Source organism: Ambystoma mexicanum, chromosome 7q, assembly GCF_040938575.1.
Source record: "Ambystoma mexicanum isolate Mex_15411 chromosome 7q, UKY_AmexF1_1, whole genome shotgun sequence".
NCBI classification, from domain to species: Eukaryota; Metazoa; Chordata; class Amphibia; order Caudata; family Ambystomatidae; genus Ambystoma; species Ambystoma mexicanum.
Genome location: NC_090941.1, coordinates 244434329 through 244506417, shown reverse-complemented (window position 1 = coordinate 244506417; position 72089 = coordinate 244434329).

The window sequence follows — 72089 nt, the reverse complement described above, 5'->3', positions numbered from 1 at the left end:
TACATAATCAGTGCCTGTTCTTCCCGTTGTGAGTTTGGCATTTTGTTCTATGACCACAACTAGGTCATTCAATGGCCCGTGAGTTAGCGATCGATTGATAACTATTTCGCCCAGGTCAAAAACCAATCTGTTGATGTTTTCAGGTATAAATTTAGAGGACAACACAGTATCTGTTATTTTTTTCTGTGCCAGATTAACAGATCGAATAAAGGGTTTAAAACTTTTAATACCTGTAGGTGGAATTGCTCTCAAATGTTTGGATTTTGTTTTTTTCTGAGGTACTGTGATTTTCGATTTGGATTTCATAGCATGAGATACTGTTGTTTGTAGTTTGGAAATGGGAGCCTGAATGTAATCCTTCAGCATTTGGAATATCAATGGATGTTGTTCTGTTAGTGGTTGAATGTACAAGTGTGTTTGGATCCACACTGATCATGAGTCATTGATGTCTACTACCAGTGCTTCACCTGGCTTTTCTCAAACAGGGTTGATGACTCATTCAAAGAAAGGTAATACAGAGGGCATGGACAAGGTACCAGGTTAGTATGGGGAGGGTACGTGATATGCATCCAGTGTGCTCGACTCAATGATTGCTGGATAAATTGTATGTTTGGTCTTGAGCACCCTTTCTTGTTCAATCCATTCCACTATCTGTTGTATCTGATCTGATTGTAATATTATTTTTCTTTCTAATGACTCAAACAGTTTAAATAAACTGGTGATAGTCACATTAACTGCAACAAGAGTTATTTCAATCATGGAGTTCTGCTTGGGACTCTTATGCTGTGTAGGTGCTATTGTGGGCCTACGCAGATTTGGTTGTGTTTATGCTACAAAGGGAACAGAAGAATCCATTGAGCATCAGGTATGGTAATCAGGGGAAGGAGATTTGTGTATGATATAGGACGATTCATGTATGCTCGCATGAATGTAAATGTCTGAGATCACCTGGCTTATGTTACGTTGATCTCTGTCCGTGACAATTTAACAATTTGTGGCGCTGAGATTTTGTGAAGGGGACTTGGCTTTTCTGAGAAATGTTTTATCGGATAATGTTTCTGACAAAAAGGCCTCTGTTGGCACAAATGCCAGTGGTTGTGAGGGGCTGGAAGGGCCGTGCATCCCCGGCGTGTGACACAGTGCACCAGTAGGTGCTGATGTACTAATGTCCGTTTCAGGGCACGTTGAGCAGAAGGTCCGAATGTCCTTACTCATGGCTCTTTATGCAAAGAGCGGCAGAGTCGATTATGCTCAACAGCTGACGCACTATTCATCGGCATGGTTAAGACGTCAGCCATGCTTGATTTTAAAGAGTACAATTTAGTTAGCATGCAACTGCTCTACCAATGAGTGCCACAAATAAAATATCTGTTGTGAGACTTCTAAGTGCTGACAAGCACGGCCCACTGCTCCCCACCACGATGACGCTGAGAAGCGGCAAAGCAGTACTTGACGGTACTTGCTCGGTGCGCACGCGCTGTTGCCTGCGTGTTCTCAATTTGTAGTGCTTGATGGGAAAGGGGTGTGTCCACAACAATACAGCTGGGAAAAAGATTTTCTGTAGCTAAACAAACAGTATATATAAGTATACAAGTTGATAGTATGAATACAGTTCAACTAGTGACAGTATCCATATAAATTCACCTCAGCAATGTCCAATTAGATTGTAAAAATAATCCAGCAACGGGAACTCGGGGCAAGTCTGGAGCAGCAAAGAGGTACTTGATGGTACTTGCTCGGTGTGTGTGTGTTCCCAATTTGTAGTGCTTGATGGGAAATGGGCGTGTCCACAACAATGCAGCTGGGAAAGTGAGTTTCTCTATTTGAGGAAATATAAAAATCGAATTCTAAACTTCACAGTCGTCTACTAAAGGTTTTTCAAAGGAGCAGACCTCTCCTCGCTATTCAATGTGGAACTTTCCCTTTTTCTTAGTTTCGACAGAAAAAACCTCTAGAACTGAAATAGTGCTGATGTCTGTCTTCTTCAGGACCAGATTGTTGAATGAGAAGATGCCTCATCGCTTTCTGCTTTTCATAGACCTTCTCAGAACATCTCTAGCAATTCTCATTCAAAATACAGCTCCTGGTGGATCCAAAAACCCAGCACCAGCATTAAGAATGCTGTTTTTAAAAGTAATACATAGTCAGCAGTGAAGAGAACAATACTACAAATGGGAATTCATTTTCATTATCCCATAGTTATGCTAATTATTGTCTAAATTAAGGACACTTTCTTAGAGGCTACAAGTGCAAATGTGTTTATTGGGGAAGCATTATCTATGTTTCCATTACTTTTGCTCTCAATTGAAAGTGTAAGACTTTATGTCTCCCATTAGCACATCAAACTTTCCATTAAGTTACATATCTACCTACCCAGTTACCAGACTTTCCCTACCCATTTTTTCTAACGTGTCTCCCTGTTGCCTCCCCATGTTAGAAAACTCAATATCTCTGATCACCCACCCCCCCACTTGCGGGACTGCGACCTTGTGTGCTGGTACCCGATGCTCCTCCCGTCTGGCCGCCACCATCGAAATAGAAATGACACGAGGTCCCTTTTTGGGTGATGGCGGCCATTTTTGAACATGTTTTCAATGGCCGCTGTCACCTGAAAAGGGACCTAGTCCCTTTTCTATTCAGATGGTGGAGGCCATTTTCTTAACTTTTTTTTTCTCTCACGGTAAATGGGCTTGCACAGAGCTGATCTCCGGTCAGACTAAAAAAACTACAACAAATATCTGCACCCTGGTAAATTCCAGGGTATGAATAGCTTTCATGTCCCGGCTGGGGGGCGTACATGGGCTTTAACAGACTGCAGCCCGAGCTAGGCTCTCCCGTTTGCTCAGACCTAACAAAGCTTGGACTGGAAGACCGTTAAAGCCCATTCCCCCCCTAGCCGGGGCGTGAAATCTACATGATTGTATGATTGCAATTTCATTTTCTTTTGGCTGTTGAGAATTTGAAATGCCACCAACAAAATGTAAAGAAAACATTGTTTGTGGCATGCCATGACTGGTGTACATTCTATTTCCCTTTGCTTGCAATTGAATATTGTGAGCTGGCTATGACCACGGGGAAAGCTAAGGCCAAGTGAAAGAACCTGGAGCTTTCCTCGACTTCCACTTCTGCATCTTCCTTGTCCACCTGGCGCGCAGCAGACAAAGAGATGAGAAAACAAAAAACAGAGGGTATAAAGTCCCTTTTCAAGGAGGGGCTAAGGGAGGAGAGATCCGCTTGAAGAAGGTTGAAAATTCGTAAAAGAGACACCGCTTCAACTTCATCCTCCTCCTCCTCCTCAACGGATTCAGGGGAAGCCTCTAAACTTGTTTGCAACTTCTTGATCATAAAACAGTGGTTAAAATACTGGACAATGTGGCCCTATGATGTGGCAGCTCTGGACCCTTTGCCTCTGGATGTGGCAAAGTGCTCTCCTTGGAAACAAGACAACACGGAGCAACACAGGTTTGATCCCTGGGTCCACGCTTAGAAACTTCTGGTTATTAAGTGCGTTATAAATAACATATTACATCATATCTTCTTCACTTCCTGCAGTCCCACACTCTAGTGAGGGGGTCTGGCTGAGTTGCATCAGATCTCTGGAGTGTGCTTACGGTATCAGCAAACATTTCGATGGATTTGGTATTTCCAGGATGATGCACTTGAAATTGGAAGCAGGTCTCCTAGTATTCGGGTTCCAAAGCTCTGGGAGTGCCTAGGACCTCAGCAGATGGCTTGTTTCAAAGTTTGTCTTGGGACTGGCTGTTCCCACCAACCAAAGGAAAGGGGTCATCCTCTTCGGAAAACAGGGTCAGGGCAGCAGTGGTCGCTTCACGGTCTTGCACAGGGTCTGCCGGCATCTCTGGGCATTTTCTTCTTTGGTTACTTCTGTTTCCTGTGGTCAACTTGCTATACACTCCAGAAGCCTTGCCTTTTATACAGTTCCAGCACACACTCCTCTACAATCTCTCTCAGCATTTTACAGAAATGGGCTCAGGACAGCCAGACCCCGTGTGGGAGCTGGACCTATTCAGGCACTCGGGCAGACAAAGGACATGGGGTAGAAGACTCTTCCCCTACTTCCTGCCTGTTCAGGCACTCTGGAGCCTAGGCAGGGATACCTACTGGTTCCTGCCAAAGGCTAAACACACGCAAAGACCTCCCCCTCCCAGAATGATAGAAGAAGAGCTAACAAAGAATAACCAAGCCAGTAATGGTGAACTAAGAAGGGAGGCCCTAGGTTGGTAATTGGGTGCCCCTATCATGCAGCACCGAGACTATGGACATAGCCTGCAACATAAAAAATACACAATAGTTGGTAGAACACGTCCACTGCCACCAGCCATAACTAGGTGATTGTCTTTGTGAATAAAAAGTCACAAGAGTAGAGAGAACGGCGTTACTAAGTATCCCTTTGGCACTCCACTGAAGGTGGGGTGTGCCAATCTCTCAGTCTATAGAGTTTAGGGAGAGACACTATCCTTAAGAACTGTAGTTACTTAAGGATATAGAAAAAAGAGTCTTAAAGGAGGACCCTAAGGGTCACCAGCAACACTGCCCATGAGGAGCTCTCTGCTGCAGTAGTAATGCCTTTAAGAGCTATGGAACAGACAGACACCATATCACAGGTAGAGTACAAAGAATAGAGTTCCAAAAGAAAGAGCCCACAAGAATGAATGAGTGGAAAAAGGCCCCCCTCATTCAGGATTAAAAGAAAAAGGTCCAAAAGTCTAGCAAAAAGTCCTGGGAGTCTCCCTAGGATAGGGGATGAAGCACAATAATGATAAATCTCCTTAGCACTCATCCCCCAGACTAGAGACAGGAGGATCTAATCCACTCCTGGATGGCTCTCTTGATCGAGTCAGTCATACTTTCTGGAGACACCATCAGCATCCTCATGTTGGGTACCTGACCTGTGCTCAATAGTAAAGTTGACGCTTTGTAGTCTTATGACCACCTGAGCAGTTTTGGGTTTTATCCTTTCACCTGCATCAGCCACCTTAAGGGTTGGTGTTCAGTTTGAATATTGAAAGGAGTTCCATAGATGTATGGTCTTAATTTCTTAAGGGCTTTTCCCCTTTCATCTGCATCATCCATCTTGAGGGTTGCTGGTCAGTTTGAATCTTGAAAGTAGTTCCATAGAGGTATGGTTTTAATTTCTTCAGGGCCTACAAAATGGAAAAACATTCACGTTCAATGGTTGTCCAACTTGTCTCCCTATCCTTTAATTTTCTACTAATAAAGCAGACGTGGTGCTCAATACCTTTGCTATCAAATTGGCTCAAGACTGCGTCTATCTCTGTGTTGGAAGTGTCAGTTTGGACTAGGAAGGCCTGAGCGTAATCTGGAGCTCTCAGCATTGGAGCTTTAGAGAGGGCATTTTTCAGCCCCTAGAAGGCTTTTTCACAGTCCTCATTCCACTTGACCTTTTTAGGGTACTTGGGAGAGGATTTGGTATTGAGAGGGGAAGCTATGGTCCCATAGTTCTCAATGAAGTTCCTGTAATAACCAGGAAGTCCTAAAATGGCTCTTACTTGAGTTGGAGTGGTTTGCTCCTTGTCAAGACTTCGAGCCCTCTCCGAACTACCTTAGCTAGGATTGCCTTTTAGGATTAAAAGACTTGCCAGGCGAAGAATCTGGCTCTAGAACCTTGAACTAAACTCATGTTGCACCAACCACTTATTTTCCTCCCTTTAAGTGACTTTTCTATATGTGTTTGCAGAGTACATGTTTTACTGTATAACCTGTTGAAATCCGGTTATATGAGCGTACAATTACCTATAATATGATAACCTTGCCTTTTCCCTTTCTAACGTTGCTACAAATGTAACCGCGAACAAACACAAAAGTGAAAGTGCACATTGAAGTGCATTAGCTAGTATTTCTAAGTGTCCTAATGTAAACGTCTGAAGTATTTAACGTGATTCTGGTGTAATTATAATAAAAAAATATATCTTTTATATAATTATATGTGTAAGTGCTTCTTTTTTGTGCCTGTCTAACTAAGAATCAGAGTACTTTCCTACAGCTCACATGTTCTTCTTACGATAAGCCTGACTGCTCTGCCACACTACGAAGGTCCTGAGCTAGTACAGACAGATACTAAGAGTTGGGTATCTACAAACCACGGGGATAGATTACTAAAGTCTTACTGCCAGTAGGAATTTAGGAAAACTCCCCTAACACTGATGGTAGCAATGGGAAATGACCTCCCGATTCCTTGGTCTTGTGACAAAATCCAGGACAATGGATGGTGTCTCTCAACAGCAGTCTTGAGGGAGGACCTGTAGCACGTCTTTCAGCAACATCTTGGTTCACTTACAGTTTTGGCGCCTTTTCAGCAGCACCAACAAAGGACACAGATTGCCCAGTCAATCTTCTTCACTTACTTCAGTCCCACACTATGGTGAGAGTGCCTGGGTGAGTTGGATCAGATTTCTGGAGTGTCATCATGGGTTCAGAAGAGATTTGAATGGATTTGGCCCATCTACGATGAGGTACTCAAAATGGGCAGCAGGTCTCCTGGTATTTGCGATTCTGCAGCTCTGGAAGCTCCTAGCACCTCGGGAGATGGCTTGTTTCAAAGTTCATCTTGAGACTGGTTATTCCCACCAGCCAAAGGGAAGGACTTTTGTCACATACAAAATGGGGTCAGGACAGCAGTGGTTGCTTCACTGTCTTGCAAAGGGTCTGCAGGCATCCCTCTTCATCTTCTTCTTCAGTTACTTCTGTTTCCTGTGGTTGAATTGCTTTACACTCAAGAAACCTCACCTTATGTACAGTTCCAGCACACACTCCTCTGCAATCGTTCTCAGCATTTTACAGAAAAGGGCGCTCAACTGTCTAATCAGGACAACCAGACCCCCTGTGGGAACGGGACTGATTTGGGCACTCTGGCAGACAAAGGACAGGGGGGTGGAAGATTTCTCCCACACTTCCTGCCTGCCCAGACACGCTGGAGGCTAGGATGGGATACCTATTGATTCCCACCAAAGGCAAAACACACACACAGACCTCTCCCTACCAGAATGGTAGAAGAAGGGCTAACAAAGAACAACCATGCTAGTAATGGTGCAAAAAAAAGGGAGGCCCCAAATTGGTACTTGGGTGCCCCTATTGTGCACTACCGAGGCTATGTACATAGCCTGCAATATAAAACAACACACAATAGTTGGTAGAACACATACACTGCCACCAACCATAACCAGGTGATTGTCTATGTGACTAAGAAGTCACAGAAGCATGGAGAAGGGGGAAACTAAGTATTCCTTTGGCTCTCCACTGTGCCAATCTCTCAGTCTTTAGGGTTTTGGTAGAGACACTAAGTATCTCTCTATCATTAAAAACTGTAATTACTTAAGGATATAGAAAATGAGTCTTAAAGGAGGACTCTAAGGGTCCCCGGCAACACTGCCTATACGGAGCTATGTGCTGCAGTAGTAAAACATTACAAAGAATAGAGTTCCAAAAGACAGAGCCTACAAGAATGAATGAGTGGAAAAAGGCCTCACTCATTCAGGATTAAAAGAAAAAGATCCAGAAGTCCGCAAAGCATGCTGGATGTCTCACTGGGGGAGGGGTTGAAGCACAATAATGATAAATCTCACTAATACGTTGCATGAAATCTGCCTTTGCCCGACACCAAATTGTTTTGGAAAACAATCAGGAGGAAAAGGTGGACAAGGTCCACACACAGAACAAGCATGTGGACATTCTTTATCAAATTGATACTTGTCATGCACAAAGTCTCAGTCGAAACACAGCAAGAAACATTGCTTCTGCTCCTCAGCAGGCCAGGGCAGCCCTTTTTAAGGGTAGATGAAAACCTCCTGCCTCACAATCCTAGACAGTATTTCTCATGTAAATAATCAGCAGTCATGAACATTTCCGGTATTTACCCTCAACCAAAGTGTTTACTGCATAGAATTATCTGAAATTCCTGCACACTCAGGCCCTCGGGTCACCTCCATTTCCCTGGATGAACTGAAGCAGCTAGCTCTTAAGCAGGAACTGGAGGCTCTACTACAGGAGAGTGCAATTCAGGATGTTCAATGCTGAAAAGGGGTATTATGTGCTATTCAATGGTGTTTCCCATTCCCAAGAAGACCATGGGTATCATCTTGCTGATCAATCTGAAGGAAGTGAAGGACTTTGTGGAGATTGTTCCCTTAACATTGAGACATTAAGGAAGATGATCACTCTCTTTGTAAAATGAGGTTTGCTGGCTTCTTTGGGCATGATGGATGCCTCTCTCCACATCCAGATCCACCTCCCTCACCATTATCATTTCTGGTACTTTGCAATTGGCCCAGAGCAACATTGTCTGGCAATTTGGCGTAAGGTCAGCTCTGCAGGTCTTCACCACGTGCATGGTTCCTGTATTTGGACTGTTACATTAATATGGGAAAGATCTTACACCTACCTGTATGATTGGTTGACTGGAAGCAAGCAGAGGACTGTGTTTCCTGCACTTGCAGCCTTCTCCAGGCCTATTTAATCTGATGACGTTCCATCTGAAACAGACTCAGAGGTTGCAGTTTATAACTGCTGTATTTCATAAGGTATAGTTACAGTTAATTGCCAGACTGCAGATCAAAGTATCTAAGGAGGGCCCTACTCAACCTCTGTCAGTTATATGACATCCAACCAGATCATGCCAGAGACTGCTGGGACTGATAAAAGCTACTGTCTTTATAACCCTTTGGACCTGCCTCCAAATTATCTCATTGCTTTCCTACCTGCATCAGTTGTGGCTACCCTGCTCGTAAGACCTCAAGAAAAAGAGTGAATTCTTTGATGATCTCAGTGACCTTCTTCAATGGTGGCTGGTCCCAAGGAATATATATGGTGGTGTGGTTCCTTTGGATCCCAACTAATGCTTGCTGATTGTGATCATGGTTATCGATGCAACCGGATGGGAGGCCAGGACAGGATGTCTTCCAATTCAGGGAACTGGAGTACATTTTTCAGCCTTTTTGTGCATTCCAACACGAATTATGGTTCGAGGCAGACCTAACGAGCTCTGAGAACTCGACAGCAGTGACCTATGTGAAAAGACAGGGGGCCACAAGATCCGGACACTAGAGACTGATTGCACGGACAATAGTTGTGTTGGCGTGTGATGAAATGATTGCTGCTCTGTAGGAGTACAGGGATGAGTTGTGGCTAAATTGCATACTCAGAACCACACTAATACTAAACCAGCAGTGATCCTAACCAGAATAGCACAACTGGTATACCTCCTTCATTAACACTAACAAAATCCAACCTTGTGGAGAAAACACAGAAAATGCTGAATTGGTCAGTGTGGCACTCTGGACACTTGTAAGTACAAGAAAAATGGAATCACTTAAACAAATTGGTAGTACATTATATGTACACAAACTGTTGTTCCTGTTGGGCACACATCAATTGAACAGATATATAATTTCAAAAACACGTATTATAATACAATGGTTAAAAGCAAATGTAATTTTGCAATCTTAATATCCCTGAGCCAGTAGATACCTTTCAATGATATATGATTGACTTGTGCTGCAAATCTGTAAGATATTACAAGCAATTAATCATATGCAGTAAGATGCAGTTATTATATACATTGTGAAACAATAAAAACCATAGTGACATGTTACATAAATTACAAAGCAAAATATATGCAATAAGATTCAAGTCAGCATATGTGAAATGACACCTTATATCTAAGCCAAACTAAAACCGTAGTCCAAAAATGTATCAAACACAGGAGGGCTGAGATAAGCAAACATTTTGGTGTATCTCAAATTTCACATCTTCCTCTGGACCCATATCTGAAAGAAGGAGGACTCTGTAAACAATGAAAACAGACAAAATACTAAATATATATAACATATCAATCATTAAAATAGATACAAAGAGATTTGCTTAAAACAAGTAGAACCCCCTTTCGAAGGCTCATCAAGCAAGCCCTAACATTCTGCAAGTATACACTAATGGGAATCCCACTGTTGCTTTATTTTGACATTTCAAGTCCCATTTTCAACTTTTCAAATTGAAAGAAATACTGTAAGCCAATACAAACAGAATTTAGCAGGTGCTCTGGGCATTTAAACAGGGGTGATGATTAAAACAATTTGTATTTATTTCAATTTATTTTAATTGTTTTGTTCAGTGCTGGTCCTATCCAGAGTGTCTCAGGTGACCTTGCAAGGTTCCAAATTTCAAAGGTGGGAGGTGAAACAGAAGTTACAGAATGTATTCAGGATAGTATAGGAATATTAGGATAGACAGGCATTTTCAGTAGAGGAGAGGTAGAGGTGAAGGTGCTCGAGTATTTGTTGGAAAACAAGTCTTTTTAGAGGCTCTTTTAGTGTCAATGGATGGTTCAATGAATTTTTGAAGAGGTAGTGTCTTCCATGCTCTGGGTGCCCTCTTTGCAAATGATTGTTTTTGTTTGCATCTTAGTAGAGTTGAATGTGTAGAAGATGCACGCTAGCATGTCTGCTGGTTGTGTGGGTGATGGGTTTCAGTTTGTCATGGAAGTAAGAATTGGTTTGGAGGTGGATGGCTTCAAATACAATGCAGCTCATTTAAAGTGTAGTGTAAAAAAATGCCAAAAGTTCAGCTAAATTGCCTTCTGCCATCCACCAAAATGGATTGACAGACTATCACTGTACCATGACCTTTGCATCGGTGTAGCAGTAGGACTGATTAAACATTGAAGGTGGATCTGTGTCCAATGGTGGCCACACTGACATGAACAGTGTAAGTCTGCCATCCCAGATGCAAGGTGCACTGGTCAGACAGCCAACGGAAGTGACATCAAACCCTTTCCGGCGGTAGTAAGAGGACTGGTGGAAGTGACATCAAGCCCTTTCCAGTGGTGGTTAGACTGCTGGCAGAAGTGGCATCAAATCCTTTCGGGCAGCGGTCAGACCATTGTCGGAAACAATGCTGCCGCAACCACAGCTGCAAGTGTCCAGAAACGTTCCTGCTGCAGAAGAGAAGAGGTTGAAATTGACCATCCAGACACACTAATACATATCAGTAATGGCAGGTACAATGAACCCACGTTTCACTGACACAGAATTGCAGGTGCTAATGGACAACATGATGCCAGTAGAGGTGCCTTGGTGCAGAGATGCACAACTCAATTTGCATGAGAAGAGTGACATGTGGATGTGGCTAGTCAAAACAGCTACTACTGTGTACATAGTGCCACGAGAGAAGGAAGACATAAGAGGTGGAATGAACTCAAGTGTGCCATGCCCAATAAGGCAAAGGAAGCCAAGGGCAGCAATGGTTGTGGGGGACCTGAGACAATATCATTGACTGCTTGGGATCAGAAGATGTTCCTACTGATTGAAATGGAAAGTGGGACAGGCCTAGAGCAGGGACATGACGCTGGTAAGTGGACACCAATAAATCATGGCATACAAAAAGAAACTGCACACCCACACATTTGCACATCAATAAACATGTAAACATACACGTGCTATAAGTACACATACGAATGAACATTTCCCCATGCCACGTACACAACCACTTACCTTCCTGCAACACCCATGAGACACCCACAACACAACAGACACAGATACAAACATACCGTATGAGCACAAACTGATACCATGTATGTATGTATGCTTTGCCCAAATGCAAGCAAAACATAACAGCGGTCCAGTGGCCATGAAGCTACACATGTCAAGTGGCAGAGAAGGAGTGATATGATAGTTTATTTATATAGCGCCTATACACAATGTGTTTCAAAGCGCTTCAAGGCAAGGGAGGGAACAAGGGAAAATACAATGACATTCTTACAGGCCATGAACAGTAAGGATGTGAAATTAACTATCGTACTCGGCCTGAAAACATTTCAGATAGTGCAAGAGCTAAGACATAGATAAGGAAGGGAGGGAGAGAGTGGGCAGGAAATGGAAACAGACAGGTGACTACCGTACTAGGCCTGATGACATTTCTGGTACAGCCGGAGAAAAACAAAAGGTGAGGGAGAGGAGTGTAGAAAGGAAGGGGAGGAACAAAACAAGCGACTAGGATACTAGGCCTGACGACATTTCAGCTAGTGCTGGAGGGGGCGTGGGGAGGAAAAAACAGTAATGGGAGGGTGGAGGAAACAGACGAGGTTGCTATCATATTAGGTCCATGGACAATTCTGATAAGTGCATAGAAGAAAGTAAGGGGAGGAGATAGGAAAAGGGAGAAGGGAAAGGAGGAGAGAACAGAGAGTAAGCAGTCAAAAAGAGTGGAGAAGCAAGAGTGGAGAGCGAATACAATTGCAGAAGTCAGTAGTAACACATAATGTTGCAAGCCAGGATACAGGATGAAGACGTGTGCTGCTACATCAAGCCAAATTGCCAGCACCACTGGCGACACCACACATGCCAGTTACAACAGTGCAAACCAAATAACCATAGCCATAGTCACAGTAGATCGTGGTAGCAGTACTGCCTCAGACATCTACCTCACAGCACACACCCAATGCACACAACAATGTTGAGATTCATGATCAGTCAGCTCTTCTGGTTGCAGGCCAACATGCCCTAATCCATGAGGCCAGAAGACAGTAGATGCAGCAGAAAAAAAAGCTGCACATCCAGCAAAGCATCCTGCAATACCTGGAGCAGCGCAACCAGCTCCTCACATGCAGGAATGAGATATTAGCATCACTTAAGGAATACCTCAACATGCACACACCGCCTATCCTGGGCTTACATGAAAAGGCAAGAGTGGAGCAAGTACAGACCACAAAAATCAGGAGGAGACTGCCGCAAAGTAATGCTGGACTAGCAGCATCATATAGGAATTCATATGTGCTGTGTCAGCTGTTGGTATCCTGCAGCATGGCATGCATCTTGATATGGTTTGCTGTATGGAAGCCACCAACAAGGTTTAGGAATTTCTGACAATTGTGCTTGACCAACAGCAATGGGCCCTTCTCCAGTTACAGCGGTCAGAGTCGCCCATGTCTCATGTGTCCAGCATGACATCCCAGGAAGCAAGCCCTCCTTGCGCACACACAGCCCTCTGCCCCCACACCACCATCAGAGGGTATTCTAGAAGGCGAAGAACCACCTGCAAAGAATAGACGTAGGAAGAGAACTGACCACTGCATTATTTATAAAGGTGCATTGTACAGTTCACAGGACATTGTCATTGCACACATATGTGAGGGAATATGTGTGCTGCGTGGACCTCTAGCCCCAGGTGAGCCAGATTTACACAAGTCAGGATGTGGCATGTGATGCAACGTTGGGTGCCACATACCTTGCTATACTAAATGCTGTGCACATAGATGACACTCCTGGAGGGGAACATGCAAGTACAAGAGGTAAATTGTGTTACCTTGTGCACAAGTCAACTGTAATTCCGATTGCCCTGCTATATGGCAACCAATGGGCACATGGCATGTATTTCTGTACACATCACTACCTTCTGGTTGGAGGACAATGTTGAGTGGTACACGTCATTGGTGTAAATGGGACCCTGCATGCATGTGTCTTATGCAATTTTTGCAATGCAGTTATTGATGAGTGTGGATCATTGTGGGATGGGAAAGTTTCAGGTATGTGCTGCTTTCGATGCCACTATACACATATATCTAGAAGGAATCCAGTATCAGTTCGTTTTACATGGCTGTGTATTCGTCCCAGTGTGTCAGTGAATCCTCCTCTGCTGGGCCTCCTCTGTCATCTGCTTCATCCTCACTATTTGTATCCGCTGGCAATGGCACATCCGTATGCATTGCAATGTTGTGTAAGGTGCAGCACAACAGGATGATGGGGTAGACCTTCCCAGCGGCATAATTGAGCATGCCTCAGGAACTCTAAGGGCAGTTCAATCGACTCTTCAGCACTGAAAAGGCACATTCTATGTAATTGCATGACCTTGTGTGTGCCAGATTGCATTGTTGGTCTGCTAGCTGTATTGATTGAACACAGATGTCAGTAACCATGGTCTGCATGGATAGGCAACATGCCTGTGGGTTAATTGGGAGACACATTTGCATGTCCATGTTAGATGTGTGGCATGCTCTTTGACAGTACTTTCCAGTTAGCTGTCAGTCATTGCCTCCTGTCTTTCATGGCACACTACTGTTCTGCATTGCCTTGGCAACATGTGCCGATCCTAGGAATTTTTTAACATATGTGATTGAGTATCACATTTGCATCACACAACCTGGACTTGATTTGCCCTTCATGATTTAAAGGCTGTGTCCCATCCATTACACCTATCACCTTGGGTAGGCTAGCCACACTGTAATATGGTGGGGGCATTTGTTGGGAATTTCATGTGTCCCCCATGTGTGATGGTGTTATCTAGAATCTGGCGAGGGTGCCACTGAATGCTTGACGTGAGATGCCAGCTACACGTCCCACAGATGTCTGCAAAGATCCACTGGCACACAAATGCAATCATTATTATGGTATTTATTGAGCACAGACCTGGCTTTGCGAAGTAACTGAGCACTTTACAGAGGTTTACACCAATACAGATACATAACAGAGCACTTTACAGAGGTGTACATCATTAGAGATGCATAACAGAGCACTTTTCAGTGGTAACAATGGAACAGATATACAACGGATGATAGGATACAGAGGGGGACTGAGGAGGGGTACAGCTGTACCAGGTGGCAGTGAGGAAAAGGGCGGACGGCATCTTTGGAGTCAGGTGGCGTGAGGGGCGACATGATGGCCTAGGTGTTGAGGAGGAGCGACTCCTTGAAGTGGTAGATCTTGAGTTCTTTGCTGAATTGTAAGAGCATGGGGGCTAGTCTGATGCCGATGGGGAGGAGGTTCCATAGCATTGGGGCATAGGCAGAAAAGGCTTGTTTTCTGGTACTTTCATTTTTGCAGTGGTGGATTTCAAGTCTGCCCTCTCCTGGCTTCTGGCGGTGCACTATTGGCCGGAGAAGCAGAGTTTCTCTGCTAGGTAGCTGGATGATTTGAGGATAACTGCCTTATAGATGATGCAGCATGATTTGAAGGTGATCTATGTATGCAGTGGGAGCCAGTGAAGGTCGATGCGGGCTGGGTTAATTTGGTCATTTTTGTGCAGACCATAAGGCATGCGGCCGTGTGTATGACACTTCTAAGGGGCACAAGGGAAGATGATGGGAGGCCTTTGAGGAGTGCATTGCCCCTACCCAGGTGGAATAGGACCAGTGATTGAACGGTGGATCTAAAGCTGTCCGGAGGGAGGACTGGCTTGAATTTTCACAGGAGGGAGGGCAGAGACCAAGCTGTCTGAGTTTTCTTAGCTATGTGTGGTTTGAAGGCAAGGTGTTTGTTGACGTGGAGCCCGAAGGATTTGGCATAGGAGGTAAGCTCGGGCGTGAAGCCATCAGAGTTCATGATTGATAGCCAGGTCTGTATGTCTTGGTGTTCAGTGTTGTTGATGAGGAGTAGGAATTCAGTCTTGGAGGGGTTGAGCTTCAAGTATGCACTAGACATCCAAGACTGGATTAGTGAGAGGCACATTTTGAGCATTTAGATATCCTTGATGGAGTCAATCTTGAGCTATAGCTGTGTGTCATCACTGTATTGGTGGATGTGGATATTGTGTACAGTTAGGAGGGCTGCCAGTGGCTCCATGCATAGATTGAAGACAACTGGGGTGAGGAGGAAACCATGCAGGAATCCACAGGTGGTGGGTAACATTGTCGATCTAGAGTAGTCCATCTGAATTAACTGTTTTCCTTTGATGAGGTAGGACTTGAAACAGCATAGGACAAGGTTGCTGATCCCAATGCACTGATGTAGGGTTTCCATAAGCGCTTGGTTGCAGGTTCGAATACCAGCAAGGCCAAGTCAGCCTTTCATCCTTCTGAGGTTGATAAATGAGTACCAATTTCGGTTGGGTGAAACTGTATGTAAATATGTGCTCTGTAAAGCGCTTTGGATTAAAGCACTATATAAATTACACATCATTATCATTACCGTTATCATCAAGAATTTTGTCGGCGTGGTCAACCACCTGTGTGGTTGCTGTCACCATGCTGTATTTTGGTCAGAATCTGGATTAGTAGCTTTGGAGGAGATGTTGGTGTTGATGTGTTGCTGTAGTTGTGCGGCTATCACTTTCTGGATGATCTTACATTGGAAGGAAAGATTTGTGATGAGGCCATAGTTACCTAGGTTGTTGGGATCCAGAGTGGGTTTCTTTAGTAGAGGGAGGATTTGTCCTGTTGTTGGGGTCGATGGGAAGGTGCCGTGAGTTAGGGAGCTGTTGATGATCTCCAGGTAGGGAAGTAGAGCTTCTGTAAGCAGGGTCTTGAGGATGGATGCTGGGAGGATGTCATCTGTATACGATCTGGCTTTGAGGGCAGCCAGGGTTTCTACCAGGTCCCCTGTCGAGAGTGTCTTAAATGTTGTGCAGGGTGTGGAGATATGGCAAGGAACGGTCGTGAGGTGGGTCTGTGGATGCAGAGCTGGCATCTATGTGCTGGCGACTATTGCTGATTTTGTCGATGAAGGTGTCAATGGAAGTGGACTTTTCGTTGGCGTGTTGGATGGCAGGTTTTGGTAGCTGGTTGATGCACTGCTTGCCTAATTTGAAGAGAACTCTGCTTTTGTTGTTGGCTTCTGCTGTGGTATTCTGATAGTATGAGTCCTTGGCTGTGTTGATTAGTTGTCGGCGGGTTGCTCGGAGGAGTGCCAGGTCAGATGCAGTCCTGGAGCGATGCCAGGTTTTCTCTTGTTTCTTGATGACTCTTTTGCTGAGTTTGAATTCTTGCATGTACCATGATGCTGACGGTTTTGGTTTGCAGGTGCGTTGTTTCAGAGGTGCGTGTTAGTCGATGGAGGCTGAGAGGGTGGCAATCAGTGCTTCCAGTAGAGGGACACAGTTCGGTTGGGGCTGTTCAGTCCATGTAAAGTGTAGGTTGGCAAGATCTTCTGTGAGAGCTACCACTGGAAAGATCCTGAGGGACCAAAAGGTTTGTTTGCTGGTTTTAAGCTGGGAGTGCTTGACTGGAGTGGTGTGCAGGATCTTGAAAGGCATGGGTAGGTGGTCAGACCAGTCAAGCAGGAGAAGAGAGCTGTAGTGGAGGGAAGACAGTGCTGTGATAATTAGGTCAAGGATGTTACCTTTCTCATCTGTTGTGTTTTTTTGTGTGCTGTGTGAGACTGAGAGTGTTGAGATTGCTGAAGAGAGATTCCTTCATCAGTTTGGTAACCTTGTTGCATGGGAGGTTAAAATCATCGAAAGGCTTCTGCCTGTCTTGGCTAATTCTGTCGGCCCCTGCTCTGAAGAGCAGCACCCTGGGCATTCTCAGGAAGAAACAACCCCTGGCCTGCATTCATGCAGTAACACGACCCAGCGCACTAAGATGGCCAACATGGATTCATTGAACTGTGGGCAATCTGCCATGCAATCACACTGGAGCACCAGGCCTACCAATTGTCCGTTGCCAGCTTCTATACTATTGGAGCCTTGGAGCCGGAAAGCGGAGCCGGTATCCCCTGAAGGCAGCACCCAAAGGCTTCTGCCTGTCTTGGCCTGTCCTGGCCGAATCTGGTTGCCAGAAGCTGACCCTCACCCTCCAACACAAACCCACCCTCGTGCAGATCTACGCAGAGCAGGGTCGTTGATAAGCAGACCCAACCTCTGATTCATGGTAAAGTGCTGCCTCATACTATGTTCATTGCAGAAGCATGCTTGAGATACTGTATGATGCCCGCCTTCCTGCAATCCTCACTGCTGCCGACTCACTATCTTAACCCCCCTCTGCAGTGCCCCCTTTATTGTCCCGCATTCTAAACCTAGCCCTAGACCTGCAGTACATCCGTGATTCACAGAGCAGCCTGCTTTATTGACACTGGAGCGCATGCTGCACCCCGCTCCTGCTCTCCACTGCAATTCACCTAGATCCATTGCTGCAATAGGGAGTATGTCCTGGAGGCTCTGGCCCAAAACACCCCCATGCAACTTCATTCCACTAGCCTTTGGTGCTTATCCCCACGAGAAGCATCTACAATGGACAACACATACTATGCAGAAATCTGAGTCACCAGTGCGATGTACCCCAATATTCCCGCACACTTATGTGATGCTCCCAAACCTGACCAGCTTCTTACCTCCATTGAAGATTCCTAGTAACACACACTGTCTAGCTTCTAGGATCATACATTCTCCCTCCAACATTGTCAAAAATACCAACAACACAAACAATGCCGGGACACTGCCAAGTTCTTGACTCAACCTGCATGCACAAGCACCCCCAGACCAGGCCCTCCCCAGCCACAGCGCCAAAAAGGGATCTACCCCCCATCGCCCCAAATCATGCCCTCAAAACATTTCTACAAGGAACATCTGCATGGGTGATTACTGCACTTCCAGTCAGAAAGCTACCCCCCCGTTGTCCCAACTCATGCCTGTAAAATACTTATACAAGGGACATCTGTGTGGGTGATTGCTGCACTTCTAGTCAAAAAGCTACCCTCCATTGCCCAACTCATGCCTGAAAAACACTTCCACAAAGAACTCTTATTTAGGGATCCAGACTGCCACCCCCACTAAAACCAGAACCAAGCATACAGCAGGTTCTACCTCACACAAGCCTATAAAACCATCAACACTGCAGAAATCTATAACTAAGACTCCAACCAGGCAACAGAAGGGCCATAACTCTACCACATCACCACAATGTGCACTAATCAATGCTAAATCTATCCCTGCACATGCCCTCAATATCCACAACCTCATCACCACCCTTAATCTTGACATCTTAGCAACCATGGAAACTTGGCTACTTGCAGCTTCTGGACCTGCCATATCTATTGCCATTCCATCTGGATACACTATCTTCCACACTGACAGAGCAAAGGCGATAGGTGGGGGAGTAGTAGACATTGCAAGGGACACACCCCATTAGAGAACTGGTTACCTAACTGTCCCACAACTGCAACATTCTGTCAGCTAAACTGGTGCTCTCAGACTCTGCCACGATTACCCTTCACATCATCTACCCCCCAGGTCCTGCCCTATCCCTTGAAGAGAACCTCCTACACATCCTGACACCCACATAAAGCTGACCTCTAAAACAATTCTACTGTGAGACATCAACCTAGGTCTTAATGACACTGATGACCCAGCCACCTCATCACTCTCCAAATCATGCAGTGCTCTAGGTTTTCATCATTGCATCACTATCCACACACACAATAAAGGTTGGATCCTTGACTGGATTGCTGACCTTAATTCTCAAGTATCTGTCCTTACCAACAGCGCTTTCCGTGGTCCGACCACAACACTGTGCAGTTCTCCGCCTCGTCTGCCAACCACTCTGCTCCCATCCCCATCTCATTGCCCCCTACCTTGGCCCGAAGCTCCAAAAACCTCACAATGGAACACTTAGCACCTATGCTCAGCTCACTCCTACCCAAGCCCCCACATTTGCCAAAGACCCTAACATTCTCATAAACTAGTACACCAAAACCTTAACTGCTGCTATTGACTCCATAGCCACGCTAAATCCAAATCCATGCAAACTTAAACCATTGGCTAATAGAAACTCACGGTTCACCCCAGAACTTCAAACTATCTGTACCAACAAAAGGGTAGCTGGAGCGAATTGGAAACAAATCTCCATCTGAGGTCAAAAAGTTACTGTACACAATAGCTGCCAATTGGTACAAAAAGGCCATTATCTCTAGCAAATCCTCTGCCTACAATGCTCGCATTGCAAATTCCAAATCTAACACCCGTGAGATCTACACCATTCTCAGGGAATTAGAGACCCCTACTGTCCCTCCTACCTCCGTAACTGAAGATGTCACATAGTGCTCCTATGTCCAAAATGCCATGGTTGCTGAAATTGACACCTTGCAAAAGAAAATTGATACAATACAACCCCAAATCAAACATTCTCAAATACCTCGGACAGCCCCCTCCCCCTCCACGACCAGTCTTCAGGACCCCCCATGTTTCACTTCCCTAATGTCTCGCAAGGAGAAGTCATCCTAAAAAGCCTTAAACCATCTCAGTGAAATGGAGACATCTGCCATGTGAACCTCATAAAATACAGTTCAGACATTCTAGCCCCCATCATTACCTCCTTCATCAATGCATCCTTCTCCACTAGCAGAGTCCCTATTAGACTCAGAGAAGCTTAGGTTCTCCCGTATATTAAAACAACATTATTAGACCCCTCAATAACAACCAACTACCGCCCAATTACTACTGTCCCCTTTTTACTCACAATTCTGGACAGAGCAGCCAATCTGAAAATCCAGCGATATCTCAAAGCCAACCACATCTTGGGCATGCGCCAATCAGGGTTCCGCCCAGGCTATCGGACAGAATCTGCTATACTCGACCTAAAAATCCAAATTGACGAAATTAGGGATGAACGCACGCCTGCCCTGCTTTCTCCTTGATATTTCAGCGGCACTCAACCTGGTTGAGCACAAAACCATAGCTAAGCACATCTACCTGTGCCAATTTCACCCTGGAGGCTATAGCATGGATTGCATCCTACCTAGAGGATAGATCAATTAGAGTATTTGCGGAGAATGCCAACGTCCCACCTTCACCCATCTACTGTGGTGGTCTGCAAGGGACTTACATGTGTCCAACTTTGTATAACATATTCACAAAACCACTTTTCTCCCTGCTGGACTATGCGGATGACATGAAAATCTTACTCCCCCTCTCCGGATACTACAAAGAGGATTCCTCCTCTCTTAACTCTGCCTACATGACCATCCAGGCACTTATGCTTAAATGATGAGACGACAGAGCTTCTCATGCTGGGCCCTCCCGTTGTAATCTTAAAACTGGACCCCAATACTCATCCTCCCCCAATACTCATCCTTTAACATTGATAAGACCCCAATACCAGTGTCACCCTTTGTAAAAACACTTGGCGTGTACCTGAATTCAACACTTTTGCTCTCAACACAATTTAGCAACATTGCCTCCTCTGCCCCTTATACTACCAAACTAATCAATGCCTCCAGACCATTCCTCCCCCCTGACAGCTGCCTGACTATAGCCCGAGCAACTATAGGATCCAGGCTTGACTATTCCAATGCCCTCCTCGCAGGTACCACTGATTTTAATATTCAGAAGATGCAGATCATTCAGAATAATGCACTCAGAGCTGCACTGAATATCCTCAAAGCTGACCGTATCACTGCAGCACGAAAATATGCCCACTAGTTCCCGATTCGTGAGTGGATTCTTTTAAAAATATTTTCCATCACGCATAGATGCCGATCCACAGATACCCCACCGTACTTATCTCAGAAAATCACCAATACCTTCTCTTCCGGACCAACCAGATCAGCCTATGCCTTTCCCGTCACCCAGCCGAAATGTAAATAGCCTAAAGCTGAAGGATCTAGATTCTGAGCAATTGCTGTCAAACAGTGGAACCTACTACCACCTAACCTGCAGGCCAAGCAGTCTTATTGGACCTTCAGGAAAGCATTAAAAACTCTGCTGTTCACCTAACTAGGGCTAATACGGCTTTCTCCCCCATGTGGGTTTGTCCATTGATGAACACTATATGTAAATAATGATTTGTTCTTTATACTGGTCACATGAGTAAGTGGATTATGTAACAGTGCCTTGATGCCTCTGGCCTTAACACACTTTATAAATGCACAAATAAATAAATAAATAAGTTGTTGGTGTGCGTGAGGGGCGTGCTGTTAATAGGCCTAAAGCACTTTTTGAGTTAGTCCAATCTCTTTCTATACCTACGAAAGCTGGTGCCTCTATCGAACCTTCACAAGCTCTCTGTGACTCCCTCTCCTATTTTTTTCCATTCTAAAATGTAATCTATTCTTAAGGATATCAGAGAAAACTCTATCGGGAGTGCCACTGTTCAGTCACCCTCCGAACTGCCAGCCCCCAACTCCTATTGGCTATCCTTCCCTGTCTTCTCTGATCAGTATAGTTCTACAGCCATTTGGAGGTATATGTGTGTGTCATCTACGTATTGATGAAATTGTATATTGTGTTTGCTAAGGGTCTGTCAGTAGAATTCTACATATAGGTGAAGAGGAGTGTAGACAAGTAGAATCCTTGCGGGACCCTGTATTTGATTAGTGTAAGGTTGTTCTGTCAGTGAGAAAGAAGGTACACCATTTGTGGACGGTGCCTGTGAGTCTCATACTGTGGGATAGGATGTTAAGGAGAATGGTGCGGTTGATGCTATAAAAGGCTGTAGAGAGTTTGAAGAGTACTAGTAAAACTATGTGTCCTCTGTTAGTGGTGCTGTGGAAGTCATTGAGGATATGAATCATAGAGGCCTCAGTCCAATGTGTGTGGTAATCTGTGGTTGGAATTAGTTTGAGACAAAGCATTTCATAATTTTGACAAGGTGTGGCAGGATAGTGATGGGGCAGTCGTTTACAGGGATACATGGATGTATGTTTGAATAGAGGTGAGATTAGTCCAGGTTTGACTGTGGAAGGGATAGTACCATGTGAATAGTACCAACATGAATTGTTGTTCCTTATACAATTCCACACTGCTTCAACAATGTACACCAAATTTTGCATAGTTGCTTGTTAAGACTCTCCCAACATTACAGGCTATAAGACATTTGGACACCCCACCCCTTCCCCGGAATTTCACAAAAGTGAAAATGTGTTTGTGGGTTTGTGGCAACGTGTTGCACCATATACAAATCCACACTGTTCCACCAATCTGCACCACATTTTGCATAATTACCTGTTAGGACCCTCCAGAAATTAATGGCCTCATGACTTTTGGACACCACACCCTGTTCCCTGGATTTCAGCACAAGTATACATTAGTTTGTGGGTTTGTGACTTGGTAGAGCGTTGCTCCTTATACAATTACAAACTGTTTCACAAATCTGCACCAGATTGGGCATGGTTACCGTTAGAACCCTCCAGACTCTACTGGCTACATGAAATTTGGACACCCCACCATGTTCCTCAGAATTCAGCACAAGTACAAATTTGTATGTGGGGTTGTGGCTTGGCGAAATGGTGTTCCGTATACAATTCCAAACCGCTTCACCAATATGTATCTTGTTTTGCATAGTTACCTGTTAGGACCCTATGTATATTACTGACTACATGACATTTGGCCACCCCATGCTTTTCCCCAGATTTCAGCACCTTCGCACATGAGACGGTTGGCTGAAATCAGTAAAACATCAATTTGGTCATAGAAGGACCGGTTCCCGACACAAGGAACAAAACCTGAGGTCCAGGCCCAAGGATGCAGGCTTTACGAGATATTTGCACCACAATGCACCAGCTCGAACTGCACCATGCCAGGGTGAGGCGACAGGTGGGTAAAGAGCACAGAAGGTCCCATTATGCAGCAGCACACCAACACTTGCCTGCCCACAACATCTGCTCACAGGCATGTCAGACAGCCACACGCGCCCATTCTCAGTGCAGTTTACTTCAGGGTGCAAAGCATATCAAGCGATAAGTGAATTGGAACAGTGACCTACAGAATCAGTGTTATCATGTCTGTCTACAGAACCCATTCGTAGAACGGGTGCTTCTGCTAGTAGTTTATATAGCAGGACATATTATGAGACAACCAGCCTGCTTTACAATTACCATGTAGGTAGAGCAAATTCTGAATTAGTTCTTCAGTTATGTCACCTTGTGTACCAGTCCATAACAATTCCCATGATAGAATTTGACTCAGATATATAGTTTTTTATTTATTTTTTTAATTTCTGTTGTTTAGCTGTTTTTTGCCAGTTTTTACAATTTGTGTTCAGCTTGGTGAATCTATGTTCCTTCTATCAAATTAAGGCCCCTTCGTTGCTAGTTTTTCTAAATCTAGACTCTCCATGAAGTTCCCCACAGAGATCACTCGTCTTCTGTTTGCCCCATTCATTAAGTATGTCCACCAATAATCTTCGTCTAGGCTACAAAAATGAGTCTGAAGATGGCTCAGGTGGGTCCTACAATTCGAGAATTTGGTATATAGTATCCGTTAAATACACCAACACATTTTCCAGATGTCAGGAACATACTGGAGTTGACTTAGGAACCATCAATTGTCAGTTTAGGAAAGAGTTCTCAACCTTTTGTAGACAGTCAGTCTTTGCTTACCCCCCACCCCCCTCAGATTTCACAACCAAAGATTCCTGTCGGGTTAGCTTTAACCTTTTAGACTGTAAGCATTTGTTCTACCGAGTGATGGCACAGGTTCTTGGCTAATCTAAAAAAGTACCCTATCATTTGACTCATATTCATGCCTTGCTTTGTAATGTGGTGATCCCACTTAAACCTGTTATTGAATCTTCATCCCAAATAATCAAAAGTGGTGCAGCTTTCCAAATGCCACCCACCCAGCATTATTGTTGGCAACCATTTGGGTTTCTGGTAAACACACATCACAAAACATAAGTAGTTCCAGGGCTGGACTGGCCCGTCCACCAATCGGCCCGTGGCCGATACGTTCCGAGGCCCTGGGGGCCGGTTTGCTGTGTGTGGGCCGGTGTGCTGGCTGGCTTGCACGGCGCACAGCGTGTGCATTCATTAAAGAGAGGTAACACGCGAGTGTTGCCTTTCTTTGGTGAATGCACTGGCCTGGTGGTGCCCTGGGCTCTGGGCCGATCCGCCGACAGTGTGGCGCCAGTTGTTGCAAATGCAGCGGGTCACGGCAAGGGGAGCGGCTTCTGGGCCAGGAGCCGCTCCTTTTGTTGTGATTCATTGCATTTGCAATGGCAGGTTGTTGGGGGCTGGGCCGGTCATGTGAGTTCCTGAAGTCTTCCTGGTGCTGAGAGGGCTGAGCTGCTGCGTTCTCTCTGTCTAGTTCCCCTCTTCCCTTGTCTGTTTCATCCGTCCACTTCCCCCCACCTCTCTGCTCTGCTTCCCCCCGCCCCATCTCCCCCGGTTTCGCAGTTAATCCTCGGGCTGTGGCTGCCATCGATTTCCCCTCAGATCCGGCCTCAGTGATCACTTCTGCGGCTTGAAATCGCCTGCAGCCGGAGCCGAGCCGTCAATGGGCCGCCGACACGATTCAATTAACAGCGAGCAGGGCCGGGCGGGGGGCGCCCAGGGCTTGGAGAGGGAGGAGGGCAATGGGGAAACTCCGGGGATTAGATTCGGGTGGGGAGGTGACAGAGCCTGATTGACCCGACGGCCATTCAGCCTGTGGCTGCTGGACCGAAATCATGGATGAGGCACTGGGCCTGCGGCCGGTTGCTGAAGCCCACGCCTGGGCCCGCAGTCGGCGGACGTAAGTTACACATTTCTTTTTTTTTTTTTTTTTTTTTTACTGGCTGGTGTGATTTCCAATACGCCAATCATGCAGTGTTACAGTGTTAATAAGTAACGCTGGTGCGCACAGAGTAGTCCTCCATTACGTGTTTGTGATCAGAGGGAATAGTCATGAGGATTTCCAAAATGTGACCGACTATTTCTTATGGCCTATTTGGCGTGGCCTGGCTGACCCAGAGTCATGGCAGGGCAGGACAGGACACAGAAAATAAATAGTGCCCTCGGCTGCACAATTAACACAAGCCCGGCAATTACTAATGAAACACGTTTCACTGTTAGTACTTGCGTTCTTATACATACATTTGTAGACAATTGAAATCGGGATTGGTGGGGGGGTGGGTCGGGGAGTTAGTACTTGCATGTCAGTGGAGGGATCGGAAGATTAGGGGCTTCAGACCGCTCATTCTCACTGCAGTTATTAGGTGTGTGTGGTTTCAGATATGAAGGGGAGAGTTAATTGCTTGTAACGTTGCGAGTGCACTAGAATAGTCTCTTTTGAATGTGTAAAGAAGTTAGCTTCCCCCACACAAGGAAGTGTCCCCCCCCCGCCCCCCACACATTCTGTGATGTTAGCGCCCCTCCCAACGTTTGAAAGGTTAGCCCCAGCTCTCCCGAAAAAATGTTAGTGTAGATGCACCCCTGCCTAGTCCTACTCTGTATTTCCAATTGCATGCTGGAACTTGTAGTTTGTTTTTTCCCATTGTAAGGAATAGCCTACACGTCCCAGCATGCAGTGGGGAACAGAAACAGGACTGGCTCGAGGAGTCAGACATGTATGTGGGCAACTTGGCAGCTATGCGAGTTCAGGGAGTAGGGTCTGCATGAAGAGTTGCGTGAACGTGGCACTCTCCAATCAGGGTGTCAACAGTGAAGCCCCTTAATGTGCGCATGCGGGGCTGGCTATGCAGGAAGCTTTGCATAGATTGCAAGGGAACATGAAGGCCCTGACTCGGTGCTAGGGGAGTGAAGGTACGCTGACAGGGGGCGAGGTCTGTTGCTTCCCCAGGTGCCCTTGTGTTCGGTTGTGTGAGTGTCCACACACAGTCTGTGAGATTGTGTGCCTCGATAGCCCTCTGCACAGATGACTGGGGTGTGTAACCATTTCGATGATTGTGAACTTTCCGCCTCTCTCTCTTTTGGCATAGCATTTTCTGTAAAGTCGTGAATTGATGCGATTCAGGGATTATGGTTTGAGGGCCACTTTTTTGAGGCGATGGGTGGGCCACTTTTTTGAGGCGAGGGGTGGGCCACTTTTTTGAGGTGAGGGGTGGGCCACTTTTTTTCGGACGTCCGGGCCTATTTCTTGTCCCAGTCCGACCCTGAGTAGTTCTTGGAGGTAGTAGGTGGCTTTTGCATTGCACATGGTTTATATATATATTTTTTAGCATGTTGTTTGAGGGGTGTAGTGGTGGTGGGGCATGGGATTTTTACTTTAATAAATGTATATAGTGCGGCCACTGACCCAGAAGCTTAAGGGCACTAGACATCGAGGACAGAATACAGACACTCAGGAGCCATACAAAAACAAAATGTAAGCAGAGTTAACAACCGGGGGGGGTGTTTAATTAAACAGAAAGGTTTTTAATCCCTTTCTGAAGACCATGGTGGAGGTAATTTCCCTCAGGTTGTGGGGCAAACTGTTCCAGGATGCTAGCTCCTGTGATAGCCTGCATGCGGGACCTTCTAGTAGTGTGCGATTGTTAGATCTTAGATTGTAATTACTGGTTTTTAATACCAGTTCAGTGTTATGGTATGTGTATAGCCAAGATCTGCCTACATATGGCTTCCTTCTTGATAGAGATGAGGTAACTGTGGTTTATGGTGGTGGTGGCAGGTTTTATGTGATTAGAAGGAAGATATTGTGCTGTGTACCTGTGTGATTTTTGTTTTGTACTTGTTGATGAGAACGGAGGGGTGTGTGTTTGTGGGTAAAAGGGGGGGTGTAAATATGTTTAGTTCGTATGGATGGGGTGGGGATCCATTTAGGGTGGGAGGGAATCTTGTGTGGTACAGTGAGCAAGAAGGGGATTGCCATGTGGGCCAACCACAACACCCAGATTTCATTTTCATCAGGGATGTTGACTTTGCTTGAAATAAAAAAAAAGGTTAATGTTATTGCCAGCACTGTGTGTGGAGTAGGTGATGAGCTTGTTGTGTGAAGTCAGAGGCGGTGAGTGGAATGTAAGTAGAGTTTAGTATGTGGTTGATGGTTGGATGGGAAGTACCAGGGTTGGAATCACCAAGGTAGATTCTGGTGTAGCAGGAGCTGTGGTTGTTATTTGTTAAGTCACTCCAATCAGTGTGAAAGTTGGGATTGTTTGTCGGGGGTAAATGTGGTGGATAAACATTGGATGGGGGTGTGATGGATGGGAGCAAATGCATGAGAAAGAACTTTGAAAATGTTAGCAATGCCACCACCATGTTTTCTCAAATGGTATCATTTCCTGCGCGCCAGCTATTATATTATTTATAGGGTGATTGCTTTTGCTTTCTAAAAAATCACAGTATCTGGTTAATCATTTTTCCCATTATTGCTTTGTTTATTTTTTGCATTTTCTTCACAAGTTGTCCAGGGAGAGAAGTATATTCCTTATCCTTGATAGTCACAAATCACACATTATATTTTCTTTCTCTGCACGTGTTTCACCATTGCTTTATCACGGATCATCAGGAGAGAATCCCATTCATTACTTAAAGTAGCTCTCACAGGGTATACATTGCTTTCTGTTGGACTATCTTATGTTCATGCTGTTGTTATTTGGCACAGCTATTTAGCAACCTTAGTTCTAGAGGAGATCCATTTGTCTCTCTCATCGCTGATACACCAATCCGATATAATAGCTGGCGCACAGGAAAGGATACCATTTGAAAAAACACTGTATAACAGTCACAATATAGGTGAACACCGTGTCGACAACTATATACCTTGATCATAAAACAGATACACCCAGTAAAAAAGCCTGCTTTTTGACCAACACCATTGTAGATAAAAAAAATGCCACCACCTTGTTTATGTGGGCAGTCTGCAGTGGATGACATATTTTGGGGGAAGCATGTCAGGGTAATGACATGTGTGGCGGGGTTTCAGACATTTCTCTGTTAGAAAGAGTATGTCTGGGTAGTGTGTGCTAATAATTAGTACATTGATTTCTTGTGTGCGTGTGTGTGTTTGTGTGTGTGTCTTTGTGTGTGAAGGAGCAGAATGGTAGATCATCAGAATGTAGATGTATGTGATTAGTTGTTTCAGTGGAGTGCTGAAGTATGGTTTAATTTGAATGTTGTTTAAGTGCTTTGTTTGTCGCACCGAGTGGATCACAGGGGTATTCAGGGAACTACGATGGAAACTCAGAGTTTAGTACCAACCCTCAGACCTGTCGGCCCTTTGCTCTCAATGCCCAGGCAAATAAATGCCACAAGCAAAGTGCTTACATTCCCAAAATAACCTGGACATACTTGAACAGCAATCGGATATAAACAGGGAATATGAAGGTGGTCACCTTTTCAGTCTCTATTAAGCAGCATCAGGATCACAGCAGATAGCTCAGCGGGTTCAGCGCTCGCTGCTGCAATCTGAGTGTGATCTGTAGGTCGCAGGTTCGAATCCCGGCAAGGCCAACTCAGCCTTTTATCCTTCCGAGGTGAATACATGAGTACCAATTTTGGTTGGGTGATATTGTATGTAAATATGTGCTCTGTAAAGCGCTTTGGATAAAAACACTATATAAATAGATTATCATTATCTTCCAAACTGCACAATTGTGGCTTCTAAGGAGGGTAGTTTAAAATGTATCCTATTTGAAGAGAAAAAGAATATACATTTCAGCAATGTCACTGTTCAAAGGATATGTTCTTGAAGAATAAGCTGAAACAAAGGGGTTAACAAGTCAACATCGACCCAGAAAGTGTATCAGGGAGAAAGGGCATACCAAAAGTACCTTATTCCTTCCTGAGGCGGCTCAGAAGCTTTGAGCCAAGCTTCTTGACTCTGTCCGATGGTTGAACAGTTTTCCAGATAATTCAGGTCATGTTGATCAGACATTGAGCCTGTGTAGATACGGGACTCTGTCCAGTTCTTTCAGCAGTTAAGATGATGTCAGGAGATGGGTCCAACAGGTTTGGGTCAGTGATTGAGAAGAGTTGAGCTGCTTTACGCTGGCATTTGACATGATGGGCTCCAAACGATAGAGTCAGTGACTGAGTCAGGTTGAGGTATGTTCCTGTTGGAACAAAGGGGTGTTTGAAAATGCAGAGTCGGGTGCCTTCCAAGCACTAAGCCAGCATTTGAGTCCAGGCAGCTATGAGTCCTATCGGTGCAAGATGGCTTCAAACCACTTTGAAGGTTCTGTTTGTCATTTCGAAGATGCATGAGACTGCCAAAGGCAACACTGAGGTCACGTGAGGGGTCAAAGGCATCGCACATGGTTGAGGCAGTTTGAAGGTAGTTTGAAGAGCAAAAACTGGATTCCAGGCTGCTTTGGACTTCTCAGGTTGCTGTGAGTGAGTCCAAATCTGCAATTCCACAGGAGACTGGGGCTGCAGATGTCAGGAGGGTGGTGCGGAAAAAGCACATTGTTCTGCTATGCTTTTGGCATGGATCTCTCATGAAAGTAATGTCTGTTCAGCAAGCCTCCCTTTCAGAAACAAAATATCCTGCATCATTGTATTTACTTATAACAATCCCTAAAAAGCAAGGGATTGTACACCCAAGCCAGATAGCTTTCTGCCACAGCATGGAAAAATATATTCTTCTCCTTGGGGTGATTCATGTAAGAGGAGTGGTCAACTGGCTGCTGGGCAGGCTGAGTCCGTCATTCTATTCCCAGATGTTGTGGAGGTTGGCCACTAAGACTTTCGCCCTACTCATCCGGACCTGGGGATCAAATAGGATAGATGTTTGCTTTAAGAGAAAACGTGCTCCTTTTCCTGTTTTGCTCAGAGAACCAGCAGTTAGGGACTGTGGACGGAATACCCTCTACGTTCAGTGGCTAACACATTTTATCAATGCTTTTACTCAGTCTCTTTGATGCTGTATGGTTTAGAGGACTAAGTACACTTGTGTCACAGTGATTCTGATCATTCCTTGATGGATGAAGATGACCTGGTTTGCCATATGAAAGTTTTGGCATCATTACCTCCCCTGGTACTTCCTCCAATCCCTTCCCAGGTGCTCTGCACAGAAGGTTTGCAGCTGAACAAAAATGGGCACTGGGAAGTATGGCTCATGAAGGAGATGTGTTTTAGATCACAGGACCTAAGCAGGGAAGTTGCCTTATGCTTGCAGGCCCTCTGTAAGAGTTCTGCTCGCTGCTACTATGAGCATCGCTGGAGGTCATTTGTGTCATCATGCAAGATGCATAGGGTAATACCTTTAGAATGTAGGAGTCCAGAGCAGTTCCATTTCTTTTAGGATGGATTCCAGTTTGTTCTATACCTCTCTTCTCTTAGCACCCTTAAGTCCTGGGGTATTGGCAGAGTCAGTGTCAATTGTGGCCTTACTTCTGAAGGGTTGCCTATTGGCATGCTCTGGGTAAGACCTCTTTTACCTTCTTTGGATGTACACAAAGTCTTAAAACCTCTGCAGGTTCCTCCCTTTCCCCACTGGTTTCCATCAACACAAACTTTATTATTTGGAGGGCACCCTTCATAATCGAAATCTCTTGGGCAAGTTTGCGTGATTGAGTTTGGGGATCCTCTGTGTTACCCACTCTATTTTATATTCTCTCCAGAAGCTATCATGCTCAGATGTCAGTCAACTTTCATGCCAAAAGTGATTTTCTTCTAGATGGCAGGTGTGTCCTGCTGCAATATTGGGCAAGAACTCCTACATTTTGTAGGTTCAACTGCTTCATTTGTGTTTTTGGAGCCTCAGGCAAAGGCAATATGGTGTCCTCTCTGGCCATCACCATTTGTCTCAGGGACACTACTTCCTTATCATACTCGTTATAAGGTCTCACAAACCCCATTGGATTCATGGTCATTCCATGAGGAGGATGGCAACATACTTGCTGGATACGAGGGCTACATTTATCTTGGAGATTTGTCAAACAGCCAGTTCCTTTGACTTCTGTGTACTACTACTGTTTGAATTTGCTAGGTAAGTGTAGGGAAGGGTTTGCCCGCAAAGTTAAGTGGCTGTTTCCCAGTGACTTCCTTGTTTTTCACTGGGTGTGTAACAATGATGGCCATATTTCTTATTTCTGGTGTTAAAAGCAACATGTATCTGGTTATACTTCATGAGGTAATGACTGGGAAGAGGAAGTTAAACATGGAGTAATGCCATGATGACTTATCAGTAATCTTCCTTACACTTTGTCCTACGCTTCCTCGTCCCAGTATGTACACCTCCCACTTGCAATAAAGGCATAGGAGGCTTTGATGGTGTGCTATATCAGGAAATGATTAAGTAATTGCCCTCCTTTAGGGGTGGGGTAAGTTTGGAAAGAATGAGAGCAATATATTTTGGGAGGGTCTGTGGGGAAGCCAGCGGCCTTCATGAAGTAAGCATTGGGACAAGGAATAGTAGGACTAGGTGTAGTGAAGATTATCAGTCAGTAATCAAGACAGAGCCGGGGAGGCACATTCTAAGTTCAATATCAAAGCTCTTAATTAGTCATTTATATACTTTTCAATTCGTCATTATTACATTACCTTCTCATAATGTGGCCATGGCTAATAGCAAACAGTAACCTGATTCTTGCCAACTCTCAGCAGTAATCGGTGCTCCATTTACAAGTTAATAACACCATCACCACCGTTTGTGTTGTTTGAATGACGTGGAAAATGTAGCAAGTACAGTGTGGGCAACAGCCAGTGAAACTGTTTTGAGAGGGGAATCTATATTATGGTGACAGCTATCAGATTAGGTTTGGGGTAGTGGGAGTCAAAGTCATCAGTCAGAAAGGACATCTTCTAACGGGGGAATTGGGCATTCCAGAAGCACAATATGAATTCAGTGGTAGCACAATGGTGAAAAAGAAAGAGGGATGGGAGTGTCACTAGGGCTAAAGAAGTGTGTATATGAGGTTGGCGGGTGGCATTTAACTGGTGTAAGGAGAGTAGGTGTGCATAGAGATTGTGAAGGGACGTTGGGAGTGGTAAAATGGTTCTTGCATTATAGTAGAGGATCCCATAGAGATGGGAAGAGACATAACAGGAGAAGGAACAAGATAGGCAGGAGCAGGAAAAGCAAATCGTGTTGTGGGGGTATGAAGGAAGAGGTTATGGTAGGCATAAGACCTGTGGGTGCAGGGTGGTGCTTACCTTGGAAAATGTGTAATGAGTGGAGTGAGGGGGTGGTTGTAGCCCTAGACGCGTGCGTGCCCTTATAAGGTCAAACAAAAAATGTCCTTGTCATTTGCTGCCATTAAATGAGAATACTGAGTAGTAGAACACCATGGGGATTTAGTATGATTGATGGCATGTGACATTGACATCCAATGAACAGGTATCCTGATTATAAATGTACTGTTGCACAGCCGAAATACATTCTTCCTTACCATAGTATAATAATAGCTATGATGTAACTGGGTCTTTGGCCAGGTGAGAATGTCTGCAAGTTACGCTTGCCAGGACAAGAGAGTTACTGAGATGCAATATGCCAGGCATGTTACTGGTAACTCCGATCAAAGTAAGCCTTGGCAAATGTATTCGTATGAAATACAAACGAGACAATTTTCCGGTGGTTCAAACCAAGGTCGAATTTATGATGAAAGGTTTGAACCAAAACTTTGAACACACTACATAAGAATCATCAATGGGTAGTCGAGCAAATTAAAGCCACATTCAAACGTGTCCAATTAAGAGAGGTATGAAATGGCTCAAAGTTTCTCTGTTGTGTTACTTCTGAATTCTAGGATACTGGAGTTTAAGGGAAATTATGTCCTGGGGCTTACACTTCCTGTCTGAATCCTTTACTTTACAGTCACAGCAGAGAGAGTCTTGTATACATGGATATTTGCTTAATGCATTGCCATCTCCTATTCCTCTCCCCTCACACACTTGTCATTTATTTTTGTAATTGAATAATTTTCATTTTAGAAAATGGTTTTGTTTTGGTTTAATTTGGTCTAAAAAGATTGAAAAAAGACATTAGTCCTAGGTTTACTCATTAACACTCTTTAATTCAGCAGATCGTTTCATGTAAAATATCTGACATTATAAATGGGACGTGAGAGGGACAGATTCTGAAATGCATATGCATTTCAATGAGATGCACAATTGCACAAAGATGAGTCTGTGCCATTAGGCATCAAGAATGAGGTGGGAAATTCAAAAATAAAACACCAAAAAATTAATGTATAGTGTAGAAGGATGGGAACATTGTTCCTCAAAATATGTGCAATAAGTGGGCATTTAATGGTTCATCTGATGAGATGTGAATTTGTGTGGTGCATCTGTCAGATGCACACTTGTTTGTGTACAAATGCTGACATGAACATCACTTTATCAGATGACCCACAAAATGTGCATTTACTGTAAAAAAAACATTGTGTGCATAAAGAGTCTGAGAGTAAGACAATAATACACATTATTCAACTTCAGCTACATTTTGAGTTTACATCGTAAAGTGGATCACTTCCCATGGGAGTAAATATATTCAATTTAAATGTCTCAGGGGGTAGTTTTGCCATGTTATTCATGAATGCCGTAGAGCGATGCCTATGATTGTCTTGACATATAGTAGGATTAGGGATTTAATTCATATATACGTGTGTACACTTTGGCATTGTGATTGCTTGACAGCCACATGGAAATTGTTCTTCTTCCTAATTTACTATAATTCCTGTACAAGTGGTCAATGGCCACATGGGTATGAGGGCCACATGGGTGCAAACAAGGGAAATCCAAATGTACTTCACCCAGATATGTCATAGAATGCCCTCATTATTCTTGCCCAGCTACATTTATAATGAGGCATGCCTATATACACCCTTGCAGATCATGCTGAAGACCTTGCATTGTAGTTGCTTTGAGGACTATGATATAACCACCATGCTGCCACTAGTGATGTGGAAGGAGTCTTTGGCAAAGACCTACAGGGCTGACAGTATGCTGGCTAGTGGTGGTATGGTATTGTGGGTGCGGTATGGGACCACTATCACTGACTTACCTTCGCCAGAAAAAAATGGGGTGAGCAGTGGTACCTCTGGTTGACCTCTTCCTCAGCCTGTTGAAATATGGTTATCATCCTTCAATATATCATTTCCCTCCTTATCAGTAGGTGCAGCAGCAAGACGACTACTGAATTCGTCTTTCTTGGAATATTTTCCATTCTCTCTGTACTGGCTTTTGTGTTGTTAGTTGTGACTGTAGTATACTGTGTGTGTCTTTGGTTGGAGGAATCAGTTGCACTTTTTTCTGGGTCACTGTTGTGCTGCATTTTTTGGGAGCAAATCTAATGTATATATATATGTATATATATATATATATTTTTTTTTTTTTAAATCCCTTTAAAAATGTAATAAACACTTTCGAACTGTACATTTCAAAGGAATAACCAACACATTGAACATGTTGCTTCAGACACTTTTCAAAATGTTACCTCCTTCTAGTACCTACTGTAGTGAATCAGGGTGAGCATCAGCAAATGCGGATGTCTAGGGAATGCTGTTGTTATTTGGCACAGCTATTTAGCAACCTTAGTTCTAGAGGAGATCCATTTGTCTCTCTCATCGCTGATACACCGATCCGATATAATAGCTGTCGCACAGGAAAGGATACCATTTGAAAAAACACTGTATAACAGTCACAATATAGGTGAACACCGTGTCGACAACTATATACCTTAATCATAAAACAGATACACCCAGTAAAAAAGCCTGCTTTTTGACCAACACCAGTGTAGATCAAAAAATGCCACCACCTTGTTTATGTGGGCAGTCTGCAGTGGATGACATATTTTGGGGGAAGCATGTCAGAGTAATGACATGTGTGGCGGGGTTTCAGACATTTCTCTGTTAGAAAGAGTATGTCTGGGTAGTGTGTGCTAATAATTAGTACATTGATTTCTTGTGTGCGTGTGTGTGTTTGTGTGTGTGTCTGTGTGTGTGAAGGAGCAGAATGGTAGATCATCAGAATGTAGATGTATGTGATTAGTTGTTTCAGTGGAGTGCTGAAGTATGGTTTAATTTGAATGTTGTTTAAGTGCTTTGTTTGTCGCACCGAGTGGATCACAGGGGTATTCAGGGAACTAAGATGGAAACTCAGAGTTTAGTACCAACCCTCAGACCTGTCTGCCCTTTGCTCTCAATGCCCAGGCAAATAAGTGCCACAAGCAAAGTGCTTACATTCCCAAAATAACCTGGACATACTTGAACAGCAATCGGATATAAACAGGGAATATGAAGGTGGTCACCTTTTCAGTCTCTATTAAGCAGCATCAGGATCACAGCAGATAGCTCAGCGGGTTCAGCCCTCGCTGCTGCAATCTGAATGTGATCAGTAGGTCGCAGGTTCGAATCCCGGCAAGGCCAACTCAGCCTTTTATCCTTCCGAGGTGAATACATGAGTACCAATTTTGGTTGGGTGATATTGTATGTAAATATGTGCTCTGCAAAGCGCTTTGGATAAAAACACTATATAAATAGCGCATCATTATCATTATCTTCCAAACTGCACAATTGTGGCTTCTAAGGAGGGTAGTTTAAAATGTATCCTATTTGAAGAGAAAAAGAATATACATTTCAGCAATGTCACTGTTCAAAGGATATGTTCTTGAAGAATAAGCTGAAACAAAGGGGTTAACAAGTCAATATCGACCCAGAAAGTGTATCAGGGAGAAAGGGCATACCAAAAGTACCTTATTCCTTCCTGAGGCGGCTCAGAAGCTTTGACCCAAGCTTCTTGACTCTGTCCGATGGTTGAACTGTTTTCCAGATAATTCAGGTCATGTTGATCAGACATTGAGCCTGTGTAGATATGGGACTCTGTCCAGTTCTTTCAGCAGTTAAGATGATGTCAGGAGATGGGTCAAACAGGTTTGGGTCAGTGATTGAGAAGAGTTGAGCTGCTTTAAGCTGGCATTTGACATGATGGGCTCCAAACGATAGAGTCAGTGACTGAGTCAGGTTGAGGTATGTTCCTGTTGGAACAAAGGGGTGTTTGAAAATGCAGAGTCGGGTGCCTTCCAAGCACTAAGCCAGCATTTGAGTCCAGGCAGCTATGAGTCCTATCGGTGCAAGATGGCATCAAACCACTTTGAAGATTCAGTTTGTCATTTCGAAGATGCATAAGACTGCCAAAGGCAACACTGAGGTCATGTGAGGGGTCAAATGCATCACACATGGTTGAGGCAGTTTGAAGGTAGTTTGAAGAGCAAAAACTGGATTCCAGGCTGCTTTGGACTTCTCAGGTTGCTGTGAGTGAGTCCAAATCTGCAATTCCACAGGAGACTGGGGCTGCAGATGTCAGGAGGGTGGTGCGGAAAAAGCACATTGTTGTGCTATGCTTTTGGCATGGATCTCTCATGAAAGTGATGTCTGTTCAGCAAGCCTCCCTTTCAGAAACAAAATATCCTGCATCATTGTATTTACTTATAACAATCCCTAAAAAGCAAGAGATTGTACACCCGAGCCAGATATCTTTCTGCCACAGCATGGAAGACTATATTCTTCTCCTTGGGGTGATTCATGTGAGAGGAGTGGTCAACTGGCTGCTGGGCAGGCTGAGTCCTTCATTCTATTCCCAGATGTTGTGGAGGTTGGCCACTAAACTTTCGCCCTACTCATCTGGACCTGGGGATCAAATAGGATAAATGTTTGCTTTAAGAGAAAACGTGCTCCTTTTCCTGTTTTGCTCAGAGAACCAGCAGTTAGGGACTGTGGACGGAATACCCTCTACGTACAGTGGCTAACACATTTTTTCAATGCTTCTACTCAGTCTCTTTGATGCTGTATGGTTTAGAGGACTAAGTACACTTGTGTCACAGTGATTCTGATCATTCCTTGATGGATGAAGATGACCTGGTTTGCCATATGAAAGTTTTGGCATCATTACCTCCCCTGGTACTTCCTCCAATTCCTTCACAGGTGCTCTGCACAGAAGGTTTGCAGCTGAACAAAAATGGGCACTGGGCAGTATGGCTCATGAAGGAGATGTGTTTTAGATCACAGGACCTAAGCAGGGAAGTTGCCTTATGCTTGCAGGCCCTCTGTAAGAGTTCTGCTCGCTGCTACTATGAGCATCACTGGAGGTCATTTGTGTGATCATGCAAGATGCATAGGGTAATACCTTTAGAATGTAGGAGTCCAGAGCCGTTCCATTTCTTTTAGGATGGATTCCAGTTTGTTCTATACCTCTCTTCTCTTAGCACCCTTAAGTCCTGGGGTATTGGCAGAGTCAGTGTCAATTGTGGCCTTACTTCTGAAGGGTTGCCTATTGGCATGCTCTGGATAAGACCTCTTTTACCTTCTTTGGATGTACTCAAAGTCTTAAAACCTCTGCAGGTTCCTCCCTTTACCCCCTGGTTTCCATCAACACAAACTTTATTATTTGGAGGGCACCCTTCATAATCGCAATCTCTTGGGCAAGTTTGCGTGATTGAGTTTGGGGATCCTCTGTGTTACCCACTCTATTTTATATTCTCTCCAGAAGCTATCATGCTCAGATGTCAGTCAACTTTCATGCCAAAAGTGATTTTCTTCTAGATGGCAGGTGTGTCCTGCTGCAATATTGGGCAAGAACTCCTGCATTTTGTAGGTTCAACTGCTTCATTTGTGTTTTTGGAGCCTCAGGCAAAGGCAATATGGTGTCCTCTCTGGCCATCACCATTTGTCTCAGGGACACTACTTCCTTATCATACTCGTTATAAGGTCTCACAAACCCCATTGGATTCATGGTCATTCCATGTGGAGGATGGCAACATACTTGCTGGATACGAGGGCTGCATTTATCTTGGAGATTTGTCAAACAGCCAGTTCCTTTGACACACCCAGTGACTTCCTTGTTTTTCACTGGGTGTGTAACAATGATGGCCATATTTCTTATTTCTGGTGTTAAAAGCAACATGTATCTGGTTATACTTCATGAGGTAATGACTGGGAAGAGGAAGTTAAACATGGAGTAATGCCATGATGACTTATCAGTAATCTTCCTTACACTTTGTCCTACGCTTCCTCGTCCCAGTATGTACACCTCCCACTTGCAATAAAGGCATAGGAGGCTTTGATGGTGTGCTATATCAGGAAATGATTAAGTAATTGCCCTCCTTTAGGGGTGGGGTAAGTTTGGAAAGAATGAGAGCAATATATTTTGGGAGGGTCTGTGGGGAAGCAGCGGCCTTCATGAAGTAAGCATTGGGACAAGGAATAGTAGGACTAGGTGTAGTGAAGATTATCAGTCAGTAATCAAGACAGAGCCGGGGAGGCACATTCTAAGTTCAATATCAAAGCTCTTAATTAGTCATTTATATACTTTTCAATTCGTCATTATTACATTACCTTCTCATAATGTGGCCATGGCTAATAGCAAACAGTAACCTGATTCTTGCCAACTCTCAGCAGTAATTGGTGCTCCATTTACAAGTTAGTAACACCATCACCACCGTTTGTGTTGTTTGAATGACGTGGAAAATGTAGCAAGTACAGTGTGGGCAAAAGCCAGTGAAACTGTTTTGAGAGGGGAATCTATATTATGGTGACAGCTATCAGATTAGGTTTGTGGTAGTGGGAGTCAAAGTCATCAGTCACAAAGGACATCTTCTAAAGGGGGAATTGGGCATTCCAGAAGCACAATATGAATTCAGTGGTAGCACAATGGTGAAAAAGAAAGAGGGATGGGAGTGTCACTAGGGCTAAAGAAGTGTGTATATGAGGTTGGCGGGTGGCATTTAACTGGTGTAAGGAGAGTAGGTGTGCATAGAGAGTGTGAAGGGACGTTGGGAGTGGTAAAATGGTTCTTGCATTATAGTAGAGGATCCCATAGAGATGGGAAGAGACATAACAGGAGAAGGAACAGGATAGGCAGGAGCAGGAAAAGCAAATCGTGTTGTGGGGGTATGAAGGAAGAGGTTATGGTAGGCAATAAGACCTGAGGGTGCAGGGTGGTGCTTACCTTGGAAAATGTGTAATGAGTGGAGTGAGGGGGTGGTTGTAGCCCTAGACGCGTGCACGCCCTTATACGGTCAAACAAAAAGTGTCCTTGTCATTTGCTGCCATTAAATGAGAATACTGAGTAGTAGAACACCATGGGGATTTAGGATGATTGATGGCATGTGACATTGACATCCAATGAACAGGTATCCTGATTATAAATGTACTGTTGCACAGCCGAAATACATTCTTCCTTACCATAGTATAATAATAGCTATGATGTAACTGGGTCTTTGGCCAGGTGAGAATGTCTGCAAGTTACGCTTGCCAGGACAAGAGAGTTACTGAGATGCAATATGCCAGGCATGTTACTGGTAACTCCGATCAAAGTAAGCCTTGGCAAATGTATTCGTATGAAATACAAACGAGACAATTTTCCGGTGGTTCAAACCAAGGTCGAATTTATGATGAAAGGTTTGAACCAAAACTTTGAACACACTACATAAGAATCATCAATGGGTGGTCGAGCAAATTAAAGCCACGTTCAAACGTGTCCAATTAAGAGAGGTATGAAATGGCTCAAAGTTTCTCTGTTGTGTTACTTCTGAATTCTAGGATACTGGAGTTTAAGGGAAATTATGTCCTGGGGCTTACACTTCCTGTCTGAATCCTTTACTTTACAGTCACAGCAGAGAGAATCTTTTTTTTTTTTTTTTGAAATTTTTATTTTAATTTTCAAAATTACAATAAGATGAACAAAAACATATTAGATGATTACAACAAAAACCTACATTCACTAATCTACATATTCCACTATATACAAACCCCCCAGAGTCAAATCAGATCTAAAATCAGGCCTAATACAATAAGAGAAATTTATTCCATATCTTATTGAACAATGCACTCTTTTTCTCCCTCAGGTATAGCACTCTTTCGATATCAGCCAAAATATGCATCTCTGCAATCCACATTTCAATTGTAACAGGAGTAGATGTTTTCCAGTTTCTCAATATCAATTTCTTTCCCACCATTGCTCCCCGAAAGATCCACTTTCTCTGGGAGGTGCTCAAATCTTCCAGCACATCAGTGCTGCCCAGCACAATGGTCTTAAAATCTAAGTGGATTCTCTCTTCGAGAACTCTCTCACAAATCTGATCAAATTCGAACCACATACCCCTCACTCTTGGACATTCCCACAACATATGTTCAAAGGTGCCCCTCTCCTGAACACACGCCCAACAATCAGAGTTATCACTCATTCCTCTTTCCATCAAACGCTCTGGTGTCCAATAAGTTCTATGTAGAATCTTAATCTGCCGCGATCTTTCAACCAGACTCAAAGAACACAGTTTCACATTCTCACAGATTCGAGACCAATGCTCTTCCGCAATGTCCTCACCAATCCTTTGGTTCCAATCTTGTCTCACAGCATCATTTATCTTGTAGTTGGACATAATTTGTTTATACACATAGCTGACCAAGCCACAACCACTCACCCCAGGTATCCAACCAAGCAAATCCAAATTGACTCCTTTCTCCATATCTACATCTCCTACTGCTCTCCGGATCTTCCGATAGTCCGCCATACAAAAGGTAGGGATATCAAACTTCAACTTGACTTCTCTGGCAGTCATCCATGTCATACCATTAAAAAGGTCCCCAATCCACTGAACCCCAGCAAGGAACCATTCATGCCAGAATATAACTTTCCCTTCATATGTAACACTTGGATTCAGCCAAAGTGAAGCATTCGGGTCTCTCAATGCATCGAAACCCAAACACTCATTCAAAGTCAACCACGAAGTCCGTAGACTCTTAGTCAACGGATTCTCCAACCTCCGTCTGCATGGCTGACTCGTTAATAAAGCCCGGGGTGACAACGGACTCACCTGGCTAGATTCCGCACCAAACCAATCCGTACCATCCGATTTAATACATGCAAATAAGGTACGGGCCATGAAGGCCAGATGATATGCCCTGAAGTCCGGCACCCCTAGCCCGCCTTTCGACAAGGGCAATTGTAGTTTACTTATCCTCAGGCGCGGAGGTTTATGATCCCACAAGAAACCCTGCATAAGTCTATCCAGTTCCCGCCAATACCTTTTCTCAATTTCCAATGGAACCATACTTAAAACATAGTTCACTCTGGGAGTTGACACCATCTTTAAAGCATTCACCTTCCCCCAAAGGGAAAGATGAAGCAAGGACCATCTATCTAGATCTGATTTGAAAGCAGCACAGACCACATTCATATTCACTCTCACAAAATCTGCAATTGTTGGCAAAATCCAAACACCCAGGTACATTAACCTCTCAGCACACCACTTGAAGCCCAACCCAGTAACCAACTGTTTGTCACATAGTGGGACAAGGGGTAGAACTTCCGATTTCGCCCAATTAATCTTGTACCCAGAGCACCGATGAAAGACCCCCAGAATATCCATAAGCACAGGCAATGATTCAGCAAGATTCCTAAGGACCAATAGCAAGTCATCAGCATATAGCCAAGCTTTTTGTTTCAACCCCCCACCATCAATACCCTGCAGGCCCTCCTCCGTCCTCAGCTTAATGGCCAAAGGTTCAACACTGAGTACAAACAAAAGAGGAGACAACGGACATCCTTGTCTCGTTCCACGTTCCAAATCAAAAAATTGGGACCTCCAACCATTAGTTTTGACATCCGCCGTGGGCTTGGTATATAATAGTCTGACCCAAGAACAAAAATGATGACCAAAACCCATTTTTTCCAGAACACTAAACATAAATTGCCAATTGACCCTATCGAATGCTTTTTCGGCATCCAATGAGAGAACCGCCGAGTCTTCTGAAAGTTCTGACGCTCTAGCGATGGTACACAGTAAAGTCCTCATATTGCTGGACGTCGTCCTACCCTTAATAAAACCCGACTGATTCTGATCTATCAATTTCGGTAGAAGATTTTCCAGCCTTAATGCCAGAACCTTGGCTAGGATTTTGTTGTCCACATTAATTAAACTTATAGGTCTGTAACTGGACGCCAAAGTTTCGTCTTTGCCCTTCTTTAGAAATACCGAAATCGTTGCATGTCTAGTCGTATCTGGAAGCAGTCCCCGAGCCTTAGAAGTCACATACATATCCTTTAACAGTTCCAATGCAGAATTAGGCAACCATCTATAAAACTCCACCGGCAGTCCATCAGGGCCCGGAGACCTGCCTACATTTAACTTAGAAATTGCATTCCTGACCTCATCCACAGTTACCGGTTCTTCCAACAAAGTTGACTCCTCTACAGAAATTTCTGGGACTGGTATTGCCCCCAAAAAATCTACATTGGTTGCATCAGTGTATGTCTTATTTCTATACAAATTCTCATAAAACTTCATGAACACCTCATTTATTCTCAACGGATCAAAAGTAGTCATTCCACCAGAGTCCGTAATCGATGTGATTGAGCGCTCCGACTCTCTCAACCTCATTCTGTAAGCTAGCCAACGATCACACCTCTCCCCCCGTCCAAAATAAGTGCACTTTTGTTGAAAATACCTTTTCTCTACTCTATCAGAAATCAACACAGTCAATTCCCTTTTCAAACGATTCAACTCCGGAAGTATAAACAACTGTGAAGGATCCACCATCAATTTCCGTGATAAATCATTTATTTTATTCTCTAATTCCATCTGCGAATTGTCCCATTTCTTTTTCAAGCCTCTCGCCAAATTAATAAACATACCCCGTACAGTGCATTTGAAGGCCTCCCAAACTGTGCCCAGCTCCACCTCACCATTGCAATTTTCCTCCACAAAATAATCTATTTCTGTTGAAAGTTTGTCCATCTCATCAGCATTATCCAACAACATAGGATTCAATCTCCACGTAAATTGTCTGTCCATTGAAAAATCCCATCTCAAATCAAGAACCACATGTGCGTGATCCGTCAACACAATATTACCAATACTACTCGACTTATAACTCTGTAGCATACCTCCTGACATCAAAACCATGTCAATCCTTGAATAAGTCGCATGCGCTCCTGAGTAGAAACTGTATTCCCTTACCAACGGATTGTTCATCCTCCAGCTGTCCTTCAGATCATGCTCCACCATTAAATCCAATAGTGCCTTAGTTTGTACATCAGTTCTCCTGCAGAATCTGTTATTGCTCCTGTCCAAGGTATTGTCAACAACCGTATTGAAATCCCCGCCCAGGATTACGTTACTAGTCCCTAGATCCTGAACTGTTTGTGCAACCTCCCTGAAGAAAGAACCATCATCCACGGTTGGCGCATAAATGTTGCAGAATGAAACCACCTTGCCCTGAATGTTCGTCAGAATGGCAATCATCCTACCACCCTTGTCACCTATTACTCTTAGTACCTTAATCGGGGCATTTTTCCTTATTAAAATCACCACACCCCTGGACCTTGAATCAAAAGAAGAACCGTATACTCTCCCTACCCAGCCCTTCCTCAAACCATCCAAATCTTCCTTAAGAAGGTGAGTCTCCTGAAGTAAATAAATGTCCCCATTCATATCATTCAAATAGGACATCACTTTCCGTCTCTTCTGCACATTATTCAGTCCGTTCACATTCCATGAAATAACTCTTAATTGATCCCCCATCCTCCAGACCAGAAAATCCACCCCCACACTATCCAATCTTGACAACAGATCCTGATTTATGATATTGACCCTGAACCCCAACCCAACCCCCCAAAAACAGATGCAAAACACCAAGAACAGCAAACCAGAAAAAACTCCTATACACATACCAAGTAGTCCAACATCCTGGACACCTCTCCAAATAACTTGAACTCCCATTAAGCCACCCCATTCCATAATAGCATCCCCCCCAGCAGCCCCCCACCGGCACCACTAAACCTCGCATCTCCTGCCATTTGTTCTGTGAAGGCCATGACAAGCTGTCCCCCCGTAAAGCACAGAGGACCATCTAGGGAGGAAGTAGAGTCAAGGACGCTGCCCAGGAGAAAATGCAATGTCCCCAATAACATCACACCCTAATAGGGCAGTCCCTGAGCCCTTCGTAGTACTGTCAAGACGCCCAACACCGCCCACTCCGCCACTCCACACGTGCAAACCCCATATGTCGAGATCCTGCAGAGATATCAAAATGCACACAACCCCACCTGCACAAGCATCCAGCCTGTATATAACTCGCCATTCCCGAAAACAGCATATCAAATCCAACTGTAAAACACTATAGAAAGGTGAACCCTTGAAGCAGGATCACACTGTTACATTGAATTGAAAAACCATTGTATAATCCTTTTTTCTTCCACGTACCAGCTGTAGTATTTCGTGATTATAACATGTAAAACCGTCTATTGGTTAGTGGCAAATAATGAGTCTTTAAACATATCGAGTACATATATGTCATCTCACAACCCAATTATGCGTTAGTGAACTAACAGGAAGGAAGAAAGCTGCAGATCTCAGCAGTGTAAAATCATCTCATGAAACACTGCACATTTTAATCCTGCCAAAACATGAGGGAAGTTCAGTTCTCCAAGCATACTGTGCGCATATATATTTGACCTTTGGGAGAGGACTGAACCACAACACATGTAATACCTGCAAAGAAATGATAGGCTGACATCCACCAGCACACTCTGCCCGGCACTACAAAAGAAAGCCAGGCAGTGAACAACCACTAAAGCTATCCCGTGTCATGTATGCAGAAATGTTACTGTTAAAAAGGGGGGCACTCCAGTTCATCAGCTGTGCTCAGGAATATGAGCGTTCCTCAGAGGCAGTTAAACAACTGCTGGCTCCCCTTCAGAACGTTATATGAGGCACTCTGATGCTCCTTTAAAGCAATTACTTTTAATGTCCCCAGTGTAAACAGGCAGTATCTTACGAATAGAAGCGTACGGGATCAAAGGGACTAGCCCCGCAGTCTCCCGCCGCCAGTTGATTAGTTCATTGGGCGTCCCACGGGTGTTTAACAATCCTCCTCTCTTACATCGGGTAGTTGCGATGCGAAGACGGCGCCAGCAAGTATGAAACTGCGGAGGAGGAGCAGTTTGAAAGCGATCCCCACGGAAGCCGGGGAGAAAGCAACCCGCCAGCTACACATGTTGCGAGCACTTAATAGGGACAGAGCAGAGATCGGGGCACCCTCTCACCTGCCGTAACCGAGTGCAACTCCCAGCTCCGTATCGATGATACGTGACCAACTCCACTCCCCAATGATCCTGCCACCGGTCAGCTGACTGGAGCACATGACCGAGCCGGCAATGCATGGTCCTTTCTTCTAACCCCTTCCGGACATCACAACCTGGCCTGAACATGACGGTAAGAACGTTGAGAGCGGCAAGGGATGCATCAATCGAAAAAAAAAACGTTTAACTGAATTATTGAACCGACGCCATTTCTTCTCAATGTTTTTCAATGCCAAAAGTAAAAATTGAAATGATATAAATTATTTCGTTCAAACCAACACACCTACATTTGGTAAAAAAAAAAAAAAACATCTGTAAAAATTAATTTTCCATCAATCCAGTCTCCCGAGCCTTTAACCATTTAAGAGCCTCGTTAGGATCTCTAGTGATTTTCTCCCCCTCTGGAAACACCAAAGTTAGCCAGTTAGCCCTGTTGAGAAAGGCTTTCACCCCCAAAGACCTTGCCAGGTCCTTGGGCTCTTTAAAGGATTTTCTAATCTCCACAACCTCCTTTGGGTAGTCTGGGTAAATAAAAATCCGCTTTTTCTTATAGTAAATATTTTCAAGCTGTCTTGCTACTTTCAAAACTTCTTCCTTGATCCTGGTGCACACGAAGGAAACTAGGACTTGCCTGGCTTTACCCTGAAGGCCCATTTTCTTGCCAATCCTAAATGCATTATCAATGTCCATAAGTGTTATCTGTCCATATTTGATTGAACTCTTCAAAACCTCCTGCACTTTTAAGGCCAAGTCCTCATTTTCTTCTTCCTCCAGTCCAATGATCCTTATGTTCCTGCACCTAATCCTCAAATCCAGTTCCAATGTCTTAGCTCTCCCTTTATAGAAGTCATCTTTCAAGTTCTTATAGGCTCTGAAGCTTCCCGAAATCTCCGATGACATAGAGGCACTGCTGCTTTCCAAAACTGAGACACGGCTGTCCACCTGGGCCACCTTCATAGACAAATCCTCCATTGATGCTTTAACATCAGTCACATCCTGAGCAACCTTACCCAAGTCTTGTGCCACTTTCATCAGTAGAGAGTAAATATCCTGTGGACTAGGGATTTCTGCCATGTCTGCAGCTGATTTGGTTTTCTTCGGGATAGGGTTGTCAGCTATTTCAATTTTCTTTTTGGAGTTCATATCTTCAATAATCCATATAAAGGAGAGGGCCAGGAGCTGCTGGTTTAAGCTGCTGCCTCTGCTGCCCGCATTCCGGAATCACAGCAGAGAGAATCTTGTATACATGGATATTTGCGTAATGCATTGCCATCTCCTATTCCTCTCCCCTCACACACTTGTCATTTATTTTTGTAATTGAATAATTTTCATTTTAGAAAATGGTTTTGTTTTGGTTTAATTTGGTCTAAAAAGATTGAAAAAAGACATTAGTCCTAGGTTTACTCATTAACACTCTTTAATTCAGCAGATCGTTTCATGTAAAATATCTGACATTATAAATGGGACGTGAGAGGGACAGATTCTGAAATGCATATGCATTTCAATGAGATGCACAATTGCACAAAGATGAGTCTGTGCCATTAGGCATCAAGAATAAGGTGGGAAATTCAAAAATAAAACACCAAAAAATTAATGTATAGTGTAGAAGGATGGGAACATTGTTCCTCAAAATATGTGCAATAAGTGGGCATTTAATGGTTCATCTGATGAGATGTGAATTTTTGAGGTGATCTGTCAGATGCACACTTGTTTATGTACAAATGCTGACATGAACATCACTTTATCAGATGACCCAAAAAATATGCATTTACTGTAAAAAAAACATTGTGTGCATAAAGAGTCTGAGAGTAAGACAATAATACACATTATTCAACTTCAGCTACATTTTGAGTTTACATCGTAAAGTGGATCACTTCCCATGGGAGTAAATATATTCAATTTAAATGTCTCAGGGGGTAGTTTTGCCATGTTATTCATGAATGCCGTAGAGCGATGCCTATGATTGTCTTGACATATAGTAGGATTAGGGATTTAATTCATATATACGTGTGTACACTTTGGCATTGTGATTGCTTGACAGCCACATGGAAATTGTTCTTCTTCCTAATTTACTATAATTCCTGTACAAGTGGTCAATGGCCACATGGGTATGAGGGCCACATGGGTGCAAACAAGGGAAATCCAAATGTACTTCACCCAGATATGTCATAGAATGCCCTCATTATTCTTGCCCAGCTACATTTCTAATGAGGCATGCCTATATATACCCTTGCAGATCATGCTGAAGACTTCGCATTGCAGTTGCTTTGAGGATTATGATATAACCACCATGCTGCCACTAGTGATGTGGAAGGAGTCTTTGGCAAAGACCTACAGGGCTGACAGTATGCTGGTTAGTGGTGGTATGGTATTGTGGGTGCGGTATGGGACCACTATCACTGACTTACCTTCGCCAGAAAAAAATGGGGTGAGCAGTGGTACCTCTGGTTGACCTCTTCCTCAGCCTGTTGAAATATGGTTATCATCCTTCAATATATCATTTCCCTCCTTATCAGTAGGTGCAGCAGCAAGACGACTACTGAATTCGTCTTTCTTGGAATATTTTCCATTCTCTCTGTACTGGCTTTTGTGTTGTTAGTTGTGACTGTAGTATACTGTGTGTGTCTTTGGTTGGAGGAATCAGTTGCACTTTTTTCTGGGTCACTGTTGTGCTTCATTTTTTGGGAGCAAATCTAGTGGTCAGTCAAGTGTTTGGTGCATCTTTGCTTACTTTCTGTGCTCACTCCCCTTTGCATGCTTAATTTGGTGTATTTACACGATTTCCACCTACTTTGTAAATCTTTTGCGCACATTTAACGCTCTTTTTCTAAAGTGGTACATCTCTAAGATACACTCTGTGAATGAGCAGATCTATTTCTGGCGCATTAGTAGTGCATCTCAGATTTGGCCAGATTATTATTTTTGAGAAATTGTCCCAGAGCATTTACATACCACTGGCAACAGGTTAGGGTGAGGGAATCCTTCAGAGTGAGATCAGCTTGGCGGTATGGTCTGTGTGGGTTACATGCACAAGACATTCGAGTTGTATGAGCATTGTTTGGGTCTGGGACAAGTAACATTTACACTTGACATACAGAGTCTAAAAGTGAACAAATGCACAGCAAAACATGCCCTAGGTTGACAGTTGGTTGTAGACACAAAGGGAGTCAGAATGACACACGATAACCTCTCTTGCACAACAGGCAACTGTGTAGGTGCTCCCCGATGACACTTGAGTGCAGCTAGGATCATAGAATCCCTTACTACAGATTGTGCTGCTGTGTGTTGACACATTGACGTGACACTTGGGGTTGCAGAAAATTACAGATATGTTTGGAGGCAGGAGATAACGAGCAGTTATTTGAGGTAACTGTGCAAGTGCCCTGGGGACAATCAGGTGCAGAGATGAACATAATGTCCCTTAGTGCAGCTTGTGCTGCAGGGTGTTGTAGCAGTGACATGAAAAGTGGGGTTGCAGAAAGTTACTGATGTCATGGGAGGCAGGAGGAAACGACCAATGATGATCTGTTTCTTGAATTGAGTGAACTGTGGAGGTGCATACAACATATCTGTAGTAGAGAAACATCGAGTAACTTGGGAATGTCATGCTCATGGATTCATTACATCAGCTGCAGCCCATGCTGTATGCATTGGTGATGCCAGATTATCACAAGGCCAATCGAAGGTTATGATATACTAGCTGGGGTACCTGGCATTGCCCGAGTCCTGATCGAGTGGCCTCTCATGTGCCCTGGAGGATGTTGCTCTTGTTCTCTTGTGGGAAAGTCTTGCTTCAGTTTGCTCTGGTGTCTCATGTGCCCTAGAGAATGTTGTTATTGTCCTCATGTCAGCAAGGCTTGCTTCATATTTCTTTGGCATCTCATTTGCTCTGGAGAAAGCTTCTTTTGTCCTCTGGTCAGCAAGTTGTGCTGCTGTTTGTTGTTGTTTTTCAGAAGCTCTTAATACTGACTTTGACTTTGCAGCAGATGTAGCTTTTCCAAGTGATGTTCATGTTTTGTGCTGTATGTTTCAGTCACTCAATGGCTTCAGCACATTTGAGAAACTATCCAAGAAAGATTGATTGATGTTGCTTTCTTCTCGTGAATGAACTTAAGTAAAATGTAACCTGGCCATTTCCCATATTTGGAGTGGCATGATAAACAAAAAAAAAATATATATATATATATATATATATATATATATATATATATGTATGTATATATATATTTATATTTTTTTTTTAAATCCCTTTAAAAATGTAATAAACACTTTCGAACTGTACTTTTCAAAGGAATAACCAACACATTGAACATGTTGCTTCAGACACTTTTCAAAATGTTACCTCCTTCTAGTACCTACTGTAGTGAATCAGGGTGAGCATCAGCAAATGCGGATGTCTAGGGAATGCATTTTCTGCATCCAAACACAGACTACAATCTTGCCCCAGACAAAAGAGGAATCCATGAAAAATTTGGTAGATGTGGGTTCAACGGTGTGAATTTGTATAGCCGGATAAACATACATGCGCACACATACATTCCACTTTATACATAAAGGTTAAACCCCCACCCAGCTCTAGTGGAGTCAGAATAGTCGTTCAAGATATTTATGTTTGACCTTCATATGAAATTGATTATTCTTTTTTGGCTTCTTTTAGGATCACTCTTAATTGTTTGTGTCTCAGTAGACATTAAATTAAAGGTCTGGGTGTATTTTGTCCCCTGCTGGTTTGCAGGGCTGTATTCTGCAAGCCCTTTTTAATTCCAGAGGTGGGTCAGATGTTAATGAATTCTACAGGATCTTTTCCTTTTGTTATATCACATACACCTACCGTCTCTTATATTGTTGTCCCCTAAATGTTTGTCTGTGTTTTGCAGCTTAATTACTTTGAATTGTAATTGTTCCATACTTTGTATATGGCCCCTGCCGACATTATACAATCTTCTTTATCAACTATTCAAGTTGAAAGCAATCTCACTTCTCCTCTAAGGTCATGAAGATCAGTGTATGATTTGGAAGGCCTAGTGTCCTAAGCCTGCATTATGACCTTTCATGGGGATACTTCGTGTAAGAGTATCTCCAAGCATGGATTGGATTGCTGTTGGGAAACACTTTCTGTTGATTGAGCTTGATTATTAGAGGGTTTGAGATATAGTTTAGCATCATGAGAGGAGTCTGATCCTTTCTGATTTATTGTAGTTGATGCTATAACTTTACCTTCTATGTGTAATCTTTAGTAGTGTTATAGTATAGTATATTGATTGCCAACAAATATAGAAGTTAGTGGTCTCTTTAGGAATTGGTGGTGTGGGTAACTGATCCTACCCAATGCAGGAAGAAACTTTGTTAAGAAATGGCTTATAATGCACCGAGTTGGAGAATAGTCCTCTTTCTATGGTGAAAATCTGTAACTTCTTAATGGAGATCTAACTCCTTGATCTCAGTCATCAGGTCCACAACATGTGGTACACATTGAATAGGGCACCCGACTGTTCTCTGCTGTAGTGCCTCTGTATGCTCCACTAGCTAATATACCTCTTTGATATGTTTCAAGAGACGATCTCATGCTGATATCACAAGTGCCCACACAGGCCACCAGACTGCCCAATTGCCTTACACTCCTCTGCTTTTCACTGTTGCCGCGGCACTCACACCTTTACAGCCAGAGGCTGAAATTATCCAGTGAGTTATTTGGGGTTGTTACTCCCTACCAATGCAGAACATATATTAAATATGGGTGTGGCATGTAACCTCCAAAGCAGTACGCCCTAATCAGGATCCTGAACCCACAATCTCAATCAATGACCAGGTTAGTGATGTCATTCCTCACTTAGATTCATCCTGCTGGTGCCCCATCAGTTAGTTTTCATGTATGGTCCTGCCTGTCCCTTTGTAAAATGTGTTAGTCCCTCTTGCATGGTGTTGTCTTTTGCCTCATAAGCCGCCTCTCCTCAGAGAAGCCATTCATCCAGGCTTCTGGCCACACATCCTTGCCATTGCATCCTTATAGGGTGCTGGCAAATGTATGTCTACCTTAATGTACTAGATAGGATTACATTTCTCACAAACTAGAATTGAGTTGCTTTTTCTAATATTAGGACAATTCAATGTGTGCTTTTCTGTATGGGAAGAACTGCCAGAAGAAAGCATATACCTTAGGTGAATGTGACTGGTGCTAACCCCCTTTCAAGAATTGATAAAATGTCTGCTTCTGACTCAGTTATTTATCTGCGCCTTTGAGCATGTGTTAGATTGTTGAATAACAGAGAGGCTGTGAGTGTTTGGTGTGTGTGCTTAACAATTGTCCTTGTTACGTGAAACTTTATTCTAAATAAGATATGGCAAACCATTATGGGCCTGATTCATTGAATAATCTGCACTGAAAAAACAGGACTTGCACACAAAATTGCACGCAAGTCCCCTTTCGTCGATACATGGAAAACAATGCGTGGGTGTTACCTGGAAATTGCGAGGAATATGTGCCGGTCCACCACGTCATTGCAACCCAACAAACTCCTTCCACAAGACTTCAAGAGAAGGGCCCGCCAGGCCTGCGCAGCCACCTAAAGATGGGGCACAACACATGGAATGAGGAAGAATAAGCAAAAATGTGGGCTTTACAAGAGATGTTCCATGTCAAACAATTGCACCGCCCATACGTGTGAAAAAGCAAACGTATTCATGGAATTGAACAGGGAACGCCGGGTAGCGAAAAAGCAGGAGCAAATCCAGGAACACCTACGCCACGCAATAGCAGGCGTGAACAACAGCACACACACTAATGCATTAAAAGCATGCACGCTCAACAAATGCATGCATACAGCCACGATGAATGCACCATTTGTTAAGCAATCATCCAGGCACACCGCAGGAGGCAAAGGATGGCCAAGTCCCGGATATTCAACCCAAGGACCAGTCTTTTTGGGGTGCGTGATGACCAGGTCTATGGCAGGTATAAGCTCCCCCCATATCATCCTAGACCTGGTCAGTGATTGGGAAGATGACCTCACATCAGCCACCATGTGATCCCAAGCACTGAGCCCATTGCAAAACATGCTCACTGCTCTGCATTTTTTGGCCACGTGCTCATTCCGGCGGACCACTGCCGTAGTAAGGGGAATCTCCCAGGCCACACAGTCTTGCTGCTTACACCATGTGTTGGCAATCATAACTGCACATCCTTATGTCCGCCGGCATGTTTATATGCCTAGAACACCAGCAGAAAGGCAAGCAGTGGTCCAGGGTTTTTATGGGGTGGTGCACATTCCAAAAGTGCTAGGTGCCATTGGTTGCACCCATGTTGATCTACATCCAGATAGAGCAACAGAGCACATCTACCACAACAGGAAACATTTGCACTCCATCAATGTTCATGTGGTGTGTAATGCAAAGTGCACGATTACTGAAGTGTATGCCAACTATCATGGTAGCACACATGATAGTTACATCTTCAGGATGTCCCCCTGCACCGGGCCCTGGAAGCTGGAAAGCATGGCAACACATGGCTCATTGGTGAGTATGAATGGCCATGCACATGCAGGCATGTTGCAAACAGACTAATAGACACTGTCAATAAATGAAAATGGCAACTATTCTCACATCTTCAGGGGACAGTGCCTACCCTCTAAGCACATTCATGATGACACCCATAAGCAACCCCAAATCACCTGCTGGGGTAAGGTACAACAGTGCCCATATTGCAACTTGGAGCATAGTGGAGCGCACATTCAGAGTGCTCAAGTCACGTTTCCACTCCTGTGGCCACTCTAGTGGTGTGTTGCTGTATGCACCACCAGTAGTCTGTAGGATCATTGTGACAGCTTGTGTCCTGCACAATGTTGCAACACGGCGTGGCCTCCCAGTGGACATGGTGTTGGCACACCATCCACACCCACAGGCACACTGCTTGCATATGGCTGGGCAAAGGCCACGTGGAGAGGTTGCACATACCCAGCCTGTGCTACTTTTTTCACCTAAAATCCTTCCCCTGTGTAGTTCACCCAATCCCACCAAATCCCAGGTGCAATTCAATATTGAAAAAAATGGGCCAATATAGTGTGCCAGAAAACCACCACGAGAAAGTGCTCTTGAAAGTGCAAATTTGTGTGCATCTCTTAGAACTAAAAAGACATGCCATTTTGTGTTTCCAAAAGAAACACATTGGAGAGGGAGGACACCACTACCACCATGCCAACCATTTAATGAAATCACCCCGTTTGCACCAAAAATATCCCATATGATTAACTAACATACCCGTCAAATTGTAAGCAGCGATAAATCCTGAAATATCATGTCTTAGCCGCAAGCCAGACATGGCCTTAAAAAGTAACATGGACACAAAATACAACAATCACAAAGGCATATTGATGCACACATGTCCTAGAATTTGCATGATGCGCACAACAATGGCTCTGTTGTGGGAAGTTGAAAAGCAGTTCAGTAATGATCTACATGTGACACAATCTGGCAACATGACCACAATAAACCCCATTACAAAATCACAAAATAACAAGAGGTAATTGACAATTGTGACAAAAAGGGCGACACATCAGAATGGCCAGATTGCCTCATCAATACATGCAGCAACTAATGTAGCGATTCCATAACGATCAAAATAGATGCACCTCTTACCAGTCCCTTTGTTATGCAGTCGACAGTCAAATTTTATCCCATGAAATAGCCATCATTCCCTGACGGAAGGATCTGAAGACAATGAACAAAATTAAACAGAGTGCATCCAACACACCCATGCACCCAAAAAATCAAGACCCATGGGACACCTTCAGTAACATACAACACATGCAAACAACTCACAACACAACCATCAACATGTGTCCCAGCACACATGCAGGAACACCTGCACACTGCATGCACACCAAACACACAAAGCACACACACTGAAAAACAGCAATAACCTCTACGCAGCCTGTCCCCTTGAATGACATGCAGCAAGTGTGCATGTCAAATATCCCCATTCCCAAGATGATGGCACATACTGAATGCATGCATCCGTCAACTTGCTGCATGAAAATGAAAATACATCACATATGCAGATAATTGAGCCCCCAAAAAAGCAGGAACACCCCTGGAAGACTATCAATGACATGACAAGGCATGCCATCACCTGCATAGTAATGGGACAGTGCTGTGAACACAGTCATGTGAGCCTATGATGCAAAGCACAAGAAGGCTAGTACACAAATACTCACCTCTTGCACTGCAGGTCAGATCATGCTTGAGGTAGCAATTCACAGAGGCTGATGTTAGACTGGAAGGCTGGTCACCAAGGCAATGCCATGGAAGACATGAGCAGGCAAGACAAAGCTATTTCATACTGCAAGCAAGTATACATGCATGCCAAACATAGGGTTCAAAGTAAAAGTGCAAGGTCATTGCAGACTCCATTGTGACAGCATACAATTGGTCCAATTTAGCATTCAATATAATGCAGCAGTACCCTGCACCCAGCTGCGGTCAACTTGAAGCTGCAAACACCATGGTTCAGTATGCATGGGACATGCATGTGAATATACCAACGCTGCACAAAGTAATTTGCTGGTTCCCAACATAGCATCCCAAAAATGTGCATCAATGGTTCCATGGTCATGGCTTGCAACCATGGCTGTACACCATAATTGGGGAATCCTAAGCAAAAGAGGCCAAATGCGCCATTCAACCATTATCCCACAAACATTGCAAGGGATATGATGTGTCACTCGGTACACATGGTCAAAGTGCAAAGAGACGTACAACCATCAACAACTGGCAGAGGCCACAAACAGCCAGCCCTGCCACCCACTTCCAACCACCCAAGAAAGGCCCACACAGTTGTAACTCCCACAATTTCGAATGTGGAACCGGTGGCTTCACTAATCCATAGAAACAACATCATACCCAGACCTATCCCCAGAACCACACCCTGCAAAACATGCCCCCATGAAGTAGTACTGGTGCCCCACAAGACAAGTCAATCCAAAGTGATCATACACAGTACAGGTCTCCCAGCCACACACCACACAAGCATCTGCAAATGCCCTTCACTTACCTGCACAGGGTACCCACCTGCATTGCATACGATGAAACCCATCTGGAGCCACATCCCCTAAATGCAATGGCATGCATAGTAACAACAGAAAGAACATGCACATCCATGAAAACACATGAATGGATCCTGAAAATATGCAGGGAGCAGCCCCTGCAGAAGCACCACAGGGTGCGAGAGGGTGACCGGACATAGATTGTGATATGTCCATGAGTGCAGTGTAGCACACCAGAGAGAGGGAGAGAGAGTGACATTGAGATGGAAGGCCAAGTTAAACACACATCAATGAGTACACTGCCTAGATTGGAGATTGCCAATGACATGCACTACACCACAGAAGGTATGGGCATGGATGAGTTACCACCACTTAACAAACAATCCTGGAATGGTAGCATGCAAAGCACATATAAGTTAATTTCCACATGCATAAATCATGGTGAACAATGATGCATGCTCAACATGCAAGACAGTGCTCATACTTACCCACTGACTGCACCCGCATGGTGTGAGTCCCACATCACCTTCACCAGGAATTGTTTCTCCGAATTAGTAAGGAGGGCCAGTGCATGGTGGAGGGCATGGGAAGCATGGACGTCAAAGGGTGCAGGGTGTCTCCCCTGGGACAGCAGTAACTGTCACTTTATGGATTACTGAAACAACATTGGAGAAGACATTACAACAGGCATAGTGAAGTACCATTCACACAGCACACATGTGCGAGGATACACGGAACCCATAGTTACCTGCACATGCCATCCTGTGCACCACCATGCAAACTTACAAGTTAAGCTCATTATGTATGCCTGAATATCCACCACTGCAAGTGTCATGGCCTTGAGAGGGCAACTGCACAACTCAATGGGCCTCATTACGACCCAGGCGGTAAGTTACCGCCTGGGCCGTGACTTTACCACCATGGCGTAAACTACGTTTACACCATGGTGGTTGGCGGACTTACCGCCCCATTCCGAGTTTGGCGGGGCGGTAAGTCCCCAATCCCCATTTACCCTTCCCCATTCCCATTTTTGCCCCATAGGGCATAATGGGAGTGGGGAAGGCGTTAATTACGCAGTGGGATGTGCACAGTCTGGACATATTCACACTCACTCAGGGCACACCATACGGCGTGTTGGGTGTCATCTTGGATGTTCTATGTAGCATGGCAGCACATACGTACATGTGTGAAAAGAGATTAAAGGATAGTTCCGGGACTTTTTTTTTATTGTCCCTACGGTTCGGCCATGTGTTTTTAAGCATAAATCGGTAGATCGTAGAAAACTTTCCTATGGACCTTACCCGACTTTTCGTCCATTAACGCACTCGAAATCAGCCGCCATTTTCTGATAATCCTATCATTTCCCCCCATCGCCCTGGCTCACCTGCTTTTGCGGCACTAAATCAAATCCCCAGCCCATGAAACAGACTTTATCAAAACATTCATATTCCCCGCCTCTATCCGTGACGTGACTGTGCTGCGTAGGCAAACGCGCCCAGGCGTCTTCTACGCGACTACACACAGAACCCGGAAACCAACACAGATTAGCTCACAACACAGCGCGCCACAATTCGGAATATGAAACTGTACTTTTAAATCAAACCGCAAGATTGTAAATTTGGTAAAGTACATTTATTTGACATCAAATGTTTAGAGAATATTCAGCGATTTGCATTTTTATTTGCTCACGTTCCAAAAAGTTCATTTTGAGGCACGCAATGTTCCTTTGCTGTACACAGGGTCTTAGATCATCTCACAATACAGCGCCACAATTCGGAATATGAAACTGTGGTTTAAAAGCAAACGGCAAGATTGTCCATTTGGCAAAGTACATTTATTGGACATCAAATGTTTAGAGAATATTCTGCAATTTGCATTTTTCTTTGCTCTCGATCCAAAATAGTTCGTCTTGAGGCAAGCGATGTTCGTGTGCAGTACACAGGGTGTTGGTTTACGATAAAATAAGCTCTTCGTTCGCACTGATAATCGCATGGCTGTTCCAACAACGAGGCACTAGGCCACCACAACGGTCTGTATGTTGCATCTAGCCGTTAGTACAGCGTAAGGGCATATTTGTACTTGGCGATCGTCCCATAAAATGGTCAGGGTGGTAACGTTGTTCACGCAGAGAAGCAACTGGCGGTTATAAAAGCCATCCGCCGGTGTCTGGTACTCGTGACACATACAATAATGAAGGATGTACCTGTTTTAAAAACATAAAAAATGAAATTAGCCTCACCATCAGATCTTTATTAAAATTATTCATTTTATATATTAGGTCGGGAAATTATTTCATAGCTAGGACAGTGCAACTGGGTATTATACGTCAAGGGGGGCTGTAGGATACTGAGACAGTCCCCCAGTGCAGGGGTTGACAGGGAGGCAGTGCAGGTGGAGAGTGGAAGGGCCCAGGACCGAGGTCGCAGACAGTGGACCAGTTGTAGCAGGGGAGAGGGAGAGAGAAAGCAGAAGCAAAGAGGAAAGTTTTGAGGTGCTTCCGTAAAAGGAGATGGTTCTCCTCAAGATAGTGCGCGGTACAAAACAATATGCCACATAGAACGAACAAGTACAACTTAACCCGTCTTTAAAGCTACTGTATAGTAATTAAATTGCGGTATAAACTCATCTAAAGAGTTACTTACATTATATTTGCATTTTCCATTGTGTCTGTGCGTAGGGCAGCCCCGAAATACCACTCCTTCTATGCCAACGTTATTTCTTCTAATGAACGAACATTAAATGACTTTCGTTTCTGAAATTATATTCATTATCGTTTCTTACGTTATTGCCCAACACCCCCAAAAAGAAGTCTTTCGGGATGGTCCCGGCCTGTCAAGGTCAAATAACAATAGAACCTTATACTGAGTCTTGGGCCATTCCGGCACCCGAGAAAAAAATCAAAGCAGCTGACCTTCACTTTGAACGAGCACACATTCCTAGTTAGCTACATTCAGTGTAAGGCCATCTCACAGGACTCACAGAGCAATCACTTTTATTTACACAATACATAGCTACACATATTCAATGGGCCTGCGACATGAGGAGACTCGAGAGAACAGACAATCAAATTACAATCATTTAAACCGTGATGTGTATTTCTCAATGAGCTCTTCTTTAGGTGGACATGGAACAGAGGCAATGTTGGGTGGCAATGCAGTTGTCCACTGCAGAGGTTCGTTCACAACTCCATGTATGTGCCTATCTATGACATCAACAATAAGTCTCTCAATAAAGTCATATTGCATATCCTCAAACACTGGTTTGATAACCCATTGTTTACTTCTTTTAGTGAAGGCCTTATTGTAGCGAAGCGTCCCTAAAGTTCCGGTCGTCCTACTTTGTTGACGGCCAACATTATGGTTATGTGCCAAGACCGCTAGAAGAGTCCGATTTATCATGCCCTCCATGCCAAAATGCAATCGTTTTGGCCTGTACTTTCGGCACATATTGTGGAACACCTCCAAATCTCCTGTGTGGCAGAATTCCGTGAGTCCCCTCAAATCTCTTGTTATAATTTTATCAAATACAATCTTTTCAATGGCTTTGTGAGTGGGTGATGAAGGAATCAACCACTTCTTCTTCCGTTCCTCCTCTGTGGACAAATGGCCATGTTCACAATTGTGGAAATGTTGGTTTGTGGTCCAGCGGTGAACGTTGCTACAGTGTAGCATTACTGACCGCCATTTTTCCAGTAGAATTTCCAACGACCCTCCACATGTTTTTGAGCTCCACCAAAGATGGTTGCTGATTGACTTGGACCACTGTGAAATACCTTGCATATCTTTATTTTTACCTGCAGCCGACATTTTTTTATTGATTGTTTTTGCAAGATGCCAAACGTCAAATTGGTGATTTATATTTTTGTACTCTTCTCTCATTGTCTTGGCAATTGAAACGTGTCTGTGCGTGGCTATCAGGTCGATCACCATTCCCCGCGATTGTAGTTCTTGCAATGATGCTACAAAGCCAACTTTCTCCATGGCCACTGAGGATGTACTTTGTGACACCTGCACGACCACCGAACTCACAATTTTCTTACTTTCCATGTCCTGAAAGTGGTAGGTGCAGTACTTGGCTGAAAATCCTGGGCTGTCGCACTGTCCATCACCGGCTAGCCTGAACCGTTTGCCCGCGAATGTACTATCAATAGACATTTTTTCCATTCTCCAAGCTTCGCTAATGGCTGGAAATAATTAATCGGTCTGGTATTTGTAGAACTGAGTTTTCGCAATGAAATGGATTCCCACAAACTGAAAGAAAGACTCTAACTTTTTAAAACTTGAACCACTAAAAAGTGCAGCCGCTGCACAAAGTAGATTGCCTGCTGGCAGTTGCCCCAGCATGGGTTGTGCAGACCATGAGAAAGGATGATATTTTGTACAGGTGGCATGTATTTTAAGGTTAGTGCCTCGAATTGCACGAGTCACATTAATCAATGGCTCCCCACATACTTCCCCACCAACCGAATGCCCACATTTCATCCGAATAATAATATCAATCAAACAACTATCGAATACAATGAATTTGGCCTCTTTCCTTATACTGTCACTCTGCATCCCAGCTGGTTCGGCCTGTAACGTTGAGGACATGTCACTCACATGAAAGGTAGAATCTCTGATATCGTCTTCCGCTATGTTCAGTGATATTGATGGTGTTTTATTGTCGTCCACTTCATTCTCTTCCATTGCAACATCTGTTCCTTCTCCGGCGATGGGTGAATAAAACAATTTCTTCAACTTTCTCGCGGTCTTAGTTTTTGCGGGTGTGGATTCTGTGAATTGATCTCCGACTGCATCCGAACTACCAGGAGGACATTCACTATCAATGGCTGGATGTGGTATAGCTCCGTTGTCAATCACTTCATATTCTTCCCATTGGCACGATGCATCTCCAGTCTCAAGTCCCTGCCAAAAGGTTTGACAAGCAACATCTCTCGTTCGCTTCACTGTCTGTGTAGATCTAGTTCGTACACCCACTCGCAACTAGAGGACAGATTGGAAAAGGGATGTTCAGTTTAAACACAACTTACAGTATTGAACTATTAACAGTGAAAAACAACATAATATAGTGACCAGGACACTAACCTTCTTTTGCTTTCTTTTCTTTGAAACTTTCTTGCCTCAAACTTCAACATCGGGACGCTGTTGCTCCGACTCGTGTGTGCATGTCTCCACTTCCTCTTGCGCTGCAACGACTATATTTTCTTGATAAGCACATCCATCACGCACTGACGCTCCATCGACTCCCTGAAACATAGAACTTTCATTAGTATGTATAATAATATTGAAAACACAAAATGTACTTGGGGACCAATACCCACGTACATCTCAATAGCAAAACACGAATGAACGCTTTGTGTAGAACATTCAAACGACAATTATTCACGCATTGTTGATCTAGTTAGATGGAACTGTCAAGATCCCTACCTCGGGCTCCTCATAGACTTCCATTGATGATATTATTGAAGATGATGCTTCAGTAACTCCCTGAAACACAGTAATTGCATTAGTATGGTTTTCTATTTTGTTAAAAAGAACATACACTTTGTGCAGGCGTCAACGGCTCATCTAAATAAACCTGCACAAATGATCAGTTGTCTAAAATAAATAATGGATATCTAAATATGATTCGATTTGCTCGATCGTTGGAAGTGTCACCACCCAGAGATCTGCATCAACTACTAGGGGTGATGTTCTTGTAGAAGAAGCTCCGTCATCTCCCTGAAACATAGTACTTGCGTTAATAAAGAAGGAAGTATAGCGGATGTAATCACGTCATATGATTTCGCTTGATCGAACTGTCAGTATCCATACCTCGAAATGCATAAGAACATCAAGGGACGATGTAACTGCGGTGCACACTTCTGCAAGCTGTTGCGCCGACCCGTAACTGCATGCTCCCCTTTCTTCTTGGACTAATGCTCCATCGACTCCCTGAAACATAGGACTTTCATTAGTAATGAACACAATATTGAAAAAAGAAGACACATAGGAGGGCGACGACAGAAGGACATATCAATGGCTAAAAACGAAAGAAACATTGTGTGTAACAATCACGCTACAAGAATGCAAGATCTGATGATCTCCATATATGGAACTGTCCGGAAACGTACCTCGAGCATCTGAGTGACATCAACGGTTGTCGTCAATGCGTTGGACTCCTCAGCATCTCCCTGAAAGACAGTACTTGCATTATTTTGTATAACAATAATTATAACTGAAAACAAAGACTAGAGGACGAGTACAAGGGTGTACCATTAGGTAAAATAATCACACGATAAATTAAAACTATTGATTTACATGCCTAAAACAAGTCAGTGGCAGAATAGCTAAGTAAGATTACCCGATGGGCGCTTGAGGTGGCTGATGACTGCAATAACGACACGGATGGAGAATCTTCTGCCTTCATATTGAGTGGATACATAAATGGGGAAATTATTGTTAGCTAATGCTACACACTACCGCAAGGCCGAGAGATAAATACGTAAACTTGACTCACCAGTGGAGGGATGTGGACGAATAGAGTGGGAATAGCGGTTGAGAGCAATTTTCGCTTCGCTCGCGGTGTGTTCTTCTTTATTAGCAATGATGTGGAGTACATGTCAGAGGTAAAGTGCCTGCTGCAGATGCGGTATCGATCACCCCTCTTGTCTGCAAAGACTTCTAGGACTCTACTTTCAAGCTCAGACGGTGGATATCCGCAATATCGGACCCATTCTCTTATCTGATGTATTGTCTTAGGGAAAACATTATAGTACCTTCAGATTTACTATGAGTCTTCGAAGGGCAACCGCCAATGGAACAGGCAGGCATTGTGGAAAGTTCTGAAAAGTAAAGATCAACAATTCTCTATGAATACCAATGTGTTAAAAAATTAAATGACACATAAAAGGTTCAATGCAAGGTTCGTTTTGGTTCTTGGAACTATACACGTTATTCACATGCGTATAAGTATTTGAATAACTTTAAAAAAATAGAAAAATAATTTCACTAAACTCAGAACATGTGACTAGTTCCTTGCATGTACTGTCTTGAACAAAAAGAAATTGGACGCAAAATGATTATGGTACATGGCCTTACCTTGACGAACAAACAGTTAGATGCAGGGATCAGAGTAGTTTCTTGTCGTAGAACAGGGAGCAGTTCACAGGTTGCAAACTGACGAGTTTCCTCGAAGTGGTCACGGAAGTTCACAGAGACGAAGAGCAGATAACCAGCACCTTCACAGGTTGACTAGCAAAGCGCAAAGAAGTTCTCATTAGAAATATGAAGTGGGTTATAAAGAATTTGAAACAGGGGTGTGTTTGTGAATGACGTGTATATGTCGTGGCATTATGCGGTTTGCAGGGGGGCGTCCAGCGTGAGGGGGGATGCTTGGCAGGAGACACGGGGTCTGGAGGTAGACATGGGAACAACAACCCTTGCTCTATAGACCACTTTGAAGTGTACATGGTCTTTGGCACCTCTTGGCCTTTATCGCTCCCTGACAGCTCCACTTGCCAGCACAAGTACCCCGGTGTGAACTGCCTTTGATAGGGCGGGGGGGTGGATTGGGGCGGTGGTCGTGCAGACAAGACTCGTTTGCCGCAGGGCCTCACCAAGGAGAGGCCATCTAACTGCATGTAAGAGGCAGGCTGCAGGATCTAGTACTTGGAAGGCAGGGGGGTGAGTTTATAAATACCTCACCCTCCCAGGAGAATATATGGGTGCAGTTCACCCTGGAGACCCTGGATGCCTAGGCAGTTAGTCAGCGGCAGGCTGGCCTGTGGTGGCAAGGCGGCACGGGCCAGAGGGGGGTCATCTCTGTACCCGGTGCCCAAAAGGATGATTTATTATGATCAGCCATATTGATTATTTACCTATAACCATGTTTTGTATCAATAAAATCCAACGGCCTTTTATTGCCAACGCTTGAACAAAGTGGTGTGGTAAGTATTTTTGGGGGAGGAGGCAAGGCCGGGAGGCTTGATGCCAACCCGCAAAATAACATATGTATGTCTGCTCCATATGGGTTCAACGGTTATGTGGATTGAAGGTGGGCGGCCAGCGTGAGGGAGGATGCTGGCCGGAGACATGTGGTGTGACAAGACAAGGCACAGGAAGACTATTCAATGGAGACACACTAGATTCATTTAAAAAATCAAAACAACCATTGTTAAAATATATGTTGGGTTTTATTTTAGATCTTAATTTCAATTGAACATAAATAATAAACATTACACATTGTAAAGTTCCGGTTGCAGCACATCCAGGGAAAATCCGCGGTATTGTCCACTGTCGCTGGGGAAATGTTGTCTAATGGCAAGTACCGCACAGGCAGGTATTACTCTCCGAACGCGGTGTCCGAGCCTCCCGTGAAGCCACCAAGTGAAGCAACGATAGGCCACCAGCCTGTACCACCTGTGAAAATGAAAGATGCAAACTGTATTAAAATGACAAAACTTTCTTATCACTGTCGATTCAGGTAAAAAATGTCATTCTGCTTTGAAAAAAATTCTATCTAGAAAATGCACAATATGGAACCAATTTACATGCATTCCAATGATATGTAGATGTAATTTTATATGTGGGAGACGACCATGAAATAGTAGTGGCATCACTGACATCACAACCAGAGTATACTTACTCGTTACTCGGATTACGCGGACGAACAGTGCCGCAAAGTTCGTGCATAAGCACCATCATCATCCTCAACACGGTCCGTGAGAGGCAGGCTTCCCTGAACTCTGGCAGCTCGGTGATGCATTGCGGACTTGGCTCGCCTTCCGAAATGTTGGCCAAGCACCCGGAATTTTCACGGCAGCAGCAGTTCTCCTCCTCAGTTGGCATTAGCTTGCACCGATTGCACGTGCACCAGGTGGAGACGCCGTCCATGCGACATGGTCCAGGCTCTTCATCCGTTGACTGGTCCTCCCAACTGCCGTCCGAATCCCCATCGCTTTCGCGTGCTTGCCTTTCCAGTAGTTCTTCCTCGGTGTACTCGGGCTCGTACATATACAGCATTATTGTAGCCATTGTGTGGTAAAGAAAGTAAAATAATTTACAGAGATGGTACAGGTGTTCACAAGGCCTAGAAGCGGCGAAGGTAGCTGACTAGAGCACAGAAACTAGTCACAGAATACTCAAAGTAACACAGAGAGAATAATGGAATCGAAAATCTGCTGCTGTGTGTTGTGAAACGGTGTGTTTATACTTATTGAGGAAGAGGCGTCATGCCATTTCCATGGCGACACTTCATTAGCTGAGGCGCAGCGATTGTTGACACGAAACGTGCTTTGGCGTTGGGAAATGGGCGGTACGCGTCTGCTGATGTCAGGCTCAGGGGCGGGGGATTTGATTTAGTGCCGCAAAAGCAGGTGAGCCAGGGCGATGGGGGGAAATGATAGGATTATCAGAAAATGGCGGCTGATTTCGAGTGCATTAATGGACGAAAAGTCGGGTAAGGTCCATAGGAAAGTTTTCTACGATCTACCGATTTATGCTTAAAAACACATGGCCGAACCTTAGGGACAATAAAAAAAAAGTCCCGGAACTATCCTTTAATACCCTGCATGGCATGACGTGTAACTAGGATTTCAGACACATGAACATGTCTTGCAGAGCAGAGTCACTCACTTCAAGGATGCACCAAACAACTGTGTGCATTATGTTCTCATGTTGCAGATGGTGGGCGTATGCTAGTGGGGGATGAGTACTGTCACACGTTCATGTTCAACTGATGTACGACACATGGCTTGTATCCACTCTTGTTGTGTACACTGGACAGGAGTCAGTACACGACATGACAAGGCTCACCCAGGGCAGTCGTTCCAATGAAGCCAGATGTGCACCACAATTATACATCTTGCTTATGAATTACTTCACATACTCAGGATGCACAATGTTGGTCACTCACCGGATGTGTATGCATACTTTTCCAGTCCTCCCATGCCTTGCACCTCCTCAAGTAGAATTAATTGGCTTATAGTATCTTCATGCTCAGTCTGGTCCCCCTCCTCTGGTGATCCCCTCCAGTTGTCAGAGCAGAGGCCAGTTTGGCACTCAGCTTGGACTTGGTGCGACAGGTGAGATCATTCCAGCGCTTCACTACCTGTGCAGCAGTGCGCTTCTCAAACCCTAAGGCGTTGATCTCATCTGTGACATGCTGCCAGTGCACCGTAAACTGAACAGTTGTATTTGTGCTCCCTGTATGCTGGCACATGTCACAGTGGTGAATGGTGGCGTAGTCCATGAGGATCTTGAGTTTGTCATCATGGATATTTTTCTTCCTCAACATGCCAGTGTCATGTGCCGTTTCATGGGGTTGGGCCTGTACCTGCTGTGCTGGCTTTGCCTTCTTGCCACAAGGTATTGGTGCAACCCCTGTGTGGCTGGGACCACTCTGGTGTCCAGGTGCCAGACCACAAGTGGACTGGGGCATGACAGTACACCCTGGGGCAGCTGCCTCCACAGCTTGACCCTTACTCTTTTGGGTTGGGACAGCTGCTTCCACAGCATGCCCTTTAGTCTTTTGAGCTGGGACAGCTGCTCCAACAGCACATCCCGGAATCCCTGGGGCTGGGACAGCTGCTTCCACAGCACGTCCCGTAGCCTTTCGGGCTTGGACATCTACTTCCACAGCATGTCCTAGAACCAGTGGGGCTGGGACAGCTGCTTTCACTGCATGTCCCGGAACCCTTGGGGCTGGGACAGTTGCTTCCACAGCACATCCCTTTCCCTGGCCCTGTCTGCCCACTTTCCCTCTTAAGGACTTTCCACTCATGTTCCAGGTGTTCCATTTTAATTGTAAATATTTCTATGCAATACATATTTTATTTTGTTACATTCCACGCTTCACGCAGTTCATTTGTGTATCGTCAACTTTGATCATTTTTTCAGCCAGTGAGTGCATCTCCCCATTGCAAGTAATTTGTCTTGTGGTGTGCATGCATGTGTGTTGATGTTGCTTTGATGGTTGCGTTTGGAATAATGATCATGTGCTTGACATGTGGGGGTGGGTTCATCAGACGGCTGTGTCTGAACTGTTTGTTTTCATGTGCTTTTAGCTGTGCAGCATCACTGTGTGTTTGCCTTCAGTGTGGTTGTGGTCGAGGTAGATGGGCTCAATTTGGAGGTGTTCCATGTTCCCACTAATGCCACTTTGTCATTGCTGTGTTAAACCCATGTCATGCAGACACACCCACCAGCAGGTGCAGTCACACACTGCCTTCTCTCATGTGTTGCTCCACCTCGGACACTGGAATGCAGTAGTGAGCCATGTTTGCTCGTTCTGATTAGCAGCACAATTCTCCGATCTCTGTGACTCTTGCACTCTTACTGCCCTCCCATCACCCATGATAGGCCTTGTCATGTTATTTTTCCTTGTCGGGTAATTTGACACCCCTTCCACCCAAGTCACTGATGCTCAGGTGGTGACACGCCTGGCGTTTCTTTGTTTTGTTTGTTTGTTTATTATTTGTATAGCGCACCGAACCCAAAGGTAACTGGGTGCAAGCAGTACAAGAAAACATTAGGCTTAGGTTACATAATACAAGTTACCAAGGTGGTACCAGGTAAGTATTCACAGTGTCACAGTATTCATATATATTTCATATTTATTTGTATGTTTACTTCTGTTGTGGGCACACATTCAGTTAGTGTGCTTTGATGCCTTGGCAATGTGCCATGGCCAACATGCACATGCCTCTTGCCATTGCATTCACTTGTCACGTGTGTATGGGGTGGGGTGGTTAAAGTCATGAGGGGTGTGTCAGCAGATGCTCCAGCCCTGGATGGATCTCTGGTGCTTCCTGTTGATCATGTTTGTGGTGGATTTTGGTGTTCCACTTAATGGGACTGGCAGACCACAGAGGTTCAGGTAAGCTGCAGACATGCATTGCACTGGTATTGTGGGAGACTGCTAGGGGACTGCTTGGAGGTGGGGGTGGGGGTCTTGTCCAGTCTGGAGTGGGCTGCCTGGGGGTGGTGTCCAGTCTGGAGTGGGCTGTCGTCAGTGGGGGTGTCCAGTCTGGAAGGGCCTGCCTGGGGGAGTGTCTCAGGTAAGAGGGGTGGGGGCCGGTGTCCAGTCTTGACTGGGCTGCCTGGGGGTGCCCAGTCTGGAAGGGGCTTCCTGGGGGGTGTCACAGGTGAAGGGAGCTGGGGGGTTGTGTCCAGTCTGGATTGGGCTGCCCAGGGATATGTCCAGTCTGGAGGGGGCTGCCTGGTGGGGGGAGTCTAGTCTGGAGTGGGCTGCCTGGTGGGGGTGTCTAGTCTGGAGGGGGTTGTATGGGGTGTGTCCAGTCTGGAGGGGGCTGCCTAGAGGCTGTCACAGGTGAGGGGGCCTGGGGAGTGGTGTCCAGTCTGGAGGGGGCTGTCTGGGAAGGTGTCACAGGTGAGGGGGCTTGAAGGGTGGTGTCCAGTCTGGAGTGGGCTGCCCGGGGGTGCCTTCTGGAGTGGGCTGCCTAGGGGTGGTGTCCAGTCTGGAAAGGGCTGCCTGGGGGGGTATACAATCTGTAATGGGCTGCCTAGGGGTGTCCAGTCTGGAGGGGGTTGCCTGGCGGGTGTCACAAGTGAGGGGAGCTCGGGTGGTGTCCAGTGTGGAGTGGGCTGCCTGGGAGGTGTCCAGTCTGGAGGGGGTGCCTGCGGCAGGTGTCACAGGTGAGGGGGCCTATTGGGTGGTGCCCAGTCTGGAGGGGGCTGCCTGGGGTGTGTCACAGGTGAGGGGGAATATGGGGTGGTATCCATTCTGGAGGGGGCTACCTGGGGGGGGTGTCGAGGGGCTGCTGGGGGTGTCCTGTCTGGAAGAGGCTGCCTGGCGGGGTGTCACCGGTGAGGGGGGATGGGTCATGGTGTGCAGTCTGGAGGGGGCAACCTGTGGAGGTGTCCAGTCTGGAGTGGGCTGCCTGGGGGTTGTCCAGTCTGGAGGGTGCAGCCTGGGCTTGCAAGGGAGGGCCCGAGCTTTTGCAGGGGTGCAGCATGGGCTTGCGAGGTGAGGTGCATGATTTTGCTGAGGTGCAGTCTGGCTTTGTGAGGGAGGGCCCACATTTTCACAGGGGTACAGCCTGGGCTTGTGAGGGAGGGCCTGCATTTTCCCTGGGGTTCAGTCTGGGCTTTTGAGGTGAGGTGCGCTATTTTGCTGTGGTGCAGTCTGCCTTGACGAGGGAGGGCATGCATTTTCACATGGGTGCAGCCTGGGATTGCGAGGCAGAACCCACGTTTTTGCTGGGATGCAGCCTGGGCTTGTGAAGTGATGCCCGTGATTTTAATGGGGTGCAGCCTGCCTTGGCAAGGGAGGGCCCTTGTTTTTGCAGGGGTGCAGCCTGGGTTTGTGAGGGAGGGCCCGCATTTTCACTGGGGTGCAGCCTGGGCTTGCGAGGTGAGGCATGCAATTGTGCTGGGGTGGAGTCTGGCTTGCGAGGTGAGGCGCGCAATTACGCTGGGGTACAGTCTGGCGTTGCAAGGGAGGGCATGCGTTTTTGCTGGGATGCGGCCTGGGCTTGCGGGGTGAGGCTCGTGATTTTGGTGGGGTGCAGCCTGGGCTTGCGGGAGAGGGCGTGCCTTCTCACAGAGGTACTGGGTGGCATTGCAGGTGTGGACGCAGAGGCTTGCACCTGGTTTGGCCTTTAGCTTGCTTTTTGGTGTGCGTGGGAGCTTGTTGTGGGTGTTCCTCACACAGCTTATTTTCACTTGCACGACAGCTAGTAAATGCGCCTTTGCATCCATGAATAGGTGGGCAATTTCTCTTTAGGACCATGGTTCGCACAGTGTCCTTCTCTGCACTATTTCTGCACTTCATTCCAAGAATCAGGCCCATTGCATTTGTATTGAAAAATAAATGGATTTGAAAGACCAGTGTTTTGTTTAATAATAATAAATAAAAAGCATGGGGCAGACTGTTAGAAAACAAGCACATCTCAATGAGATGCACAATGCCGCAAAGATGTACCTGCAACAATCAGCATCTCCTTGGGATGCACATAGTCACAAAGAAAACAACAAAAATGCCCTTTGTGCAAGAGTACTAAAATTGTTGTGCAAACGATGCACACATTAGTGTCCATTTAATGGTGCCTGTGATGGGAGGATGATCTTTTTGGCATATCTGTCAGATGCACGTTTTTTTTATGTAAAAATGACAACATGAGCATCACTTTTTGACAAATACATGTGCATCTCATCAGATCCCTCAAAAGGGAATGTCTCTACCCAGAAATTCACAAGCAAAGTATTTTAGACAATTTCTTTTATGTTCATTCTCTTTTTGTCCTATGAACACAGTATGTCTGAGAATAAGACAACAATGCATGTTTTTAACTTCAGTTGTGTGGTGAGTCCACGTTGTAATGTGGATTACTTACCATGGGGGTACATTTATACCATTTGAATGTCTCAGGTGGTCATTTTTCTGTGTCCTTCAGGAAGGTTGTAGAAGATATCCATGACTGTGTTGATTTAGAGTAGGATTAAGCACTCACTTCCTGTTGCCATCAGGTTTTGAGCAAAAAACATGTCAGGGCAGTGGCCTAATCAAGTGGCAACCATCTATCAGCATACAATCCTGCCTCAAACTATTGTTCTACACATAGTACCAATAGATGTAGCTTTCAGGTGTAGCTCCATGAAAGTTAGCATTCACATTCATGATTATGTTGCGTGCGTCACATATGATTGTGCATGCAAAAAATGGCAGCGTCTGTGGTTCCCTTACAAGTGTTCTATGGCCGCCAGAGTATGAGGTCCCTATGGATGGACTCAAAGGCAACAAAACACATGCAGTACCCAGCTACGTTGTGACAGGTCCTCTCTATTTCTGCCCTGGCGCATGTAAAATGAGGCATGCCTACAAGTACACTGGCAGATTTAAGTACACATTGAAGTATTTGCATACAGCTCATGATTGTGAGGATTATTATTATATCGCCACTGTGAGGCCCCCGCTCCCCTGGAAGGAGTCCTGTGACAAAGGAATGCCAGGCTGACAGTACCTTGACTAGTGGTGGTATGGCATGGGCTCACACCCTCTTTTAATCACCATCTCCAGCATGGTATGGTGTGGGAAGCGTACAACTGGGTGACCTTCTCATCAGCCAGCTGAAATACGGGGACCCTCCTCATCAGGTGGTGCAGCGGCACGATGCCTTCTTGACTGGAGATCTTGGCAATGTGCACCTGTTTCTCTGTGCTGTGCTTATTTACTGTCTTGTTGGTTGTGATTATGGTGTACTGTGTGTTTCTTTAGTCCAGTTGCCCTCTTTTCTGGGCTACTTGCTCCACACTGTGAAAGGAGCTAATTGTGAAAGACATATTTTGGAGGAAGTCCAGTGGCCAAGTTTGTGAATCACAATTGTGCTGCATGTTTGATCACTTTCTGTGGTCATTACCCCTTGGCATGTTTAATTTGGTCTATTTGCATTCTTTCCACCCACTTTGTGCTTTGTTCGCAACTATTGTGTGCTCCTTTTATATACTGGCACATCCCTGACATGTGCACTTCCATGAATAAGGTGTATCTATTTCTGGTGCATTTATGGCGCATTTATGGCACATGTCGGATGTGCACCCTTTTTATTTGTGAGTGTCTGACCGCATATGTTTGTGTTGCTTTAATAGTGCAATGATGTGCACTGCACTGATATGAGGAGAGTGGTTCATTTAATCGTTTGTCCTAACGTACATGTTTCGAATGTCTTATGAAGCGCCAGAACAGGAAACCTCTTATAGGATTGTCAGCTTGTCAGCTTGTCAACGTATGAAAATGAAATGTTTTTATAAGGAAATTATCATGGGCGTAATTTTAGGGGAGACAGGGGTATTTGTCCCCCCCCAACTTTGATGGCACACCATTTGTCGCCATTCATTTGGCTGGGGCATCTATTCTTCAGATGTTGTCTCCCACAAAATTTTCAGCAACGTTACCCCACTGGAAATTATCATATTTACGTCGACAAGCTTTAGATTATATTCCTTTTTTTAAGACTAAACAATGCAACATCTATGTTATTTGAACACCACTGGGCATGTTTTCCCAAAAGAGCGGTTGCGCAAACTGTGAACTAACATTGCACATATCAGAATTGCATAAATACTTACTAAACGCAAATGAATATTTGTTGACATTTAATTTTTAGCATAGGCATCCTAAAAGTAAATAATTTTAGAAGAATTCAGAATAATGTGTTCCCCTTTAGTAGCTGTCTAAAACTGAAGCAAATATTTCTAAATGATCTGCATGTTCCTCTGTCACTGTCCATAAAAAGTCACCGGCCCCAAGCAAAGGAACCCTTTAATTAGCAGTCAGCAGTTCGGAGGCCCTGTCTCTCACAGTAGCTAAGTTTGAGATGAAACACACCTACACCAGACACTTGCTGCATGGTCTGACAGGTAATGTCAGACCATCACACACGTTGCATCTGCACTGGGCTCTTCAGGAACGTGGACACCATTGGGCAATCTGTCACGTTTATTCTGCCTTTAGCATGCAATAGACATGTTTTGACCAGTACATAGCTGGACGTGTGAAATGTACCGGAGCACATGCGAGGTGGATTCACTTGCCATTTGATTTCCCTATAATTAGGGTTTAATGTTGAATGTACAGCAAACACATTCGTTGGTGGGGTTCATGCAGGAGTGGCGACCTCGCGAGCTTGATGCTGCTGCTTTTATGC